The sequence below is a fragment of the Sceloporus occidentalis genome, unplaced genomic scaffold (assembly GCF_023333645.1).
Source record: "Sceloporus occidentalis isolate IW3139 unplaced genomic scaffold, rSceOcc1.0.p SCAF_120, whole genome shotgun sequence".
Lineage (NCBI taxonomy): Eukaryota > Metazoa > Chordata > Lepidosauria > Squamata > Phrynosomatidae > Sceloporus > Sceloporus occidentalis.
In genome coordinates, this window is record NW_028317100.1 from 2,865,150 (window position 1) to 2,937,238 (window position 72,089).

General features: G+C 42.1%; 1 protein-coding gene across 1 annotated transcript; it reads right to left on the reverse strand.

The window, feature by feature from the left end:
• Positions 1-27,574: 27,574 nt before the first annotated feature.
• On the reverse strand, positions 27,575-48,312 carry FAM193A (family with sequence similarity 193 member A). Its single transcript, XM_089498402.1, has 20 exons — positions 48,079-48,312; positions 47,352-47,521; positions 45,464-45,631; positions 45,094-45,322; positions 44,871-44,995; positions 44,279-44,426; positions 43,410-43,487; positions 42,305-42,417; positions 40,538-40,780; positions 39,168-39,321; positions 38,899-39,078; positions 38,512-38,763; positions 37,484-37,682; positions 35,970-36,242; positions 35,349-35,625; positions 34,693-34,879; positions 34,131-34,361; positions 28,762-29,590; positions 28,052-28,133; positions 27,575-27,668 (listed from the first exon to the last, which is right to left on the reverse strand). The coding sequence occupies exons 1-20, from the start codon at positions 48,160-48,162 to the stop codon at positions 27,575-27,577; spliced, it is 4,116 nt and encodes a 1,371-aa protein (XP_089354528.1). The 5' UTR covers positions 48,163-48,312.
• Positions 48,313-72,089: the final 23,777 nt, after the last annotated feature.

Consider the following 72,089-nt stretch of genomic DNA (forward strand, 5'->3'; position numbering starts at 1 on the left):
ACACTACACACACAACACAAAATTTGAAATGGATCCTCCTTTTGGGACTAAGGAGGGACAAGCTCCATCTACCACCACCACCACCACCAGCACCACCATCAGTTCTAAGATGCAGCCTTTGCGTCAGTCTAGTCGGACAAGTAGGCCAAGCACTCACTTATCACTTGGGGAAGCATTGCTTGAAGGATCATCAAGTAAACGATAGGCACCAAAAGCAGGCAGTAGTAGTGCGGCTAGGCCCACAAGCTCTATGGTTTTTAACGGAAAGCCTAAAGCAACAGAAGCACGTTCAAAGTTAAAGGGTAGCACTACTAGCCCAGTGAGTAAAAAGAAGTGCCTTTTGCCCCAAACAGCATCTTCCCCATCCACAAGCAGCATGCAAGGTACCAAGCAGAGCCAAATTAGCAGCAAGACTCAGAGGGGTCCCAAACCAAAGCGATCTCATTCCTTCGTAGGGAAGCACCCAAGGCACACTCCAAGGATATGCGTGCCCCAATTTGGGAGCACTTTGAAAATGTTGAAGAAGGGCGCTATGGAAAGTGCAAACATTGTGGGAAGCTAATAAGCAGAGGGAAAGTGTCTGGCCATTTTACCAGTGCTAGCATGAACCATCTCCTCAGCACTCAACACAACGCTGTGCTATTGGGGAAAGATGCAGAAGTAAAACTTAGTGCAGGCAGCATAGCTGGTGGCCGTGGAAAAACCCCAACAGCTGCTTCTGAGCCAATAGCAGCAGCAGCAGCAGCTAGTGCTGGCAGCCAGAGACCAAGGCATGTTGGAGCACTGCATGTCCAGCCCACCCTGGAACAATCTGTGGCATTCCAATCCAAAAGGTCAATGCCCAAACAGCAGGCCAATAAAGTAACGCGACTTATTGGTCAGTTCATTGCTGTTGGAGGGGCATCCTTCTCTATGATCGAAGGGGAGCCTTTCAAAAAATTGATGGCGGCTGTGGCTCCACAATATACAGTTCCGTCACGTACCACTTTCAGCAGGAACATTGTCCCCTCATTGTATCGGTCCTGTGTTGCAGCAGTGAAAGAGGAGCTTTCCAAGGCTGCTGGTCAGTGTGTTCATTTCACTACAGATTTGTGGAGTGCACCTAGCGGCCAGCATGCCTTTCTTTCTTTGACAGCACACTGGTGGCAGCCCGGTGTGTCTAAGGAAGCTGCTGCAGCAGGCTACCGATCTTTCCTTCTCCATGCAGAAGTGATGGATGAAAAGCACACTTCCCAAAATATTCTGCATGCAATGAGGAAAATGTTTAGCCTTTGGGTGGGAGCAGAGGCGGGCACCAATGTTGAAGTTGGTTTTGTGGTAACTGACGGAGGTGCCAATATGGTGAAAGCGCTGCAAGATGGTCATATTGTTGGTGTGCGCTGTGCAGCCCACATCATCCATCTTGTAGTGAAGGCAGCAATGTCAGAAGGAACTAATGTGGCAGCAGTAGTTCTGTCCCGCTGCAGAAAGATCGCTGGGCACTTTCACCATAGTGTTAAGGCTAGCCAACTTTTGAGGGAAGAGCAAGAGAGGTCAGGTCTTCCCGTACACTGCCTACGTCAGGATGTGAGTACACGGTGGAACTCCACGTTAGACATGCTGGAGAGGATTTTGGAGCAGCAGAGGGCAATCCATAATCTTGCCTCAGAGCATAATATTGGGATTACCTCTCCATTGAATTGGGAGGATTGGACAGTGATCGCCCAGCTAGTGGCAGTCCTTAAACCATTCAGGGATGCCACTGAAAACTTAAGATCAAACACTGCCAGTCTGGCCCAGGTAATCCCAGTGTTCTCTAGGCAGCAAGATGGATGTGTTCCTTGAAAACCGTGAGGCTGTTCAAGGTGGCACTCTACATCCTGACGTAGCAGCCATAGTCAGGAAGCTGAATGATCTGCTAAAAGTACACCTTCGCAAACGCATGGAAGAGAGTCCCGAAATGATGCTAGCGTGCCTTTGCGATCCAAGAATTAAGGGAAAGCTAGCTTTGAAATTCAATGTTCTCAGTAGCAATTGGTCAACATTTGACTGGCAGCGTAAAATGGGAATGCTGTCCGAGGAGGGAGAGGTGCAGGAGGAGGAAGAGATTATGTGGTCTGCTACTCCTAGCAGCAGCATCAGCAGCAGCAGCATCAGCAGCAGTGCCACAAGCAGCACAACAACACAGCTGAGTGGAGCAGCTGCGTTTTGGGAAGAGGCACTTGGGAGTATAGTTGGACCATCTGACAGAGCTAGTAGCAGAAAGGAGAGTAGTGCTGCTGAAATGGTCAAACTTTACCTCTGTGAAGTTCCTTCTGGACCTAATGTTGATCCTCTTAGCTACTGGGATGAAGAGTGTGTGGCCTGCACTCTCATGGGTTGCGCAGCAGCTTCTATCATGTCCGCCAACCACTGTTCAAAGTGAGCGCGTGTTTTCTATGACTGGAAACATACTGAGTCCACAGCGCTCACGCATGGCACCTCATCTGATGGAGCAGATTGCCTTTCTTAAATTCAACCTGCCCAAGTTGGGTTACCCAGCTCTTAGCTTGGAAAGTTAATTTTCTTTCTCTAATGTTCAAGGTGGTTTCTCCCCCTGGTTGCACGTGTTTGTGGTGTGGTAACGTCTGCTACATCCGCCGGTGTAGCCAATTTACGCTAGGGCCTAGTGTCTGAGTTCTGGAAGTCCGCTGCTAAACGCCTAGGACTGACAGTTGTTTGGATGCTTTGCCCTGGGGTGAAACAGGTGAGCGGGTCGCCAATTGCCCACTCGTTCGCCTTTTCCATTTCCTTTTCTATTTCCATTTCATTTTTTTCCGTCTGATACACAACCAACCAAACATAACACACACAATAACACATATAACACAATGACATAACACATAACACACATAACACATATAACACAGTGACATAACACACACATGTACAATTCACAAATCACAAGGACCTTTCCTCCTGTTATTTGCCCTGGCCTTCACTTCTACACTCACTAGCATTAACGCTATAACTCACACTTCACCCTATAACATTTTTCCATCCACATAGCTGCCAACCGACCCAACTTTTTCAGGGACAGTCCTGCTTTTTTCCTGTCCCATCAAATTTAGCTAAACTAGGTATGCTAGTGCACATAGGTATAGCTGGGTAGGGTAGCACTACAACATTAAATAAATATAATAAAATAAATAATAATAAATATAACTTTAAAATAAAATGAAATAAACCCATTAAAATTAAATTATTATTTAGACATAATACATCTTTAAGCAAAACAGTGCACTGCTAATAATCTTAAAAATAACCGTACATTAACCCTAAGCTATTTTTTAGTTCTTGTCCAACATTTTTCCATTCGCATACCTGCCAACACACCCAACATTTTTGTGGACAGTCCGGCTTTTTTCCAGTCCTGTCCAGTAAAAGTTGGGTTGTTGCAAAGTATGCCATTATAAATAGGTAGCAAATGTTAGGCATGTATTACAAGTGGTCCAAAATCAATTTAAAAATGTAAAATAATCCCTATTCTTTTATGAAACATCTATGGATGTGTGACTGTGTATGATAAAAAGGAGGCCAAGTTCCTTGGAGCATTTATCTAGGTCATTTTGTGTACAGTACACCTCAGTACGTGTGTGCAACTCTATTGGTCGTTTCGGCAGGCGGCTCGTCTGCCATCAACGAATGAGGTGCATTCTGCAGTTCTGCAATTCATTTGTTGATGCCAGACCAGCCCCCTTCCGGTGACCAATAGAGTCGCACACACGTACCTTCACGGCGCGAACGCATCTGATGCTGCTGCTGCTGCTCCGATGTGTTCTTAACCCCGTATTAACGCAGCCGGGAGAAAACGAAGATGAAACGAGCACGAAGAATGTCCACGAATATTCGCCCGAAAAGAAGACAGGAACGGGCGAATATTCGCGGAATACGAAGTTTTTTTTTTCTCCGAAGACGAACACGAAGACGAACACGAAGAGCCCCCTGGTGCCCAAGTTTACTAAATACCAGCTGTGCTGGTGAAATACCGGCCAGGTGGCAACCCTAAGTACATCAGAAAATAGTCCCAGTAACTGCAAACTGGACATAATTGAGAGTGATCAAGGCTGCCACTAAACCTCTACCCTTTGTCTCCCACCGCACCCTTAAAAACTGCCCACCTAGGCACATCTCCTACAGAAAGCTGATCCTCAGACACCCCAGACAAGAAGCCTCTATCACTCCCACGCGTGTCCCGACGTCATAATGCAGTGGTGGTTCTTTAACACAGATGCATGCGTTGACTTTTTACTGCAGAATTCTCGGTATCCTAAAATCTTATAATGGCCAACTTTGTGTAATGAGATTGCAGAACTCACGTCCTGACACACTAGCCTGCAGAGTGCGTGCGGAGAGGGAGTTTCCTGGCACGGTAATTGTTGTTACCATGGTTACATTGTTCACACAGACACAACCGTGTACTGACGTCAGCCACAGACAGGGCTTCCCAGATATAAATGGTTACAACTGCGTCTGCAGCTCGTCCAAATGAGAAAATAGATTGTGACGTAGCAAGCAGTGCAAATAAGGCAAACCTTTTACCTATTTCAGTAACAAGTTTACCTGGTGTCCTGTTCTGCTGGGGACACAATGTGATTGTTCTCATGCAACGTTCCATTGTAGTAACCCTCTGCTTTTCCCAATACAGTAGTTTGTGGAAGAAGTAATTTGAAGAAACGTGCTTTAACTCCTAAAGTGCTAAAGAGGTGCATAACCAATGTAAATCATTATTTATTTGTTTTAGGCTAGCGTCCGGCAACTGATTGGGACACCTGGACCTGGTGGGGCACTGGCTGTCACCACAATGTGTGGAAGGAGGTTAGGTGTTTGCCAGTGGAAAGAAAAAACCTAGGGCAGCTCCCCAGGCCCTCAAGACATGGAGCGCTGGGATATGATGTCTTGATTGTAAGCTTACGAGCAGGGCTCTTTCCACCTAATGTATCGGGCTGTCTTCGTCTTGTCATACCCCTTAAATACATGTATTGTAAGAAACGCTGCGTAAATTGTTGGCGCTATATAAATAAAAGAAAATAATAATAAATGATGCAGTCCGTGGGTGTGGAGGGTGTGCTGCGTCAGCAACATACCTGGGAACGCTTTGTGTTTGACCCGGAGATCTCCAGGTGAAGGACTGCTGCTCCGGGTCAACACCCGAATCCTCCGGGTTGTGGGAGCGGGGTCTTGACATGCCCCGTTCCCTGCCCATTTGCCCTTTAAATGGGGGTGTTTCCCTCTGACATCAGTGGGAACGCCCCCGACATCAGCAGGAGCACTCACCATCGCCAGCGGGACTAGTGGGGAGTCCTGGCCGCGTACCGCAGGGGAAGGCTCCGGGTAGCCAGAGATCAGAAGTTCCTAGGTTTGGTCAGCAAAGCCTTCATAGTGTCAGGGAGATTAAAAATGTCTCCTGTAACCAGCCCAAGAGGCTGATCTGCCCCCTGGTTTGGCAGCAGAGGGACTACCTCCCCCTGGACATGCCGCCCTAGGACAGAATGGGGTGTGTATGAGCCGGAACAACAAAGAGGCTTCTTGCCAGGAGTGATGTTTGATCAAGGACCAGCCCCGGCAATGTGTATTAGTGACGTTATGTTAAAGAATTGTAAGAGATATTCCAGAAGCTAAAGCCAGGAACTTACTGGATTTCACCTGAACTCTTCTTTTTGACAACAAAAAAAGTTGAAGAAGAATAAAATAAAATGTAGAAATGTACTTTTTGTTTTCTCCTTTCCCGTATGCTGCTTTTAACGTGATATTTTGTAAAAGAGTTCACGTGGAGAGGAAAATGCTAAATTTAATATTAATCATTTCCCTTTTGATAGAAACCATCTGTAGCCACAAAAGAGAAACTATGAAAAGTTGTGTACCATTTAAATAATTTTAAACATTAGAGGCACCCCAGCTATCATATATTTTCATTGTGTCCCCCTTGCAAATGCATTACCTTACCCCTTAACCCATCCTCTAGCTACACTATATGGACAAAAGTATTGGGACACCTGACCATTACACCAACAGGGACTTTTATGATATCGCATTCTAATACATAGACATATGTAGTTGGTCCCCCTTTGCAGCTATAATAGCCCCCACTCTTCTGGGAAGGCTTTCCTCAAGATTTTGGAGTTTGGGAATTTTTGCCCTTTCATCCAGTAGAGCATTTGCAAGGTCAGGCAGTGATGTTGGATGTTAAGGCCCGGCTTGCAATCCCTGTTTCAGATCATCCCAAAGGTGTTCAATGGGGTTGAGGTCAGGGCTGTGTGCAGACGATAAAGTTCTTCCACCTTAAACTCATCCAGCGTTGTCTTTTTGGCGCTCGCTTTGTGCGCTGGAGCACAGTCATGCTGGGATAGAAAAGGGCCTTCCCCAAACGGTTTCCACAAATTTGGAAGCATAGCGTTGCCCATAATGGCTTGATTTGTCCCCCTCAACATACCAGGACATTTCGGACAATGCTACACTGTTGGGGTTCCAGCTACCTATTGATGTCTATGTACTTATAATGTGATGTCATAAAAATAGTGTAATGGTCAGGTGTCCCAATACTTTTGTCCATATAGTGTTTTTGCCGTGCAGGAGGAGTGTTTGGCTAGTCTTCCATGTGCATGCATGACCAAGAGCTTCTAGTACCGTATTTGCTCGATTATAAGACGACCCCCCAAAATCTGAATATTAATTTAGGAAAAAAAGAAAAAGCCTGAATATAAGACGATCCTATAGGAAAAAAGTTTTACCAGTAAATGTTAATTCATGTAAACTATTACATTTTTTAATAAAAGCTATGATTGAGAAAAATATTTTTTTGTTTTTATTTCCTTGTATTTTCCAACCTGCCCCCCAGTTACGCACATCTGCCCCCAGGCTTTCCACTCCAATATGGCACTGTGGCCCATGATATGCCTTTTAACCCTCTATATGCCACTGTGCCCCATGATATGCCTTTTAACCCCCTATGTGCCACTCTGCCTCCAGAAATGCCTTATACCCCTATATCCCATTCTGGCATTTAGGGGGTTAAAAGGCATATTATGGGGCAGAGTGGCATATAGGGAGGTATAAGGCATTTCAGGAGGCAGAGTGGCATTTAGGGGGTTAAAAGGCATTGTATAGAGCACTCTGCCTCCAGAAATGCCTTATACCCCTATATGCCACTCTGGCATTTAGGGGGTTAAAAGGCATATTATGGGGCAGAGTGGCATATAGGGAGGTATAAGGCATTTCAGGAGGCAGAGTGGCGTTAAGGGGGTTAAAAGGCATTTAACAGAGCACTCTGCCTCCAGAAATGCCCTATGCCCCCATTTAACACCCCCCCACACACACACACACTTACCGGTGCTTCCAATTTCCTGTTGTATTGCCGGGGCAGCGGGTTGACGTCTACGCGATTCACTGCAGCCGGAAGGAGGTGGAGTTGGCAGCGGGGGTTTGTCTGCGTCCATCGCGCAGACCTTCCCCGGCTGTCAGAGATCAGAGTTCCCCGCACCAGTGCGGCACCGGCACCGGCGCGGGGAACTCTGATCTCTGACAGTCGGGGAAGGTCTGCGCGATGGATGCAAACAACCCCCGCTGCTAGCCACACCTCCTTCCGGCTGGAGCGTAAGTCAACCCGCTGCCCCGGCAATACAGCAGGAAATTGGAAGTGTGTGTGTGTGTGTTGTCAGATATTTTATCACAGAAAACATGTATTTCTATATTCTGTGATTTTACACAAAATGGAGTTAGAGCCATTTTATTTTATTTAATCATCTAGTGATTATTTCTTTTTGTCCTTGTTCTCTCTATAATTGAGAACAAAGGAGTATTCATGTATAATGATGTTTCAGTGTATATATGATACAATTAATGTTATCTTCCATGAGAAAGTTAAGGAGTAGACACTGCATATCTTTAGAAATGTAACTTGGAATGGGGGATACATGGGAAGACTACCAAGACCTGAGTTACTATCTAGGAAGTAACATTTGGCGATTAGGGTGACCAAGGATAAATTCCAAACACATATGTAATGGTTTTAAGTTAATTCTTAGACCAGAGCGTCTCTCACAGGTAAATTAAGAAATTACAACGGTGTAAATATGAGTAAAAATCCTAATTATAATGGGTAAAACCCACCGTTATGATTGGAGAATTCCAATCAAAAGGTGGAGGCTACGATAATAAGCCCTGTCTTTAAAAGCTTATGTCTTTAAGAAAAAAAAAAGATCGCACCCTGAAATGGACAGACCCTGACGGACTTATTCACCAAATTTACCCCAGAGAATTGGAATCTAAAGATCCTGGCACCATATTTCACTCTTAGAGTTACTTGGAGTCCTAACCTATATAATTTGTAGAATTGCCCACTTAATTTCTTGACAATGAATCTGGATTAATTTCTACAAGGACCAGTTGGACAACAGCAACAAGTGGTGGTAAATATAATTGTTTTATTATTCTGAATAGAGGTGAATTTTGTCTTCTTCATATAGAATTCCCTGTTTCTGGGAAATAGTATATTACATTATTATATATGATGGCTTGTGAGACTGCAGCTTATAACCCGTGATAATAACAATAATGAAAAGGTATTTTTACCTATAGACGAAGTTTGACATTATTTGCATGTATTAGGAACTTCACTAATACTCTTAGACACAAACAAATTATTTTTAATTTGTCATATTAGTTTAACTAATATTAGAGAGATAGTGATATCTTTATTACTGCCCTGATTATTATCAATTTTTGGTTGCTGAGTGGACTGGAAATTAATTGTGTGTTAGACTCATAAAATAACGATTCATATTGATAACTATCGATAATATACTGTATTTGAATTGATTTATTTTTGACATGTTTTAAGAATTTTGTGTTTTATATCATGCACTGTGTGACTCATATATATATTTTATAAATTGGGTTTACAATAAATAATATTTTTATTGACTATCGTGGCGATATCTATCTAATTTGAATTATAATTTTCGGCGATCTGAAAGAATTTAGGATCGGAGATAAAATATAGGGTATCTCCTTAAATTAATATTGTGGATGTGGTACTGCAATGTTTGGTAGCGTCGTTATTTTGTGTGTGTGACGAAATATTGGTTTTGCCTATTTTGTCTCATTAATATCCCTAACATAATTGGAGGCACTGCTGAGATATTTTACGTAAAATAATAATTCAAATTCTTGATATTCGGTAGTTGTTGTCATTTTCTGTTGTTTCACATAGTATATTTTTGGTACTGTGTATTGCATACTGAGTAAAACATGTCTGTGCATAAAACATGTCTGTGTCCAGCAAATCGAGTGCTACTTCTGGTGAAGATGTTTTGATATCTAAAGCACAAGTGCTGGTACATGTTAATAACATTAAACAGGATATTATGAGAGGTTATCATAAAAATATGAAAATCAAAGAAAATTATGGAGAGTGGCTCCAATCCCTTAAGGATGAAGTACAAATGACCCTAACAAATGAATGGTCTGACGAATCAGGTTGGACATTTGAATGCTATTGTTCAAACATCAGATTTGAAGGAGCGCGAAGGGTTAATCTTTTCATCCTGGCCCTACTTTTTTGTATTGGCTTCTCGGTTGTTGCGAGATCGTGAAACTAGAGAAAAAGAAGTGTCTAGTCTCCAGAAAGAGTTGCAAGATTCTAAAACAGCCCTGGATCAGTTAAATGATACCCAGGCAGACTACAAACAGTTGAGACTAAAGTTTGATGAATTGACTGATAAGCATTTTGCACTTCATGGCCAGTACTTTGATGCTAAGAGCAGGGAAACGAATTGTCGCTATGATCTGGATAATTGTCGTAGGGAGATACGAGAACTCCAAGTCCAATTGTCTAAACAGGATAGTGTACAAATGCCTAAGCTATCTTTGTATGGTGAAGGTGATGAAGGGGTTAAAACCCACACCACCGTAACAGAGTCTGTTGTTCTGAGTTTAAGTAAGCAATTACAAACTCTACAAGAACAGGTTAATCAGGTGGCTTCTGTCCAATCACAGCGGAATAAGAAGGTTACATTGTCTGATACACGCGATTCCTCTGACTCTGATGAGAATCAGGAGAGTGATAAAAGTGATGGTGAATCTTCCGTTTATTCAGAAGGTCATGTTTCAGGTGAACCCTCTGTGATGTTACAAGGTGCCAATACGGCCAGAACACACAGATCAGACGGGCGCTCCCGTAATTTTAAAGGAGTAACAAAGGGTACTAAGAAATTACCCGTACCTGTCTATGATGCCCCTAAGGTAATTAAATTCCTTAAGGAGACTGTTGCTGAATTTTCTAAAAAAAGCACAGCTAATATTGCTGATCATTTAGAATCATTTGAAAGGGCAATGCAGTTTTTGGGAATGGATGATGATTCCCACAAAAAACACTATGTGTCGTGGACTTTTTCAAGTCATCACAGACATTACTTTGAAGGCTTAGAAAGTATGGTCTAAAATGAAATATGAGATTAAGATTGAGTTTGGACAGTATAAAACTGTCTCAGCTGCTAAGAAGGCTGTGTATAATCTGAAATGTAGGCCTCACCAAAGTCCCAGAGAGTTTTTAACTGTTCTAAAGAACGCTTATTCTCTTACAGAACGTAAGCCCAGATATGATTCTCGAGAATTTAGTGATCTTTTCTTCTATGCAATGCCTTCTCCAATACGGACAAATCTTGCTAGAGATTATGATAGCGATTGTTCATTAGATTGGCTTGTTAATGAATGCATGACACTGTATACAGTACTACATGCCAATGATGACTTGCCTGATAAAAAGAGTCAGAGTCTAATCTGGGATTAGAATCACAGAAAAAGAGAAGCTATGCTGAGGTGGTTAAATCCCCAAAACCTCAGAAACAGGAATCGGCTACAGCCTCACCTGCTGTCAAGCCTAAAACTCTTAATGTGGAATCCCAGGATAACAAAGGAAAAAGTCCTACTGCCAAAAAGAATCCACAGTGGAGGAAGGGTAAAAAACCTCAGGCAAGGAGGAAATTTTACAGGACTAATAGGGACAGATCCAGCCAATCTGAGTCTGATAACTCCCAACAGTCTCAGCCAAATAACTCCAAACCTAATAGGCAGTACAGGAATGGGAAAAACAATTTACGTCATCATGTAAATCAAATTAGTGACCAAATCAAATTGTTAATGGAGCAAATGACTAAATTAAGTCAAACTATGGCTACAGCGACCACCAATCCTTTTTTAGGGGCAGGTCCTGCCACAATGCCAGCTCCCCCGCAATAGATCATAACGAAGTTAAAGCCGATGTGGCAATGCAGGGATGGTTATCAGATGATAAAATTCCTAACCCTGTTTTACTTCCAGATCCTCATCATCTATCAAATGATTGTGTTACTAATGATGGTAAAACCTATGTGGTCCCTCCATTTTTGGCTAGGGGGGACGTGTCTGTAACTTTTTCTTCTATATTGCAGCAAGACCAAATGAGTCCGCAAGCTAACTTGTCTTTAAAAGCACCTAGTTCCCAGGAACCGGCTCCGAAGGAGTTAACCGATGAGATGCCGACTACTAGTAACAGCTTGAATGCTCAAGACATTCCTGAGAGGGAAGAACTAGTGGGTAAGAATGCGCACGCATCAGTACAGGTTGGAACTACTGCCGTGACAGGTAACGTATGGAAGACAAGTGATATGCTGACACATTCTAAGTTTTTATGTGAACTAGAAGAATATGAAGGAAGATATTATATCTCTGTAAACGTACAGGATTCATTACCACAACCCTTCATGGGGTTAATTGACACTGGGTCACAGGCGACTATATTGTCAAATGTGTACTTTCAGAAGGTAATGGATTTAGCAGCAGAAAAGCCGAAGCTAAGAGATTTTCCAAATACTCTATTGAGTGTTGGAGGTAATTCCCTTCATGTCATAGGTTCAACCTGGTTAAAATTTACCATAGGTAATAAGACCTTGAGACACCCGGTAATAGTGGTAAATCTCCCCTATGACCGATTGATTCTGGGTATAGATATACTCAGAAGACTTAATGTAATCATAGATTGTGTGAATGGGATTGTATGGTCACAAACCAAAGTACCCATTCCATATGATAAGTCTCATCAGCAACCGAGCGTAATTGCCATGTGATTGAGGAAAGGCCGGACTCAATTGAAATTCATTTTAGGAATAGTCAGTCATCCGATGTTACTGTTTTGCAGGTTAATGATTTTATTTCCCCTGCAGATGATCATTCCATAAAAGTTTAACCAGAGAGGATTCGAAATGTATCTCTGGAAGGCGATATTTTAACCATTTCTCTTCACAGGAATTATGCGGAATCTGTGGAATCAGCAGGCCATGTTCAATTCCTTGATAAAATTGAAAGGGTTAATAACAATTTATTTTTTCCTGTTCAAGTGAATGATTTAGGGAGAAGTAAGAATGCCAAGCTAAACTTGGAGATCGAAAACAGCTATATCAGCAAAAGTCTGTTAAAACAGATCGCTAATCCTAAAATGATCCGGTATCTTTCTCCCCAAGACAGGTGGATCCATAATCTGGACGGCGAATCGGATAGCCATAATATTATTGCAAAATGTTTATTATCCATTTCTATCGGAAATAAAACAGCCAAACATTTGTTTCTGGTGTTGGACGAACCTCGTTACCAGATTTATGTGGGCAATGATGTCATACATCGCTTTGCTATCCATCTGGATTTGATTAATTCTAATCTTTGGACCAGATTAAAAGGCGATCCTTGTGAATTTCAGGATGAAGATGAAGCACTGAAATCGGCACAGTTATTGCCATATGCAGTCAGTGTTCAAGTACCTGAAGATGTAACCATTCCACAAGGGAGTAGTAACTTTCTTCTACCCATACAGGTTAAGAAAGGCCAGAGATTGAGAAATCCTAATGCATTTATCTGCTTATCCAACCGGATGCAACAGCTCGGTATCATGGTAACACCCACACCAATGGTAAATATTCATGGAAACCCTATTTATGTTGTTATAAACAACATTACACCTCATAAGATTACCTTATCCAAAGGTACTGTTGTAGATTTGGCATTTGATTCAGAATATTATACTTTTGGGTTCCAAAATTATGTTATAGGTCTTATCCCTGAAGAATACCTGACAGAAGAACAAATAGTGGAACAAACGTTTAATTCTATTCCAGAAGGTTTATTCACTATCCAATCTGTTTATCCTTTCAATATAGGTGAAGGTTCGTGCAGGATTGAAGAATCCTCCATTGTCTTTGACCACCTAATTGATGAACAAGAATATCATGACCAAAAGAAGATCGATCCACCTGGAGAGGATCTAACCTCTAAACTTGAGGAATCCTTTGAAATAGGTCAACCTGCAGTTTTTCCTGGATTTCAGGAAAGGGTGGAAGAACAGATATCCATGGCTGATGCTTGCTCTAATGACAGTGAATGTCAACAGCTAAGGGAAATCCTAATGGAGTTCCAAGAGATCTTTGCCAAAGATTCTTATGATTGTGGTTTTACTAACTTCCATGTTGCTAGAATCCAGACTGATCCCGATCTACCACCCGTATGTATCAAGCAATATAGATTACCTTTAGCGTCCTATGATGCGCTACAGGATATCATTCGGAATTTAAAGGACCGTGGCATTATCCGTTCGGTGCACAGTTCGTATAATAACCCCATCCTAGGAATTCTGAAGCCTAATGGTCAATGGCGTTTGTGTGCTGATTTAAGACAGCTAAATAAACGTGTGTATATGTCTGGATGGCCTGTACCCTACATAGACCAATACAAATGCAAGGATCCAAAATATTCACTGCCTTAGATTGTGCCCAGGGATACTGGACTATTCCGGTACACAAAGAGGACCAATACAAGTTGGCCTTTACATTTGGGAAATAGCAGTATACTTGGACCCGGATGTCTTTTGGTTACATAAATTCTGGTCATGAATTTGCTGTATTCATGCATAAAGTTATGCCTGATGCATTTGAAAAGGGGAACCTTGGCCTATGTGGAGGATATTTTACTCAAAAGTACATCTTTTGATAAACATATTCTGGAGATCCGACATGTTCTTACTCAATTAAGAGAGGCAGGAGTTAAACTCTCATTACAGAAAGCCCAATGGTGTCGTACCAAAGTCAACTTCCTTGGACACGAGGTAACTTCTGAAGGGTTAAGTCCACAGAAGAAGAAAGTTGAAGCCGTTCTGAATGCCAAAACTCCTACCAATGTCAAAGAATTAAGATCATTTCTAGGAATGATTAATTATTCCCGTAAGTTTATTGATAACTATGCAGAAATAACGAAACCTCTTTTACAGCTGCTTAAGAAAGATGTAAGATGGAACTGGGGGGAAGCCCAGGACAAAGCCATAGAGGAGCTGAGGAGAAATCTCACTCAGGCACCCTGTTTGGCATATCCGGAGGGAGGTAAGCCTTTCTATCTGGAAACAGGATTTACTAACTTAAGCAGAAGTGCGGTTTTGTATCAAAAACAAGACAATCTGAACAAGGTCATCGCATATGCAAGCAAAACCTTGTCACCGGTTGAAATGAAATTCAACAACTGTGAGAAAGCTTTATTATCTACAGTATGGGCATTGCAGAATTTTCGGAGCTATATCCACGGCGAGAAGATTATTGTAGAAACTGCTCACCAACCTCTACAATATTTGCAGAGCGACAGGATAGGAGACGGTAATCTTTCTAACAGTAGAATGACTGCATGGACTTTATTCTTACAGGGATGGCCGTTAGAAGTCCATTATAATCAAAATAAGAAGAACGTGGTTGCCCAGGGACTAGCAGATCTACATGATTGTGCCGCTCTACCTCTTGATGATAACTCTACCGGAGATGATTTCCTAGAGGAACAATTACTTTCTCCTTATAAAGCTTATGATGAGGAATATTGTCGACCACTATCGTGTGTATACATAGATGGTTGTTCATATCATATCACCATTGATAATGAACGGAAATTGGTGGCAGGTATTGGAATCACCTGGACAGGTGATTATCCAAATATATCTGTAGGCTACAGCCTTGGTCCTAAAAGCAGTCAGATAGCTGAACTTTGTGCCGTATATAAAACCAATCAAATGGCAATTGAATATGGGGTTAAAGAATTTGTTATCATAACCGATTCTAACTATGTGCGCAACAGTTTTGTCGAGTATCTGCCTAGCTGGAAACGGAACCAAATGCTGAGAAGTAACAACAAACCTGTGAAGCATGGTAAGCTGTTTTGTAAGATTGATGAATTGGTAATCAAACATGATTTGACCATTTATTGGAAGAAAACCAAAGGACATTCTAAGATACAAAGTATCGATAAAGACGGTAATGATTTGGCTGATTCAGTAGCAAAACAGGCAGCCATCAATGGAGAACTTTTTAACATTGATGATCTTACGGGATCAACTCAAATTGAAGCCATAACTAGACAGCAAGCTAGAAATGAAGTGGACCTTAATATTGCACAATGGAGTCAAGAATTTCCCAATGAGGATCTAATCACTAGTCAAAAGAACGATTCCGTTATTGGTCGATTCTATGAGTATATAAAAGATCCTATTGCCAATCCTATCACTGATGATGATTGTAAGGATAATGAAGACTTGCGAATCTTAATGAGATATAAAGTCCAATTCAACTTGATGGATGGATTGCTGATCAGAACATCCAAACATGGCATACAACAATGGGTAGTTCCTACCACCTTTAGAGGTTTAATGTTGCAACACGCACATGATGCACCTACATCTGGTCATCGTGGGGATAAGGTCACCTACGAAATACTGCATGATTATGCCTATTGGCCACATATGCTAAGAGATGTGCAAACTTATTGTCGAGGATGTTTGATTTGTCCGCAATTCCAACCTCATGCTCCAACTCACCGTGCACCACTTCAGAAACGAGGAATGTCTCTACCTTGGTCTGACATACAAATCGATTTCATAGGACCTGTAACTAGATCCTCAAGAGGTAACAAGTATATGTTAACTGTTACATGTATGTTCACCAAATGGGTAGAATGTATTCCATGCAAAGAGAACACTAGTTCTGTGTGTGCAGCATTACTAATTAATCATGTATTTTCCAGATTTGGCCTTCCTCAGAGAATCGAGTCAGATCGTGGAAGTCATTTCACAAGCGAAGTGATGACAAAAATGTGGAAAATCCTAGGTGTGAAACGCAAGTTACATATCGCCTACCGTGCAGCTTCTAGCGGAGGGGTAGAGCGTTATAACCAGTCCATAGTAAATATACTCAAAAAGTATGTGAAAGAATCTGGCAAGGACTGGGATGTTAAATTGCCCTTGGTTCTAATGGCTATTAGAGCTACACCTAGTACTGCTACTAAGATGTCACCTTTTGAATTGATGACAGGCAGGAAGATGGTTTTACCACAACATTTGCTATATCGTACATCTGATCATAATTTGATCAACGCTGCAACAATCCATCAGTATGTTGAAAATCTACGTAAACATCTTCAACATGCATTTGCTTTTGCACAAAAGAATCTAGGAAAAGCAGCAACCATTGCTAAAACCTATTATGATCTGAAGACTACTAAGAAAGATTATGAAATCTCCGACCAAGTTTATCTGTATAACTTTGCACGAAACCAAGTGAAGGAAAAGAAGTTTCTACCTTCTTGGAAGGGTCCATATGTCATAATTGACAAGATTTCACCAGTAGCTTATAAGATAAAGATTCCTAAAGATGGTGATTTTGTTGAAAAATGGGTTCATATTAACCAATTGCGTTCTTGTCATCCTAGATCTCAGTTAAGAATTATAGATAATGATTCTGCGTTAGAAGACTGAACATCGGTGTGAAATCAGAAGATCCAAATCAATAATGTGGTATCGTATACAACTTGAAATGTGTGTTATGTTATGCGATCATGTATATTCATATCATTGATTTCCATACCATCCAGCAACTATATTAATATTGATAGGTAGCTTGGATACATATGTTTTAATGTCAAGTGATATTACAAATACGTATTCTCATACTATTCTTCTTTTTGAATATTAAGGCAAGGATTCAAGTTCTGAAAGATGTCTAAGAAGGATGTGGCGATCGTCTGGATCGTATTACTCCTGTGTCACGAGATGCGGATGGAACCGATCGCAGAGCCTGGACCATCCTCTGGCATCATGATCCAAGAGACTCCTGGATTCATCCTTACAGAAAAGAGGATCCTAACACAACGCGTGTTTGTCAGCTTAGACCCGAAGATCTCCATCGAAAAACAGTACAACGTTTCATCGATGCAGCTCCCTGAATTAAAGGCCTGGTACCAGATGCATCTTGAAAGAGCACAAAGACGCGTTCAAGAAATTTTGGAACAAGCCAGGAAGCTGTTTGTATCGAGCTCTATTACAATGAATCATCGAGCTAAAAGATTCCTTGTTGCTTTAATCATTGCCTTGGTATGTACAGCCATAGGTGCAGTCGTTGCAACCGGTATGTCTGCTGCAAACTCTGTTTCTGTTCAAACTTTGGAGAACGAAATTCGAGGTTTAAAAGGAGAAATCAATGCTATTCATCGGGAAATGGAACGACAAAGAGAGTATCTAGTAGACTTAATGGTTATGGTAAATGATACCATTGTAACCACGAATATGCATTCCAAATTAATCTCTCACTCCATTAATTTGCACCAAAGTCATGAACAATTCAAACGTGAACTTTTGTTTGTGCACGACCCGATATTATTCCACTCACTTTCATTTTTGGACGAAGTGCAATCTGGAATGACTGATTTAACCAGAGGACACATTCCTTTATATTTTGTTTCAGAGACATCGTTCGTAAAATGATTACTAAAGTGGATATCGATATAGAAAGTTTTCATTAATGACTTCTCTTACAGGAGCAAAAGTGTTCCAATCCGTGCATTATACCCCTGCAAGTACCATGTCGGACAACAATCTGACGTGTGTTTAGATCATTCTAAAGCAAACTGGATTTTGCTTTGTCATATTCTAAAGGGGGGATTATGTCAGATATTTTATCACAGAAAACATATATTTCTATATTCTGTGATTTTACACAAAATGGAGTTAGAGCCATTTTATTTTATTTAATCATATAGTGATTATTTCTTTTTGTCCTTGTTCTCTCTATAATTGAGAACAAAGGAGTATTCATGTATAATGATGTTTCAGTGTATATATGATACAATTAATGTTATCTTCCATGAGAAAGTTAAGGAGTAGACACTGCATATCTTTAGAAATGTAACTTGGAATGGGGGATACATGGGAAGACTACCAAGACCTGAGTTACTATCTAGGAAGTAACATTTGGCGATTAGGGTGACCAAGGATAAATTCCAAACACATATGTAATGGTTTTAAGTTAATTCTTAGACCAGAGCGTCTCTCACAGGTAAATTAAGAAATTACAACGGTGTAAATATGAGTAAAAATCCTAATTATAATGGGTAAAACCCAACGTTATGATTGGAGAATTCCAATCAAAAGGTGGAGGCTACGATAATGAGCCCTGTCTTTAAAAGCTTATGTCTTTAATAAAAAAGGGAGGAAAAAAAAAAAAAAAAAAAGATCGCACCCTGAAATGGACAGACCCTGACGGACTTATTCACCAAATTTACCCCAGAGAATTGGAATCTAAAGATCCTGGCACCATATTTCACTCTTAGAGTTACCTAACCTATATAATTTGTAGAAAGTTATATTCTTGCCCACTTAATTTCTTGACAATGAATCTGGATTAATTTCTACAAGGACCAGTTGGACAACAGCAACAAGTGGTGGTAAATATAATTGTTTTATTATTCTGAATAGAGGTGAATTTTGTCTTCTTCGCATAGAATTCCCTGTTTCTGGGAAATAGTATATTACATTATTATATATGATGGCTTGTGAGACTGCAGCTTATAACCCGTGATAATAACAATAATGAAAAGGTATTTTTACCTATAGACGAAGTTTGACATTATTTGCATGTATTAGGAACTTCACTAATACTCTTAGACACAAACAAATTATTTTTAATTTGTCATATTAGTTAAACTAATATTAGAGAGATAGTTATATTTTATTACTGCCCTGATTATTATCAATTTTTGGTTGCTGAGTGGACTGGAAATTAATTGTGTGTTAGACTCATAAAATAACGATTCATATTGATAACTATCGTTAATATACTGTATTTGAATTGATTTATTTTTGACATGTTTTAGAACGTTGTGTTTTATATTATGCACTGTGCGACTCATATAGATATTTTATAAATTGTGTTTACAATAAATAATATTTTTATTGACTATCGTGGTGATATCTATCTAATTTGAATTATAATTTTCGGCGATCTGAAAGAATTTAGGATCGGAGATAAAATATAGGGTGTGTGTGTGTTTTTAAATGGGGGGGGAGACAGAAGGATCCAGGTCCCCTGCAGCGGTGCAGGGGATCTGGATCTTAGTCTCATAGTCAGACCTCTATTTGAGGTCTGATTATAAGACGACCCCGATTAGAAGACGAGGGGTATTTTTCAGAGCATTTGCTCTGAAAAAAACCTCATCTTATAATCGAGCAAATACGGTAATTTCAAGGGGAGCTCTTTGAGCAGCCAACCAGTGGCATGAATTGTCAGACCACAGACAAGTAAGTCATATATTTGTTATTTAGCAGGGGGGTGTCAGGGTCCCTTTAAGGCGCCCAACTGTATGAAAGCAAAGTGAACCAGTAGCGTACCTAGCGGGGGGCGGTCTGCACCGGGTGCCGCTCATCAGGGGGGTGCCAACTTGCCGGCACCCCTCCAGAGACGGACAGTAATGTCCGCCGCTGGAGGAGAAGGCTCGCGAGGGAGCGGTATCGGAGGTCTTTAACAGACCTCCGGCTCCCTTGAGTGATTTTAAGCTGGTTCCCTTGAACCGGCTTAAAATCACTCAAGGGAGCCGGAGGTCTGTTAAAGACCTCCGATACCGCTCCCTCGCGATCCATGCGGCAACTGCTGCTGTGCGCCGGGGTTTGTTGTCAGATCCCGGCGCACAACACTGAAGCCGCGCCCACCGCCGTCCGTGCCCTCTGAACCGGAAGAAGACAGAAGAGGAGCGAAGAAGACAGAAGAAGAGGAAGAAAAGGAGCTTACTGCTGTAAGAAGAAAAGAGGAAAGGTAGGAAATCATTCAGTGAGAGTGACAGTGAGAGTGGATTGGTATGTGTGGAATCTGTAGATTGGTAAATGTGGATTGGTATATGTGTGGAATCTGTGGATTGGTATGTGTGGAATCTGTGGATTGGTATGCGTGGAATCTGTGGATTGATAACTGGATTGGTAAATGTGGATTGGTAAGTGTGGAATCTGTGGATTGGTATGTGTGGAATCTGTGGATTGGTATGTGTGGAATCTGTGGATTGGTAAATGTGGATTGGTAAATGTGTGAGAGTGATGGGTGTTATGCTGTACCATTTCCAGTGTCTTTTTCATTATATAATTATGCTCTAAAGTACATCATAACTCCCATCACTCTATACTGTTCCATACAGTGGCAGAGCTGGGAGACAGAGGCCTTGCACCCCCACCGCAGGACTCCTGAAAGGTAAGTGAACTTCAAAGGGGGGAGAGGGTAGATAGGGAGAAGGGAGTGAGACGGGGGGATAGGGGGTAGATAGGGAGAAGGGAGTGAGAAGGGGTAGATAGGGCAGAAGGGGGTGAGAATGGGTAGATAGGGAGAAAGGAGGGTAGAAAGAATATTGAAATAAAGAGTCAGAATGAGAGAGTGAAAATGAATGGATTAATGTGTGGATGAATTGTTTAAATGAGTGAGAGAATTAATGAATTTGTGAGAATGCATCAATAAATAATTTGTGTGAAAGAATAAATGATTGTGTGAATGAATTGTGTGAATGAAAGTGAATTAGTGAGTGACTGTAAAAGTGTTTGTGTTAATCATAGGTGTATAGTTGATTTGTCAAAAAGGCAAAGATGGTATAAGCAGGGTGTTTATGGGACAAAAATGGCACAGGTAGCGTGTTTATGGGACAAAGATGGCGTACACTCGGCTGTTTGGGAACAATGCTGACTCATGCTGGGCTGTTTGGGGCAAAGATGGCACGTCCTATGTGTGTGTAATTTGGGTGCTGGTCAGGTTCTATGTGGGCAATGTGGACACTGTTTTTTTTTTTTGGAGGGTTATTAAAGAAAGCACTATTATATGTTCAGTAAATGTTATTTAAACGTATTTATTTTACTTATAAGTTATTAATGTATTTTTTCAGATTTCTTGTTTACAGTTGACATACAGTTTACAAATTGGTGCAATAAATATTCTTAACATAATTTTGTAGATGTCTTTACATTTGGTGGGGAGGGGGGGTGCCACTTACAGGATCCGCCCCGGGTGCCAAATACTCTAGGTACGCCCCTGAAGTGAACACATATGGACCTCATGTGTTCTTAGGATTAGAAAATTCAGTAGGGCTCCTCCTGCAGGACAGGTTGCACATAGGATTTTATCCATACATTTTACTTCTTACTACCTGTCATGAATGTCATCCCTTCCAGCATCTCCTCGGGGCTTTTATTTTTCCCATTGCGAATAATATCTAGACTGGGTCCTGCCACAGTTGTGAAATATGGAATGATAGAATTTGACCACCCGACTTATCCACCCTGCCCATTCTGTGCTGTAAAAACCTCAGACCTTAATCCAGTTATTGGTCTTGTTTTAGATTAAGGATAGTTTAAGGCTTATCCCATGCATGTTTACATTCTCTCACAGTATTAACTTATACCACTTGTGCTGGGAGGCTACTTCTCCTATCTATCATCCTCTTGGTAAAGTAAAACTTCCTTATATTTCGTCTAAGCGGACCCTCTAGAACTTTTGGCCTCACATTTCTCCTCCTGTGAAATAAACTTCCCTCTTCTACTTTATTAACGCCCACCCCCCCTCCCTATTTTAGCGTTTCCTTATTAAAATGTGAACTTTTCACCCTGTTAAGTCATTCTGTCTCTGGACATATTCGCAGGAACCAGTGAATCTGTAAGATGCAGGGCCTCACTACGGGAAAATGCTCAGATTTCATCATGTCCCAAATCTTAATCTAGATCTTCCTTACTCTGCAGCCGGATGTACGATTATCTCTGGCTAATAACCAGCTGTTCAAACTCAGAGGTGAAATTGGGCACCCGGCTTTATATTAAATGCAAGGGAGACAGAGAAGGGTCTGAAGTCTTCAGAAACCACAGGGCCCCCCAACTTCACAACTTGTCTACGCCTTCTTTGCCCACACATATGTAAACACACTTACACAAATTACACACACATTTATTCTAACACAACCCATTTTACACACTTACACATCCATGCTCATACACACACAATTACACATCCATGATCCCACACATACATACATACACACACAATTACACATCCATGCTCACATACATAAATATATACAAATACATTTACATACATCCCACCCGCCCTGTTTACTGCATGGACAGCCTCGCAGGTCACATGACCCCAATATGTGCCTGTCTCCCGTGCTGGTTCAAAATGGTTTAACAAGGGCCCTTTCTAAACGATTTTTAACCGACAGGAGGAAGGGGTCGCATAGTAACACCAGGCCCGCTAGAAGGAACAGGCCTGTCCTATTCAGCGATAGAAATTTCAATATTCTATTAGTTTGTAGCTTACAGTCTGGGTGGGCCCCTCTCTGTATTTTGATGGCCCTTTTTATTTGTTTGTGAATTATTATTAGTTGATAACCCAAATTTAAGATTTCTGTTAGCTTGGATGAATATTATGGGGTGCTTAGTGTGCAAACTGTTATATTTGGGTTAGGTGCATCAGTCTAAATATATATATATATATATATATATATATATATAATAAATCCTTGAAAACCCCTGGAAATGTCATATGAACAAATTCAGTTCCAGTTGCTAAAAACAGAAAACAGTCTGGTTTCTGAGGCTCAGAAAATCAGCAGATACAGGATCTACTTCCGCTTCTGTGTCTTTTATAGATAGCATTTTGTTACATACGACCCCTCGTTATAAGCAAAGAAAAGATTGGTAATTGTCTAGACAATCAGTGCTGGTGGAACTCACACTCAGGCGAGAATCCCAACTACAGATCAGCAAGTCAGCAGAGGTAATTCCATCACACGACCCACTGTGGAACGGGTCTGCCTAAGAAGAGCAACTATACCGCTTATAAGGATATGAAGAATATATACGCTGTAATACATGAGTATGACCATTGACATTGTGTGAGGGTGAACAATACACATGTACATACTTACCCCTCGCTAGCTCCAGCACTGGCTTGCATGAGAGTTCCAGGAAGGCCTAACAAGCGTGCATGCACAGAAAGTGCTTCCATCGATTTATATGGTTCTATGACCTGGCAGCCAAAACTGGTACCGAACTCAGGGAGGGGGTTCCCTGTAACTCCAAAGTGGCAGCATTATCTCAGGTGTTATGATTCACGCCGGTAATATGTTAAGTGATTTAAATGTCATCACACAAATGAAAAAGAGGAAAACAAAAAACACCTTGCAGCCCTAGTGCGTGAATAGAGGGTATGGTGGCGTCACTCTGCATCTTTAACAGCTAGAAAAAGTACACAAAAGCTTCTTAAATAAGGTGGTCATCTGATTTGGCCCCTCGTTATACATATTGATACTAAACAGTACTTGAAACTCACAGGCTAGTAAAGACATCCTATATATTGTGTTACGATGTTAGCGGCTTTCAATGTAAGCAGATTGGAAACTATAGTTGCAGGCTGCAATGTGACACAAAACCACCCCTTCCTAAATCTTATAAAACTCAGATTAACAGGACAGTTTAATGTCCCCGGCAGCCTCGCCAAAGAATTTATATTAAAGCACTTTACGAGTACTTTAATATTCTCTTTTATTTATAGAGCGCTAACAATTTGTGCAGAGCTTCTTACATTCAAAGGGTCTGACAGAACTAGAATTGAGAGACTAACAGGAACGGGCACATTAGGTGAAAACAGCCCAGCTTGCAAGCTTAATATGCATAGGAGAATCCCGTCAGATACATCCCCTCCCCCACAGCGCATATGCATTTGGCCTTTTCTACCCACCACTTTTTGATAGATAGATAGGGGTAAATGCACGTGGAGTATTTAGAAGAAGCGACACATGGATTTGCAAGGAGTACAACCACATACATCTAAAGGGACCTCTAGGCTTTCATAAGCTTTAAGGGGTCTTAAATGGCTGGAGCCAAATGCCATATATTCAGTACTGCGCAAATGTTTTAGGTACTAAGTAATTATGCTTTCAAAAAGACACGCTAATAGTTTATATCATTTCACAAAAACAAACCATGAAGACTTCTGACCAGACGGATGTCACCACTGGACATCCTGATTGTGAAGCATGATGTGTCTTTCATCAGCTGCGCTAAGTTTCCTTGGCTGACCACTGCATCTAAAGTCCTCATAATTGCCCCTTTTTGTGCTTTTTCAAATGACCTTTGGCGAAACATCTAGAAACCTCTGTCTGCCTTGAAATTCCTGCTGGAGCGAGACCTTGCAAACACAGTATAACCACCCTGTGTGTTGTTGCTGTGCTCAGTCTTGTTATGTATGACTTTTGACATTAAACTGTTTTCAGCAACCTCACCTTGTTAGTGACTGTTCCTCACCCAGTTTTATTCCTACTACACAGCTGTTTGTTATTGTATTTCAACCTACATAATAAATTAATTGATAACCTAGCCATACGGCTACAAGTTACTACAGCAAAGGGTGGTCACAACAAATATTGATTTTAGATTTTTCCTCTGTTTACTCTTTGCATTTTGTTAAAATTACAAAAATGGTTACATAAATGGTTAATGTTTGAAAGCAATCTTTAAGGCATTTTTTTTCACACCTGCCTAAAACTTCTGCACAGAACTGTATATTAGAGACAGTCTACAGAATAGCCCACATATTTAGGGACCATGCCATTTTTTTCCTCCACGCTAGCAGGCATAGGTTGTGCGCTTTGCTTTCCGTGTATTTTGCCATACTGGCCGGCAGCCTAAGAGAGGGATCAGACTTATTTTTCTTTTACCCCCTTTACCTATAGGTAGGTAAAAGAATGGCCAAGTGGGCCCTTGGGATAAGCAACAACTTATCCCGTGAATTGTTGACTAACTCAAAGAAATTCAAAAACAATCCCAAAGAAAAGTAGAAAGTATAAGCTATACATAGCTTTAGAAATTAATGTTGGAAGCTGTGTAGGTGACAGTTCCTCTTTAAAATCAACTTTTTTTTTTGCCAACCACACAGACATAGCTGTAGCCTAAAGGGAGACTGATCCTCAAACTCACAGTTGTGTAGCTTTCAGGTTTATAGGACAAGTTCCCACGGGAAGACTGCATGCATGAAATATATATACCCTAATGGATGTGGAGGATCGGGGCAAAACAGTAGGGACCCTAAGATTCCCATTCCAGGTATGTTTCATTTGCTTGAGCATTACATGTGAAGCATAAAGTATTTGCTTGTGAGCATTACTAGAATTATACGCAATAATCTGAACAGCAGAACGAACCCCAAAGGACATTTGTGTCCCCGGGGCTCAGGCCTTGCATCAGAATAAATGTCTAGCAGCTGGTGGATGGTGCACAAAGCTTTTATATTTCTATGCATGAGTTTTGTACTAAAAACAGTCTACCGCCACCTGGCGCAGGAATAGAATACAAACTTGGAAAACCGTCACAAACACAGGCTTACCACGACTGGCGTACTCTGGCTAAAGCCAGCTAGGCCTAGGATGGCAACAACCCTACATCCCAGCGGGCAGATACATCTTGGTCTATGGGACGGTTGCCTTGTGTTTTTGGTGATCATATACACCCCACAAACTGCAGGGGTATTACATTTATAGATCTAAACGCAGTGGTGTATTTCTTAAAGCGGCTACACTAACAAAAAAGTGAAAAGGTGGGCAGACAAGTGCATTTAGGGGGCTTCTGCAACTGCAAGGGGTGACAATAATAACTTAAAGCAAACTAAACTTTTATGGTCATTGAAGGGCATACAATGGATAGAGTTATGCTTGAAACTGTTTCAATAAGCACGTTGAACCTCTTGCAGAATGTATAGTTCTGGTGAAACAGAATATATACACTTTTTCTGTGTTAATGTTTGTGATGCCTCCTCATATCCCAGACCCACTGAACGATGACTTCAGCTGGGAGGCAGCTAAAAAGGCTTCATACCCTTTTGGATGCTTGCGTTGAGATGGAAGGATACTCACGGACCCTAGTATCTAGAATAGGGCGTCCAACCTGCGGCCCTCCAGCTGCCGCAGGACTACATCTCCCATCCTCCTCAGCCAGTCTCTTAGCTGAAAAAGCATTATGGGATATGTAGTCCTGCAGCAACTGGAGGGCCGCAGGTTGACGCCCCTGATCTAGAACTCATTTTCCACTGCTTTGGAGATGATTATATACCAAGACCCCCCCTAGTATGCTACAGCGTACATACAAAGTATCTAGTCTTATTTTTTCATAAGCATTTAACACGTTTTGTACAGATACAAAAGGGCTCTCATAACTAAACATGTCCACTATTATCAGAGTGGCCTGGATCTCCCATCAATACTTTGAAGACCGATACAATAAGCAGCTAGCAGTGTGGTTTTCAGCAGACGATTAAACAAAAACAACCCAAAGTATTTCCGACAATTATGTCACAGTCTTCACAAAATCCGCACCTCTTGTAGACAGGGGGTATTAACCCCCCCCCCCCCCCCCGACTGAAGAAATATGCACAAGACACAAAAACACAATCCTTTTGCCATACTAATGTATTCCATCTTTCAAAAAGAAAGACATGATTTTAATATTACTTAACAATATGTTAAAAAAGTAGCCGCTCGGGCTTCAGTGTTAATACAATTATACACTCTAACAGATCGATAGTGTGAGTTTCTTTTTTTTGGATTTTTTTTTTCTTTTACTTTCTCATTCTGCAGGTATTCTTACACAAGCTGGCTACGAGTCCAGGGGGGCCGGGGGATTAAACACATAAGTGTAACTCGTACACTTCTTTGAAACAGTAGATTGTGAGAACTTGCAAAAATGCTTGTTCACGAGTTTGTTTTTTTCCTGTGAGGTTGTAGGATTTCGGAGCAGATGAATATATTGGAGTCCATTCCTTTTTCCAGTAGTCCGTGTGATAAAACATAGCATTCTGTAGAAGTGACAGGAGCCACAGTCAATGATGCAATTAGCTTTTTTCTTTCGCCTTAGTCATCCCAAGGAACCAGTCTTAAGTCGGAGGCCAAGGCAAGAAGGAGAGAGCGTATTGCTACAACCAAAAGTCTCACTCACAGACTACAAGCACACAAGCTAACAAATTCAGGTAGAAAGTGGCATTTTCTTCGGATCAGAAAGAACTCTCAGGCCAGGGGTGGATCCAGTGCCGCTCCACACAGCACTGGTAGGGGAAGGCAAGGCAGCTCTGGCTCAAGGCCTGGATAAGCGCTCGGACAGCAGGGCATAAAATCAGTGGGATCGTTTCGGACAGGGTCGCCCCCTTCAAGCTGCCAGGATTCAGTGAGCGGCATAAGTCGTCTTCTTCAAGCTAAAGTTGGACCAATTGATTGAAAGTCTTTGCCGTGTTTGCCTGGCTGAGTCTAAGCAGAACCTGCAGGGAGAAGAAACATACAATTATAGAGAACTCCAAGGAACCTGGTGGAATACCTACAGGTATAAATTAAAACCAGAACAATTTTTAACGTATACGCAACAGTTCTCCTTGAAGGGTGCTGGTCACGCTGTAGAAATGTTATATTTGGGTAGTCTGTGTTAAGGGTTTCAGAGATCCCCAAAACACCTTATTCCTGACTCAGCAGGAAAATAGTTTGCATTAGAGAGACAATATATACAAGAGATTCAAATATAGGGACAAACTAAGAGACCTTCTTTTAAGGTCTTACCCAATGTCTAAAGTTCTATTTAACTATATGAAACCAGACTGCTAAGAATAAAGGCCATCACACAAAGTACTTCTTAATTTGAGACTTTTACCTTTTAAAGTATTCCACTTCCCTTTCCGTCTCATCCATTTCCACGCTGTCCAGATCAATGTCTTTCGGGAGAAAAACATCATCTGTGAAATAAAGGAAGTGCATAAATGAAAATGATGGGTGGTTGCTAAACATATGCATATACATCAACCAAAAATATTTGTGTATACACAAGGATGCACTATGATCATAATGTTTTGAAACATTATATAATTTAGTGAAGTATTAAGCAGAGCCATTTACTTAAATCATGACTGTTTTCAGATTTACTTTCAGGCAATGTGTGCCTTTGGAACAAGTTCAAATGATTAAGCGATTATTATAGTAGATTTAAAGTTATCAAAAGTAAAATATATACTATATATGAGGTCAGCCTGACTACTAAATATGTGCTTATTGTTACAGTAGCTGTGCGTATAATAAAAGGGATTAACACAATTGTGAAGAAACACAAAATAGCGTACAAAAGGTTGTAAGAACAAATTGTGCTTGAGGAAGCAGACGGTTTAAGTGCAGGTCAAGGAAACACGTTGAGCAATTTTAACATTTTTATCATAAATTATGTTCTTAGGGGGAAGTCAGTACAAGACCAGGAAAGGTAAATGCTTAGTTGTGGTATTTTCCTTTGAGCAAAATGTCAAAAATGTCATTAGGAACACAAACAAGCTGTCACATATTTCTAGACACTGCGACCAAATTCAAAATGCTTACCAATGGAGTTATTGACTTTATCGCTTTTCTTCTTCTTGTTCTTCTTGCTTTTCCCCTTGGGCTGGGGGGATTCTGTGGTGGTGGGCTGCTTGTTGTTCTGTGGTTGCTCCGTAAGAGTTGAGTGGTCGCTTGAGCATGTCAGTTTGTCATCTTTCACGTGGTTCAGTTGCTTCTTGTTGTTACCATTTGCCCTTTTCTCATCCTTCGGCTCGACAACTTGTGAAACTTCCATTGGTTTGACTTTGGCTTCACTTTGGTTCCTTGCTTTTGGTTGGACCTCGGTCAGCTTAGAAGCCTCAGAATGTTCTACTTGTTCGGGGCAAAGTTTCAGGGTTTGCGGTTTGGGCAGCTTCTGCTTAGCAGAGTTCTCCTTCTGATGCACCAAGTCTAAAAGCATAGAGAGATGCTCCTGCTGCTTCGCCTTCACCTCCTTTTGAGCATATGGTTTGAAGTCTCTTAGGTCTGCGTGGTTTGGTGGCTCGCTTATAGCTTCAAATATTGCATTCTGCTCTACTTTATGTAATGGTCTCCCCAGAATTTGGGTGGGTAATGTTTCCTTGACCTCTAGCTGTTCCAATGTACCATTGGGCAGAGCTTCAGAGGTTAGGCGTGTGGGTTCCTTAATGGAAAGAGAGTGGTGTGTTGGGCGATCACTCCTCTGTGACTCTTTGTTGGACCGGTCTTTTTTCTTTTTCTTCAGAGCCTGGCACTCCTGGTGGCGTTGCAGTTCATGCTTCAACTGCTCTTCTTCCTCCCTGTGTCTCTGCTCAAACATTTGCAGCTCTTCCTTCTCCCTGGCTTCTGCTTCCTGACGGGCCTTTTCCTCCAGCTATAGCGACAAAAACAGTACAGAGATGCATAATGTAAAAGGGTAAGCAGCCAAGGCCCAAAAAACTCAACATACCACCATGTCAAAAGCCATAACAGGTGCAACAAAGAAGCACATGGGGACAAAAGCAGTACTCTAGTACCAGAGGCAACTGGCTGCCCCGCTCGTTTGTTCACGTTAGGGGTATTTGGACATTAGGAGCATAATTTTTTTTATATAAGATATGTATTAAAGTAGACAGCTTACTAGGTTTGAGAATGGGTGTTTAATTGCTACAAAAAGAATGCCCGTTAATCTTTGTGGGTAGCGATGTAGCACCAATCTTAACCACACAATTTTACGGAGTATATGAATGCCAACACGGGGTCGATACAAGTCACGTGGGAAAGTAACAGCATATATATATGGTTTTAACAGGGAATAATGTACTGGGAAAGTCCAGAGGGAAAAAAGATATGGTGTGTAAACAGCCAGAAATCTCACTTTCAATAATTAACAGAAAAATTTTGAAAATTGGTCGGTAAAAATGACGACATACAGAGATGCTGGCACTCTAGTATAACCATAGCAACCAACAGAATGTTCCTGCTAACAACTAGGTAATTTAAAATGTTGCTATGGTAATAAGACCACATTTCACATTTTGTGTCATAATGCCTCTTATAAAACGCCTTTGTATTGACTATTTATGCTAAACTATGTAGTTTGAAAGATTTTCTCGCTGCTAAGTAGATAACGCACAGGATATCATCAGATCAGCAGGTTTATATTTTTAATGTCTCAAACCACAGAAACACCCATGTCAAGTCATCTCCACGGCCCCTTGTGCTTTGACACCTGGCAGCATTAAAAGCCGGGGTCTGTGCCAGATCAGTTATCGCCTGCGTGGTACCGATGTCATTGTGACTAACCATGCATTCGCTTAGCCACTGTTCACATAGAATTAGCCACATTAAACAAAAAAAAAAACAACTCACGCATGGTTATCGGCTAAAGTCATCTCCAACCCATGCAGAATACCACTATTGGGCACCGTGGAGAACATTTAACTATTAGATCTGCCAGACTATTCTCTACACGTTTACACTTGACCTTTTGTTGTTAATGTCTGTAGTACTAGCAGATGTTGAGACATCTCTTCGCCAAGAGTCTTTACTTCCCTGTGGTTTCACTTCGCTACAATTCAAGGGTCACTGCTGTCTCAAAAAATCATGCCACATATTAACCAAACTCAACAGAAATGAGAGGCAATGTACAATATGAAGGTAAATAGGCAGGTAGTGATTATAAGCAGAAAAGTGGTTATGCCCCACTTCAGACCACATCTAGAGCATTAAATACAGTGCAGAACCCACCTATAATAAGATATAGACACCACGGACAGAATGAAAACTACCTACAAATAGAATTAAACACCCAGGGACATACTTCATATTTAATTCAGATATTAAGACTTATCTCTGATGAGCAGTGATCTTTGGAAAATTTTGCATTATCACATGAATTCCCCATCATTTTGTCCCTTCTTACTCATCCTTATTAATGCCGCCTGCAACAACAATAGGGGCTGAAATATCGTACTGGGGAGTAATAAATACCATGAAGATCACATAAGCGAAAATAAAAAAGTTAAAATGGGGGCTCCCATGGTATATACACACACACGGTGGGCTTTCATTCATTTATAAACACTATTGCATTGCTTTAGTGAACCGAACCTTAAAAAGTAGGATTAAGGAAAGCGACAGACCTGCTGTAAAATGAACACATTATTAACCCCTTAAGGACAATAGGGGTTATTACTCGTAGTATATTATGGGACAATGGCTATTTTAACATTTTTCAGTGTTGCCGTTTAGCTGTGATTTTCTTATTTCGTGCTCCCACACGTATTATATATTGTTTTTTTCAGGACAAACGGGGCTTTCTTTAAATACCATTAATTTTATCATATCTAATTTACTATAAAAAAAAAAAATGATAAAAAAATGGGGATTTTTTGTTAAACTTTTTTTTTTAAACAAAAATCTTTTACTCATCTGCAAAAACGAATGAAAAAACCTGCTAAATAGATTCTACTATTTGGCCTGAGTTTAGAAATACCCAATGTTTTTATGTTTTTTTTGCTTTTTTCTGCACGTTATGGGGCAATAAGTACAGGTAGCGTTTTGCTATTTCAAAACCTTTTTTCCCAAATCTGGTAATTCTTCCCCCCATGTGCCATTTCGGGTATCTTTGGAGCCGGCCAGTGCAATTTACCCCATCAAGTCATATTTTTAAAAACTAGACACCCCAAGGTATTTGAAATGCTGTTTTTTTTAACCCTTTCCATGCACTAATTTTACCACCAGCCATTGTGAAACTTTATGGTAGTACATTTTTTTTTGTATTTTTTTTCACACATGTTGTACTTCAGGTATAAATTTATCGCTCCTGGTATATGTCCGCGTCAAACACCCCCCCAATATGTGTTCAGTAACATCTCCTGAGCGCAGTGATATCCCGCATGCATTGGTTTGCAGGGTTATTTGGGAGGTAAAAGGCCACCTTTGTGAGGTGTGTATTTTTATGCCATTTAGACATCTGATCCTACTGCCCCCATGTCCCATATTTGGGACATCTTTGAACCCGGCCAATTCAATTTACCCCATCCACTCATGCATTTTTTTATACAAGACACCCTATGGGCATTTGTAATGCCAATATTTTAACTCATTCCATGCTGGAATTTTTGTAAAGATAAAAAATTTTAGGACTTGCTTATTAATTTTTTTTTTTGGGCGACAGTGGGGATTTTTACATGTTACCATATTTTTATTTTAAACTTTTTTTAAATTTTTACTAATCACTCATTAGTGAGCCGGGCTCCATTGACCTTGCATGGTTGTATGCAGTACCTGCATTCAACCTGCAGGAGGAGCTCGTGAGTTCTCAAGAGGGTCTGGATAGAGCATATGATTAAGAACAGTATAGTTTACTAAAATTAAGATACGTTGTCTAACCTGTTAATGGGGAGGATTCTACGGGCAAGAACTGGACCTCAAGAAAAATGGGGCTATTAATAAATGCTTTTTTTGCAAGCCAGAAGTGGGGGGAAGCATTACCCCTACTGGGTTCAACGTCTACTTAATGGAAAAAACTTGGCACAATAGAAGTAGTTAAAGACCTATAAACAATTTGCTTAAGTGGTAAAAAAAAAAAATCAAAGCCGGCTATGCGGAATAAAAAATAAAAATGAGGCAATACCGGGTACAGGGGCGGACTTACCAGTGAGCCCCGCAAGGGTCGGATGGACCACGTAGGTCAGAAGGAGCCTGAAGGTCGAATGGACCTCAAAGACCCTTAGATATAAGGGGGTGTAACCACAGGAGGGGGACTTAATCTGGAAGGGGTGTGGTCAAAATAGGGTATGGAGGGGCATCACCACAGAGGGCCCACGGCTTTTTATTGCCCAGGGCCCTGGATGGTCCCAGTCCGTCCCTGACCGGGTATGAGTCTGCTCTGCACGAACACGAACCTGTGGAAGTACTAGATGATAATCCAGCAATACATACATCTTTGTTTGAATAAACGTATTAAAAAAAAACAAAAAAACAGATTTGAGGCAACCTGGTCACTTACAATATGGTAACGTTTTTTTTTTTTAATTATTAAATATATAAAAAGATTTGATGAATACATACCAGCATAACAAACCCCATTAAGTATGTCTTCCCATTTCAAATATTTATAATAATCGCGTTAATAGTTTAAAAAAAAAAAAAAAAAAAAAAAAGGCCCTTTTATTTCAAAACCCAGAAAGTAAAGCTGACGAAAAAAAATGTTAGGCGCGACAGTATAAGCTTTAATCTAAGTGTTTGAATTTAAGGTAAGTGGGGCCAACAACATGTGCTGTGTGTGGACCGCGACACCTCGCACCTTAAAATGCTCTAAACCCAAATTGCTAACCTGCTGCCTTCCTGGTGGTTCTGCGTCCGGCTCGGCTTCTGCTTTCTCTGTCTTTTCCTCAGTCGTGCCGGCGCAGGATTCCTGCACGCTCCTCTCTGAGCCGAGCACATGGCTAAAAATTACATTGACTGCTGGGCTCGCCCCATAACCCTATGGGGTAGCACACGGGTAATTATAATAGTATAAAGGTGCAAAAAAAAAAATCTAAATATTTCGATAAACAGTATGCATCATTATAATAACAGCCCCATTCTAAACGGTTGCCATGGAAAGAAAATCTTGGGTTTCTTCTATGCAACAGCATAGGAACACGGCTGTGCGGCTCACATTGTAAACATGCATTTATAATCCCTGCTTCACGTAACACTAATTATATGGTTAAGGTAGACATGTCTTAATCTATACCGGCAGAAAAGTCTGTACCTATGGAGAAACAAAACCAAGATAGCGGGGGGGGGGGGGGGGGGGGGGGGGCACTTGCATCAGGCCATTTCTACGTATTCCTTGCTAAACAACTTGCCTGACGTTCTATTCTGCTTTAAACAAAGTGCTTTTTGTAAGGCGGCGCCCTGCCGGAATATAGTATTAGTACCTTTTTTTGTTTGTGTCTTGCGCGCTTCGCCGCTCTGGAGCTGTTCACGGGCTTGGCCTCGGAGCTGTTGATGAACTGAACGAGGTCTTCCACTTTCCGATGGTCGACGACGCCGTCCCTTTCCGAGACCTGATCCGATTTCTTCGGCTGCTCCTCTTTCCTTTTTGTCAGCCTCAGGCGAAGTTTTTCTCTCATTTCTGTGTAATTTCTACTAGTTGGTGCTGATGGAGGCTGAAAACGAACAAACCGTATAAAAAACACAAGCAAAGTAATATTCTGTACTGAAATCATCGTTTCTTTGTAAATCAATAAAAGACTATTCAAAGGCTGCCGTAAGCAACACCACGGCTTAAAACGGACATGCCACATAAACACAGAAGCGCCAGTTTTAGGCCATTTTCAGAGAAAATCCAGTTACTTTCAGTATCAATATATTAAAGGTGCGGCTTCATTTATTATGCATAGTTACTCCATCACACATCTATACACCTATCCACATATATAAAACTAAACATGACTTTTCTATATAAAGAGCACGGAACGATTAACAGGATATCCTCACCCCGCCGTGGCCGAAGAACTCGCAGTAACAGCAGTCGCAGTACTTTCCTTCTTTCTGATTGGTTGAGGTCGACGTACTAGAGCTGTGCTCCGAGCAGCTGTCTTCGTCCTGACTTTCCTCGCCGTCATATTGCTGAGGTTCATACACACCATTGTTCTCACATCGATGTCCCTCGCAGTCCGGGTCACTGGAAGACATTTACTGACACTCGGTATATGCCCCTTTAGACAATAAACACTTAAACTACCCACAGCATAAAATCACCAAGTGCAAGTTATTACACCAAAATAAATCAACTTAGAGCTTAACTCGTTAGATTCCTGCTAAAACAGAAGAGGAGGTGCAAACAATGGAATCTCGGGGTGTGGGTTGCAGGGGAGAACAAAACCCCCCGAGCATCTCTCAGCCCAAACACTCTACTCCCAATCCTACAGAAGATCATATACAAGCTTCTTAATAGTAAGGATTACACGGGGTGAAAACACTGTATGAATAGACTATGTCAGTTTGCTGTAATGAATACATATGAAAGCGATATACATGCATATCAGGAAGAAATGAGGAGCTGTAGGAGCGGCTGCCGAGGTTAGAGGACAAAGATGTATTGTAGCGAGAACGGACTAAAAATCTAAATTGTCTGGGAGGCTTTTCCTTACCTGCAGACGCTCGGCGGGGCGCTTAGCGAGCTCTCTGCCGTGGACGTAGGAGGTGCAGCTGTAGACGGACAAAACCCTAAATGCGGATCCCCGAACCCCGGGGCGGTGGTGGCTGTTTTGGGAAACGGCTGAGCAGCGATATTTGTTAGGTGCGGAGCGGAAGAGTGTGTGCCAGGAGACAGAGACGGGAGAGGGGCTAAGCTGGTGGGGCTGTTCCGAGGGGCGACGGGTGGGGAAGTATGCCGATGGTCCTCTTTGATGTTGTGAAATACTTCACCTTAAAGCAGAAGAGAAAAAAAAAATTACACACACCGTATGGTCACGGTTTCCAGTAAACAGTTTATGCTGCTAATAGCTACATGGAATTGTTTTAATAGGACCCAGCATAATCTAACAAGAAAAAAAACACACAAAAATACAGAGAGACCATATATATTTTTCTGCCTTAGTAAAGCGAATTTATCTAATAGAGTGATTTTCTTTAGAGTTAGGATATAAATCACGACAGCTGCCAGATGAGATTTATAACAATGTCAGCTGCTGGGACTAAGGGTCCACGGCAATAAAGGGAAGTAAATATATATTATATATAATATATGTAACAGAAAACATGCCACTCACCTATGGAAGAAGGCCTCTTCGATGACACTTTAAACTGGTTGCTGCTAGACTGGACCGTGGTAGCAGTGCAAGAAACGGAGGAAGTTGCAGATGAGGTTGCCATGACAACCTTATTTGCTTCTATAAAGGCATCCTGGAAATTGTAGAGACATTTCTTTTTGGCAGTGTTTTTTTTCTCCTTCACATCTGGCACCGGTAACGTGTCGTTACTAGTTGTAGGGGGGAGTGCCTCTGGTCGGATTTCAGGGAGTGCTGGCCCTAATATATCACCCCCTAAAAGGCAGACAGAAAAAAAGGGCAATGTGGTTAGTTGTAAATTCACAATACACAAGAGCCATCCTAGTGTTAAATAGGGTGACCCTAAACAACTTAAAGGGGCACTCCAGCCATCACGTGCACTTTAATGCTGTGGGGTCCCCTTTTACAAATCTATTTCCCCACAACCCCCTAATTGAGAGACCCCCGCTATTGGGTTCAAACCTTTCAACGTGCATTGGGTTGAACAAGTTCTCCTTTTCTAAATTAATGAGCAAATCAAAATATATAGTCACATACTCTTTTGGGTGTAAATGTATACTAAGGTACCTGGTCTTGAAAAGCATACTTTACTTTTTACTTAGAGCGTGGTAGATACGTGGAACAGCCTCCTAGCAGATGGAGTAAAGGCTAATACAGTGAGAGCAAGGAGCCCACCATGTTTTTACTTTCATATATTAGCGATTAAAGGATGTTTACTGGGGCAATAAGATATAAAGCACACCTTCCTTCAGTGCTGCACCACTTTGTACGGGACTGCAGTTAACCCCATGGATCGGACTTGTTTGTCCAGCACATCCCACAGATGCTCGATTGGATTGAGATCTGGGGAATGTGGACCTCAAGTCAATCTTGAACTCCTTGTGTTCCTCAAACCATTCCTGAACCATTATCCTGCTGAAGGGGCCAGTGGCCGTGTCCATTAAAGGGTGTACGCGGTCTGCAACAATGCTTAGGTAGGTGATACATATCAAAGTAACATCAGCATGAATGGCAGGACCCAAGGTTTCCCAGCAGAACATTGCCCAAAACATCACACTGCCTCCGCCGGGTTCCCTTCTTCCCATAGTGCAGCCTGTTGCCGCATGTTCTCCAGGTAAGCGACGCACCCGGCCAGGCCTCCAAAGGAAAGCGTAGGGTGCCAGATTCACAATGGTACCCCTGGCTAGTTTTTACCCCCTTGTCCTGCAAAACCCTGGGCTCCGTCTAGTGTTTTCTAGACTCCATGGCGACCTGGCGCACAGGGTTTGTCGAGCCCTGCAGCGAGGGTATTTGAACATGCATGGGATGAAGGCCAGATTAAGACACCGAACTGCGAAGGTTAGAACTTGGCCTTAGAATCAGCGGGGACATCCCGTTCCCCTTTACTGCATACAGAATATTTAGCAGTGCGCCGTATATCTGCTTTAGGTTCCTCTCGATAAATAACTGCCCGATTTTAAGGGGCCGTAATGATTTTTGGAATGCATGAACTTTACCTGCAAGCGGGTCAGGTAAAAAAGTTGCAGGGTTCCAGGCTTTGTCGTTCATCATTTCCGACCCCCAAAGACTCATGAACTTCGATCGGTTCCATTCCGGGGAATTTCCAAAGCAGCTGGGATAGATGTGGTCTTGCAGAGACGCGTTGAATACCTGATGTTTGTTTGTATGATTCTGAACAGTTGTTGGAGGCAAGGCCTATAAGAGTCACAACGCAAATAGGTTACGTTCTCTGTACACGAGGGAAGGAAGCGAATATAAATGTATACATAAGTAACCAAGTCTGTTTATCAGATGACTATGCAGGTTTAAAACAGAATATATTGATACATATCCAGATTGTTTTGTGTTCTTTAAAAGATATTTGTCCGAAGACATAACACCAGTATATCCACAATGCGACCATTATATCGGTGGCAACAGCCTTCCTACATCAGATTATTAGTGTCTCCCATATTGCACGCCACCACAGAACACGTTTGCTCGTTCGACAAAATCTATGGGATATGCTGTCAATCACAACGATGGTGGTGGTGGGAGGTCGGGGGGCTATTTGGGGCTCAGGACTATTACGGCATTTGGAGATCAAACAATCTATAAATACGGCTTTCTGTACTTGATGTTCAACCTCTTAAGGGCAGTAGGACGTACTATTACATACCCTGAAAATAGTCTAAAGAACCATTAGGACTTAAATATGCCTTTAAAACAACAATACATAAATGCTTGAAAAACAGGATTCAACAAACACAGTAAAAGGCCCTGGTGATCTGGGGTTGGGATTTAAACGGGACTATTTTAAATAAGTAAAGGAAATGTCAGGGGTTAGAATAATTTTCTCTTACCTAAAAGTCAACATTTTTTTTTCTTTAACCCTTTGAAAATCATAATCACCAAAGGAGGAAGGGTGTAATGGATAACAGAAGGAATATTAATGCATACAACTGAGCACATAAACTCAAGATTCCCACGATGGCTTTCTAATATGTAATGAGTAGAAAGCGATTTTGAAGCAATAAAGTCTTACCTTATTGTGTGCAAACGGAGACGCGGCATACAGCGTGGGGTGTATTAGCGGCCGGGGCATGTGAGGGATTGTGTGTAACGGTAAGTGTCCGTGGATATGGGGATACAGGTGAAGTGCTGGATGTGCCGGCTTCTCTGGATTTATAAACTGATGTCCAGGAGGCAGACGTCCCCCTACAAGGGCCGATGGTGAAAGACCGGAGGCTTCCTGCTTGCACACATGACACTCACAGGAATTGGGTACAGAGTCACCCTACAAAGAAGCACACAAGTTTAAGGTTATGCCTCACTGTGACCTTGACACATGGAGAAATCTTGTCAAAAATATTGCACATACTAAATTGGGAAAGATGCACAAATACATGTAATATAATTAGTCTAGGTTTACCTGAGGACCGAGGTAGGATGGGGGTGGGCTGTCCATCTTCCCCGTCTCCTTTCTCTGTGACCTTTTCCCCAAGCGAATGTCTTCTTTTGGAAGATTGTGCTGCTCTCCTCCGCTTTCTCTATCGGCTTCTTCATCGTCGGCTTCCGAGGAGCTGCTGCTTGTGCTGCTCACTCCAGGGGACTGCAAACAATTGGAGAAGAAGGAAGGAGAATGAGGAAATTGGCTGTGGCTACAGTCAGTCTGGCTATGATTAATCCAGAAAAGTGTACCTCATTTTTTAAAGCCATGTTCTCCCCTCCACCGTTAAGTTCACCATGCGTTCCATTCATGTTAGCTACAACTTCCGCATCGTCATAGCTATTCAATGGATAAATATCAGCAAATTTTGCTGATAAAGGAGAACCGTCTTCGTCATCACTACCACTGTAAAAAAAAATAAAAAAAGATAAAAATGTGGGTTAAGTAAAAAAAAATAATGTCGTTACTATGAAGAAATCTGACCTTAACAAGGGTCCTCAGGAGAGCTTTTAAACAGGTTTAAATAAACTATCCTACAAACCACTTTAAAACTGCCCAATTCACCAACTATCAGAGACATTTAAAGAAAAATAGTGAAATTTGACAAGCACATGATGGCAGCACAAGATAGATATGAATTTTAACTAAAATTGCAAGTTTTGACCATTTGCACGAGCGTCTGAAAACTTTTTTTTTACATTTTTCATACCTACGTTCTCATGCATCCTTACCTTCTCCGCCGACTGCTTTAGTGTCCATCTCCTTTGCCAAAGCGCCTTCTCTTGCATCTTTTCGTTCTTCTGTCTTTTTTTTTCCTCTACTTCTCACGGAACCAAGCCTCTCGGCAAACTTCCACAAAAGGGCAGAGCCTCGGCTGTCCACGTGACCCCACTCTTTTGTGGAACTTTTCCAGAATAATAAAAGCGGATTTGCGGAGAAAGTCTTTCTGCACCCATCTTTCTTCGCAAATCTGGCTTATCGAAGTACTTTGGCAAAACGGCAGAGCAAAGGGAAGAGATCCTCTGCCTCGTTCCTTCAATCGGGAAGAAAGTGCGCTCAGAGGCTCTGCCCTTTTGCAGAAGTGCAGCTGGAGGTTTAGGCCACGGAGAAGCGGATGAAGAAAGAAGACGGTAGAAGAAAAGGCAAACTTGGGACAGGGACACAGAAGCGACCGGGGGAGAAGGTAGGAAGACATTGAGTGTGTGGGGGAACATGAATGAGAGAGTGGATGAGGGTGCGTGTCAAAGAATTGTTTCCGAATGGTAAAAGCCCACCGAATTTAGCAGTGTGAGATTCCGAGACGGACTGGAGGGGAAGGCCAGTTCTGCCATGAAGGACTTGGCCTACTGCTAATGGGTTAAAAATCATTCTAATCTTTTGTAGACAAAAACTGAGATCTGTGTATAAGGATTGCACAGACATCTAAGCAAGTTCCTCTCCTAAATTCTTACCCTACTGAATTAGAAACTTGGCAGAACGGTACCAGTACCTTAGTGGAGAGACTAACCATTCCGCCTGAGAAAAGTCTTTCCACATTGTAAAGCACATACAACTGCATAATGATGGATTTGGGGAACAAAATAAAGCTTTAAGACAGTACAGACAAATAAGAGGCACTTACAATGTTGGTGCAGAACCATTGTCTGCAAGGATAAGTCTGGGGTGCTGCTGGATTGTGATGGGAGAACTGGAAGCTGAGCCAGAGCTGGCTGAAGACATACTGGGCGGGTGGATCTCCGACAGGTAATCTGGAGCGGACTCCACTTGTAGTGGTAGTTGATTTAAGTGGATGTCATCTGTAATTGGCGTGTCCATAATACCACAAGTAAGGATGTGAGAGAGGCTGCAGTCATCACAGGTACACCTGAAACAACACAAGAATTCATGTAAACGTTTCCCAATTGTAAGAAAAACATCTAGCAGCTTTTATTTAAATAAATGTCTATCCTTGATTAAACTAGGTATTTAAACCAAAATGGAAGGTACCTTTACCCTGCAATGTAAAAAAGAAAAGTGTGTGCAACAGATTGCAATCAGGTATATTAAGGGTTAAGGTCGTCATCGGTTGGTTTAAATGTTGTCTATTATTTCCGAACACTGGCAGCGGGGGCAACATCTTTATCAGTATTTTTTTTGGCAGTTATATAAATAGGTTTAAGTCCATAAAAACAAAGAGGAGGAGAAGTTGAACAACGAGTTTACCGAGCGAGGAAACACAGTGAGGCACTTGTTGGATTGGTCGCCATTCCACATAACATCGCAGGAGAAGGTAGATAAGTCCCCCCCCACTACAGGAGGTGGGGGAAAATGGGGGTATCGGGGAATCTTCGTATTCCAGGAATATTCGCTCGTTCCTGTGTTTGGTTCGGGAAAATATTCGTCTACATTCTTCATTTTCTGGGTTAATACGGGGTTAACACGGTATGCAGCAGCTTTGGGGCCAGGATTTTAAAAGTCCGTACGAGCAACTCTATTGGCCTGCATGGGGCCTCCTCTGCCATCAACCAATGAAGTGCACCTGCTTTTCATTGGTTGATAGCAGATAAGCCCCCTGCTGGCGACCAATAGAGTCGCTCGTACAGACTTAAAATCTTGGTGCCGAAACTATTTCTCCCCAGACGAAGTTTCACCTGCAGGAGTTAAAGGCCCATAAGAGCGACACTATTGCTCACCGGCAAGGGCCTCCTCTAGCATCAACCAACTTTAACTCCTCACACAAACCTACAGATTTCCACTCCCGTTAACCCCTGTGATGCTGCGTAGATGAGGAAGGGACCAGGGAGATTAATAGGTTAACAAAGATTCTTCGTGTTGTGTGTCTTCGTCTTTGAGTACGTTTCGCCGTCGCCATGTTTATTTCTTCGTTATTCGGGTTGAACAACGAAAACACACCCTTTGCGTTTATTTTCATGTTCGCCCTGAATACGAATGCACAAGTCTAATGAATACCTCCGCCCGCCGACCCTCCCACGAGGAAGTCTGGCGAGTTCAACACTATGCATTATATTTACATTAAAGAGCAAATATAAACTCAAATCAAACTTTAGCAAACTATGAAAACAGGCCCAGTGCCTTGACCATGACTAGGACATAGAACCTATTACACAAAGGAATGACCTTTAGCAGGCAGAGCAAAAATATAATTAATTTAGCTAGTTATTTCGAGGCAGTTTACATAGCAGTGACCAAGAAAGAAAACGCATGGATGGGAGATGCCTCCACCCCCGCAGCAAGAGGTCACTGCCATTCTATGTCTGCCGATACAGCTATGACATAGAATGATGTATAATGATACTGATGATGTATAATGATGAGTTATTGAACTATCAGGTTCCTGTGAATGAGATAAAGAGGCAGATACACAACACTTTACATGCCCGGGGCTCACCTTCTCCTGTAGTTGCAGTTCGGACAGTCAGACATGCACATTCGTGTCGAAAGCATATGTCTCATTTTGTCCGTGAAGTTGTTTTCCCCAGTCAATGTTTTTTTGTTATTTAACTAAGAGAAAATGAAAAGGCGATATTTTAGCTTACTCAAGCAAAATAAAATAAACAGGCTAACTCTCCCAAGGGTACTAGCATTCGGGCAAATTTTAATGTCAGATGAACCCTCATGGCCCGGGGCAAACAAGATATGCAGATCTTCAGGATTGGAAAAGCACAAACAGGCTTTCTATGGTCCTTCTCACAAAAGCACTAATTATTCGCTTTGAAAAATTAATCAGTGTTTTAAAATAACAAAAAGCTTCCCAAAAAAACAGCATAGCCAACAAACACCCAGCTTTTATTGTACTGCAATTCGTACCATTCTCAGGCTGTTTGATGGCTGAGGGTTACGGTTAATCACATTGCAAAGAAACCAGTTGGGGCCAAGTTATAAAATATTTTGGATATTACACTGATCTATGCAACATTAAAGTAGAGCCGATTCCATTTGCATTGCTGAAACCAAATGCACCAGTAACTACCTAGTCAATAGAACCCAATTATTAATGTTTTTGCAGCAGAATTTTAATATAAAATTACACCAAATTTTTGGGAGCAGAATATTTGTAAGATTGGCTAAGCCCACCAGCTGCGATAACAGGCACATTGTGGAACTTCTTCCAGCCAACTGAGCCCCACGGCAAACATCCGGTGCGTCTGGACTACAAGAGGCTGCCCGTTTCCTTAATACCCATTTACTATAGAATGCCAGCAGAGCATTCAAATGGATGATCAATAACGTGTCCAGCACACATCAACCGGCCCTCCGATAAGGAACGCCTGCAACTACGTTTGTGATCAGTAAACATATCAATGGGAATCCACAACCAGGTAGTCTGTGTTCCTGTCCATAACGCTCGTCCCGGGTTAGGGTAAGAAGCCAGCTGTAGACCGACCAAGGAGCGGATGGAAAAAGCGTGTAAGTAGTGTTGCTAGTTTCAAAGTGTGTATTTTTACAGAAGCTGAATCTGGGAGCACTGTAAAATTAACAGGTTACTGCCTTACTTGTTCTTCAATAAACCGCCTTTGTTTAAAGAATTCCCAATCTTCTTTAAGCATTCTGTGTTTGGTTTTCAAAGCCATCTAAAATGAAGTGTAAACCAAAATAAACATGCTTTTTCTTAAATTATTGAGAAAAACAAGGATGGAACTTAAAAGAACTCTCCACCCTACACACAAGTTAAATGCACACAAGAGTCCATTCCGCATCCAAACGGGGCAGGCATTTATTTTAGAATAGCATTCTCTGATTTTTCTCTTCCCCTGCCTGAAGCCGGTAGCAATGAGCTACAGAACGCATGGCTGGACTACAGAACCGGGCAGAAGACTGGAAAACGAGACACCTATTGAAAAAGCCTATAAAACGCAGCAGAATTAATGCAAAAAGAAGCTCAATGCGCATTTACAAAAATAGGGACAGCTGGGTGTACTAAAAGTAATAGCCAACTGTGGTTGCAGAGAGTTTGCGAATGTGTATGCACGATAAAAATGTATAATCTACCGGCGGTGAGGTATAACTGTGGACATTGGAGATTTGCCCATGTGTCAACTAGGGAGAGGATGGCCAGTAAGGTTCTGTGTGCCCTACGCCACATGCCCTCTACTCGCATGATAATCCACTTTCTCCACCATAACTGTTCATGCTGGCATAGCAAGCTCCCTACACCAGGGACAACGGGGCACAACGGGGCTTCCATCAGCTGTTGCTGAAAATCTATGTAAAAAAATAAATCCCTAACTTCAGAACAGTCCATATAGTTTTAAGGTGTAATGGTTCTGTCTATTAAACCGGGCCTCTGCCTATTTTGATGGAACAGATCACAAGGATTTGAAGGCTGCAGCACAGGAAGTCTACGAGTATCTGTACGGCTCACCTGTTCATCTACGTAATTATCAATCCTTTTCTGACACTCCAGCCATTCTTCAGATATCTGACTCATCTCCTGTTCTAACTGGTGATACCTTTGAAGCAAGGTACTGTACAAATCTTCACTATACGAGTCGTGTGATGCCGTCCCAAGCCTGGAGAATAAGAAAAGTTAGAGCGCGTCGAGAACCCGTCCCAGTGACTATACAGCTGCCATGAGTGACGACAGTAAGGTGCGGTTTATATCTTGGCCGAGTGTCCCCATCTAAACATTCATTCTGCACCCCTTGCCAATAACATTTAGGGATTTTATAGAATCCCCCTCTATGGCTTCGGCTCTTCCCATGCTCCCCAGCTACCTAGTACGCAGGTGATGTGTTTGGCTGAACTGACCCTTTAGGGAGAACACCAGAAAACCACTAAGCAAGCTTTTCTCCAACCACAAAACATGCCTTTCTCCAACCCAACAAATTGTAAACGTCCAATCGCATCTGACAATGGGAGAATAGCGTTTTAACGAAACAATGTTATTTTATGCTCAATGATCGTTTCAAAAAGCGAGGCATTTCATTAAAACTACAATACGGAATCGCTCATACCTTAACTGTGAAACCAGAGCCGGCAAACTGTTCTGTAGCAGCGGTTCAGAAAATACCAGATTTTCAAACAGATGCTTATTGTGCAATTCCCACGTCACCTGGAATTTCTTTAAATGTTCATTTTCCTGCAGTTAAACAGAGACACGTTGTTGTAAACAAGGACCATAGGGGGTAAAAAATGTAAATTCCCGCCAGACCAGGTGGCAAGCCATCATGCTCCTACCAGAGTGACAAGAAAGGTGCTGATTGTGCAAGCCGCTTGGCAGAGGGCGCTATACTCTTCGAGAAGCAGGGAGATGAACTGATGAGCCTGCGGGGGTCCCTGTATGCTTGAGGTCACCTTGAACCCCAAGGATAAATGCTTGAGCAGGCGGACCTTCATTTCCAGTACATATTCCCGTGCCTGCTGCTCCAAGCGCTGGTATAGTTGGTAAGGATCTCTTTCACATAACCTGGATGAGTTAAGGTAGAAAAATATACATATAGGAACAATGCTGCCGATAACAGAGATGTGCCTTAAATAAAACACCAATAGCTACAGCACTCAATGAGTATTCTTTTACAATTAGGCAACTACATGAGGACATAATTACCTATCCACTAAATCTTTCATTCCATCCTTTTCTGGCACCAGGGATTGGTCCTGGTCGTCCGCCAAAGGCGTCCCAGCCTGCCGGTATATGCAGCGGATCATGTACCGTACGTCTGACCAGTAATTTTGGAGCTGCTGGGAATCCCGTTCAGTCTCTGCTGAAATCTCCCTGCGACCAAACAAAAATAACAAACTTAATCTTAGTTAACCCAACTAAATCAGAAATAAATTGTCTCAGTCTATTCTTGGCCCAAGGAAACAGTCACTGATGTACAACAAAACCGTTTGTTATAAATAAAAGGCAAAAAAGTAATCTAAAAAATCCAGCACCTCAAGAAAAAAAAAAACTTCAATACAATATGGAATTTTCTCTTTCATAATATGAAGATCTAAAAAAAAATAAATGTTTTCCCTTATACGAGGGCTGAAAAAAAAAAAAGTTTATTAAAAAAACTGATTCTTATCTTAGTTTGAATTTACTTTATTTATCCCATGTTCCCTGTAGAAAAAAAAATAAAAATGTTTCCTCATCTTGAATAATAAGACATAATCCACATTTGCTTAACCCTTTCAGTCACCTTAGGACATACCTGCACGTCCTTAAAACCTGTGGCAAGAAGTCCATTAGGACGTACAGGTACGTGCTGACTTTGTTACAGCAAGGACATCTCCCTGGAGTCCTGCTTGCTGATCACGGCACAAACCAATCAGGAGGTGGAGACAAAAATATAGTTTCTCCCCTTCCAAAAAAAATGGGGAAAAAAATATATAAATGAAATAAACCATGATATCACTGACAAAAAATGTATGAGACCAAATAGATTTTTTTTTCTCTCTAAAAGGGCCCTTTCACTATAAGTGAAAAAACACAAAAGAATTACTACCCCCAAACCCTTTAAGTCAAACATATTAAAAAATAAAAAAAAAATGTAATATGAGGTAATATGGAAAGCCGAGATGTGGCCCTCTGGAACAGAAAAAAATAAGTATGTTGGGTATGACTGATCAGGAGATGTTGCTTAACATAAATTTCAAAGTTTAATGAAGTTAAGTTTTTAGCTATTAATACTCATAATTATGTTTTATGATTTATAAATCAATGATTTTAAAAGAAGGCCCTACTTCTCCTGAACAAAACAATGCATAATTTGTGTGGTTTCATCATATATGGGGGAAAAAGGGAATCATGGTTTAACAAACATAAGGTACAAACAACAAAAAAAAATGGTCTTTTGGTTTTTAAACCCCCAGGACTGAAAGGGGGTTCAAGAAAACATCAAACAGAAAAAATGAAAATAAAAAAGGTACCAAGTTGAGGGGCCACAATGGGTAAACAAATGGAAATATCCATAGGGCAAAATTACATTGGGTAAAGAGAAAAAAATGCCCCAACCTAATGAACAGATTTCATCCACACCTTCACTTTTTTAACCCCTTAAGGGCCAGGCTGTTTTTTTATTTTTTGTACCCTTTGTTACCAAGGTTGTTGCAGCGCGATAGTTGATCGCCGACTAAACACTCAAAACGGGTGTCCGCTGCCACATAGTGTATGGCGGACGTTGACGCCCCAGGGAGGGGGCCAGACATGGTGCCAATCTCGATGTTGCTGAATGCCTCCACATTGAGGCATTACAGCAACATTGTTTATGCAAAGAAAGTGATCATATCACTTTCAAAGCTTGTTTAATGCCATGACGTGCCAGGCACGTCACCAGTCGTTAACTGACCATTTGTGCGCGACATGCCTTGCCTGTCATTGGTGGTTAAAGGGTTAATGTATACCATTTAAAATTCTAAATGGCAACCAACCTCGATTGTTGTTTACAAGAAAAGAAACACTTATGTAAATAATTAACAATAACGCTTAAAGATCACCAAATAACCCTTACCTGCGCTCACTACAAGCCTCGCAGCCGCAGGCCATGTCCGGGGGTGCGGAATTACTGAGTGCCACGGTAGACGAGACAGTCTGTGCCCCTAAAAGCATTCTTCCCCCACCAACTGACTCTTGCTTTGACCCGCTGTTTCCTGGTGCCATGTGCAAAAGAAAATCTTGACTCTAAGACAAAAAAATATATTAATTTTATAAAGAAATGTGTGTGCACACATATATAATAAGTGTGCACACATAATATATATGCAGCCTAATACATTTATATACACATTATTAAAAGTAAAATACATAGTAAGTTGAGGTACTCAATAACACTCTGCAACATAATTCGGATATTGCCCCCCCAATTGAGATCAGAATACAAAGACCTTTAATTTTGACGGATTTATTCTTAAATAAAACAGCAACTGGTGGCAGGAAACAGACACTTTTTCTTAGAATTATGCCTTGCATTTCAGTAAAAATTCAACAGTTTCACGCCAAAATCCTTGTATTTTAATAAAAAAGCTACTTGCCTTACAACATGATTTTCTCTCTAAACAATAGAAAGCATTCAGCAGAACAATAATTGTGCGCCATAACCTATTCTACCTATTCCATAATAGTACGGCGGTGAGCCAAAGGCACAGTGGGGGCATTTTGCCTCTTCCATTCAAATATCATGCCACGAGATCTACTTTGCATTTGATTTGCCATCAGCATATTGCTACGAGACTTACTACCAAGGACTGGTCTTGAGTGGTGTGTATCTCCTCATTCTCAACCGTCCGTCGGCAGTCGGCGCACACCCAGAGGGGAAGGTGCATCTTGGAATTGGCTTTTGGAGATGTGGAAAGTGCTATTTTGCTTGAGTTTTTAGTGCCGCACTCGGAGAGAGTGATGTCCTTACGTTCGCTCCTACACAGAAGGCAGTGCTCTCCTGTCGTGTAAGGAGCCCTCTGACCCAGGCCAAACGTAAAAGGAGCCTGTTGGAAATGGGAAAGTACCTTTATCCGACAGCCTCTATTCACGAAAAAAGTATCTGAAACGTACAATACTACAAGTAGAAATCGGATGAACAAACGCTAAACAAATCTGTGCAGAACATTTATTAGCAGGGTGCTCAGAGTCACCGTGATTTTTTTAAGCCACAAATGAGGGTAAATCATAGATCAGGGTCATTTAATGATGAGCCAAGTGAGTTATATTCACAATTGGTTGTAAGCTTGCGAGCCGGGCGCTCTCCACCTAATGTATCGGTTTGTCTTAGTCTGTCGGTTCTAGTCTTGTAACTCATGAATATATGTATTGTAAACTTTTGGCGCTATATAAATAAAAAAAAAGAATTGTAGGCGCTGTAGGGTCAACAATTTAGCCATTATTCCCTAGGACAAATGTCACATTACTGATCAGCTGTCTGGCAATATGTAAAATGTAGCAAAAAAGTTCACTAGGGGGGGCGCTCGTGTATTCCAATAAATGTGAATAATTGATAAAATGAAAACAAAATAAGAAATAATAACTAGTGCAGGTGTACAAAAAATATGATGTGCCCTGCCTATTGCCAGTTTAACACTCAGTGTTTCTGTGTGGTTCAATGCGTCACAGGGGTACCCTCAGGGTCCACGTATGAGATATATACCGAAGAGAAGAACAGAAGAGGATCCAATAGTGTATATTGTATATATCGCTGGAGGCGCAACAAATAGAGTTATGCTTACACTGACGCAAGTGTAAAGGTGCCCATAGTTGTTGGTGACGGTCTGGTCACATCCGTATTCTCCTCTGGTGAATCCGATGATAAATACCAGTGGGTGTGTGGTATGTCAAACAGCCACTGTCCACATGAGAGGTATAGTAAAAGGTATATTTATTCCAAAATTACAATGAGCTGGATCTACAGATGCAGCTTTAAAAGTAGACAAAATAAATTAGACGAATAAAAAGCACTAGTACGAATAAAAAATGGTAAAAGTAGTCCAAAAAAGTCACTCTGTGGACAGTGGCTGTTTGACATACCACACACCCACTGGTATTTATCATCGGATTCACCAGAGGAGAATACGGATGTGACCAGACCGTCACCAACAACTACGGGCACCTTTACACTTGCGTCAGTGTAAGCATAAGCCTCCAGCGATATATACAATATACACTATTGGATCCTCTTCTGTTCTTCTCTTCGGTATATATCTCATACGTGGACCCTGAGGGTACCCCTGTGACGCATTGAACCACACAGAAACACAGTGTTAAATCGGCAATACGCAGGGCACATCATATTTTTTGTACACCTGCACTATTATCTCTTCTTTTGTTTTCATTTTATCAATTATTCACACTAAATGGAATACACGAGCGCCCCCTAGTGAACTTTTTTGCTGAAATTCTTCAACATCCGGAGAGTGTTGCATAACTGCTGCAGCTGTGGTTCCATACAAAAAAGGAAAGTCATTACGGCTGATTATTTTATTTGTTCACTACTCTATTCCTCTTACTGGTTTTCTCACTTTTTGCACATAATATGTAAAATGTATACAGTATACAAATTGTTTTATTATACTTGTAATACTGTGCTTGTATCACAGCATAAGCACACACACAATGGTGAAGGCTATAGGCAGCAGCCGCTCTCATGCCAGAACTCCCCGAGCGATCAGCTCCCCTGCCGACTTCTTGAGCGGTGGGGATTATTTAAATATAGGAACAGGTCTCAGGCTGATGCGTGTGACAGAGCCGACGAGGTGTCTTTTCTAAACGTACAGCTCTGCTCCTCTGAACCTTCAGTAAGCTCTAAGACTCGGGCGATAAACAAAGTGAACGGCCAGCTATCAAGCCGCAGATTCAGATCACACCCTGCAGAGTTTATACCTGGTAACGGCACTCGGCACACAATGCAGATTCTTCATGTGCCAAGTCCAGCGTCAAAAACGCTCCATTTACTTAAAATACTGCATCATTTTAGACAGAAACAATGAGAAGGAATTATTTTACATCCATTTGTTAGCCATGGTGAACGATAAATTGCGGCGGATAATGGTACGTGTTTGAAGTAATAGTAACGTTTTGTACATAATAGCTCATATTATACACACAGATACATACACTAATATATATATCTATATATATATATATATATATATATATATATATATATATAATTATACACACACACACACACACTTTACTTATATAGACATTGCAAAAAATAGATAATCACCGCAAATATGAACTGCGCTCCTTTAAGGATTATCCCAGAGTCCGTAGTGGGGGTGACATTTTTTTCTATAGGATTATTTCGGTAAGGCAGAGTGTGCCCTGGCATTTCTAGTACATGTGAGATAAATGCCCTGGTACGTATCTGTCTGCCCAGCTCTGCGTCCTATGCGCCCGTCTATGAGGCCTATATGGTAGAAGCAGGCAGCACTTGGAACACGCACAGTCTTATCCCTCTACACCCCAGCGTTATTGACGTACATTTGCACCATTGGACTAGTTGCCTGAATATTTTTGACACATTATTACAGGTGCTGGGAAATGGCGTAGCAACAAGAGGCAACATCACAAAGAATAACTCCACGGCTTACATATACAAGAAAAAATTAAATGACAAACATTTACACATGATATTGATGTCGTGTATTACGAACAATTGCCTATTTACTGTATGTTCCTATATATATAAGATGCAGCTTTGCAACAATTCTAAGTGCTCCACGAACGTTATCTCGAAAAGGAAACACAAACAAAACCATGAGAACTAAGAGCCCCTTAACTCCTGGCTGCGGATGCCTACCTGGGGGACGCCGGAAAAGTCTGAGCCCAGTGGTCCATCTGAGAAGGGGGTACCGTTTAAAGCAATCTAGGAGAGAAAGAAAAGGAGGCACTGTGAACACATACAATGACTCTTATCAGTTCCTTAACACAGACACCGCTGAGACACGTCTTCGCCAAGACCAACCAAGTCACAGGCTGGGAGCTGTGCTCAGACATTAGAATTACATTAACAGGGATACATTTATATAGCGCCAGCAGATACTGTAGCGCTGTTAACAGAATATTTTAAAATAACAATGGAGGTACAGGGAGAGAAGAGGGCCCTGCTCTCGCTTGCTCGTGTAGACATCATCTACAAAGTGAACCGTAGCATTCTGTGTTTATATACCATATTTCCTCGATTATAAGACATTGCTCTAAAACAAATACCTCTCGTCTTATATTCGAGTTTGTCTTCTAATCAGACCTCAAAAAGATGTCTGACTAGAAGACTAAGATCCAGATTCCCTGCAGCGCTGCAGGGGACCTGGATCCTCCTCTCCAGCAGCTGGTGGGGGTCTGTGCGATGCACACAGACAACCTCCGCTGCTGCCGGCGTCACATGATGTTCTGGTGCTCATACACAGAAGCCCCGGCAGAAGCGGAGGTTGTCTGCGTGCATCGCACAGACTTCTACCGACCGCCCCCACTACACACCAAGGAATCTGAAGCATGGGGGACAAGTCGGGGGAGGGTAAGAGTGGCATATGGGGGTATATAAGGGCTTTGTAGAGGCAGAGTGGCATATAGGGTGTTAAAAGGCATATCGGGGGGGCAGAGGGGCATATCTGGGGGAAGGTTGGCAAATAAAGGCATTTTTTCTCAATCAGTTTTTATTAAATATGAAAAAAGTTTACATGTGAATATTTACTAGTGAAAACATTTTTCCTATAGGGTAGTATTATACTCTTAATATTAAATATTAATATTTAAATTTTGGGGGGTCGTCTTATAATATATATTTATACACACAATATATTACACAGCTGTAAAAAAAAGGTAACTTGTCTTGCACACATTTTGTACAATTATGGTTAGTGTATACACACACACACACACACACGCGCGCGCGCCAAACACCATTCTAGTGGGTTCTGCCGCAATCCCAATGACTGTTTCATAGAACTTTTATTAGGAAGGAAATCCAAGAAATCTCCACCCTGCACAAGCAGGGACGTCTCCAAATACTGGAACATGGATGTTTTAAACACTGCCCCTCAAATGTGTACTCGTACAGAACCACCCAGGATCTTAGGACATGCGACCCTTTTTGTTAAACCGGCACAGAGTGTTTCTGGTTTAGCGTCGGCATGGTAACGCGGGTATTTCCTGGGCCGATTCGACTAGCACTTTGCATCCTTACGCTGGAGGCAGGGTGCACTAAAAGCAGCCGACTATGCAAACCCTCTGGTGGGCTTCCTCATCTCCGCGTTTGGTTATGTGACACGGCAGTAAAATGAGCAGTTTTTTTCGGCGCAGAGCTCAGTGTAAACACAGTGGGTTGCCATGGCAGCCATCCTCAGCAGAATCGCTGGAGGCAGAAAGCAGGTGAACCGTTGGGTAAGAGAGAAGGCTACAATGTATAGGCAGCAGAATTAAAGACCATACAGCAAGGCACGTGTGGCCCTCACTGCTTGGAAGCCATGTTTTAGGTTTAGCGGCCATAAATACAAATAATATCGGATGTCCCCTCACAGTACAAAAATTCTCAGTAAGGGTTTACCCGATGCAAACATTTACTAGAGATCCAATCCAATGCAGAAACTCGCGATCAGGTTAATAAGGTCCTCTGCACTCTCCTGCCTCTGTTCCAACGTCACGATCACGCATGGCGCCCGCTAATCAGCGCTGGGGTTGGTGTGATGTAGGCTTGATTGCTTAAGATTCTGGATTTCCAGATTTTTGACCTCTTGTTTCAGCGAGACTCATTAGCCAGACGGTAACATTACAGACTGTTTCCATATAATAGAAGCACAGAATCTGACAACAGATGAACATTCAGCCCCTCTAGTCTGCCCATTTATCCTGATGTAGAGACTGACCTTCTTAGATTCAGGAGCCATATGCCTTTATCGTGCATGTTTAAATTGCCTTGCTGTAATTGCATTTTTCAACCATGCGTTTATATACTGCACTTGCAAACAGTTACCATGATTCTAAAGAGAATCTGTCACACACCTCATTATCACACACGCTAACACTATATGCAAAGCATAATCCATGTAAATATTCTTACTGCAGAAGCTCCCATCTTCCAGGAGCATCACCTCTTAATGCACTCTTCTCTCCCCAAGCTATTCACGAGAATCGCTTCACTAAGAAAGGCAGAGCCTCGCCCGCAGCCTGATAACGCAACGCACAGGAAGCGTGTCAACGTCCCACTAGGACCACCATTAGGATGCCAATGGGGGTCTAGCCGAACTGATGGGAACTCACCGACCCCTCCACAGGTACCATCGGCACGTCATCCATGGCCCTGGAAGCACAAGGTGCTGCCAACCATGCCCACATTAGGTCCTCCAGCGGCTGACGGGCCAGACAGGCAGTACAGCCACCGCAGGCAGATTTGATTGGACACTTATTGAAATGATGGTAGGTGTCCTCTGTGCTTTAATGACAGGGGTATCAGCTAGTCATACATAAAAACAGTTAAATCATTGTCATGGACAGGAGTGGTAGGCCATTTGCACATGCGGAGAAACAAAGTGATACTTACATAGCCACTGTAACACGGCAGAGGTAACCGTTCATAAAAGAGGAAATTAATCTCTAGGTTTCCTCATCAAAAACTACTGAGCAGCGATCTGTGTCGCTGAGGAGTAATAGAGCCCTAAGCATTGATATGTGAAGTGACCTGATCGGCGGGTTAAGAGACAATTGATGCCTTCTATACACCGATCAGCCATAACATTATGACACCGACAGGTGAAGTGAATGACACGGATAATCTTGTTATCATGGCTCCTGCCGGGGGGGGGGGGGGGGGAATATATCAGGCAGCAAATGAACATTTTATTTGACTTTATAAAGTTGATGTGTTAGAAGCAGGAAAAATGCTGGTTCCAATAGAAAGGTGTCTATTTGTGGCATATGGGGCTGGATAGCCACAGGCCAGTCAGGGTGCCAATGCTGACCCTGAACACTGCAGACTTATAACGGGTACGTGAGCGTAAGAACTGGACCACGGAACAAAGGCTGGGTACGTTACCTGGAGAATACACGGCACGAGGATCGATCCATGGAGGCCGCACCTCGCAACTTAAGGGACCTGCTGCTAATGTCTTGGTGCAGATACCACAGCGCACCTTCAGAGGTCTAGTGGAGTCCATGCCTCGACGGGTCAGGGCTGTTTTGGGGGTCAAAAGGGGGTCCTATACAGGTGGTCATAATGTTATGGCTGATCGGTGTATAATATTGGGCCATGAAAGAGGCTCATTATTGCAAATGGGCCATTTAAAAAAAAAAAAAAAAAAAAAAAAAGACAAACAACCAAAAACACAGCACTTATATAAAAACTCTACCAGAAGCAGCAGCTGAAAGGATAAAATATTTAGGAAAAGTAGGCTGTTTAAACTCGAAAACCACAGAAGACTTGTCACTAGACGGCACCACATAAAACGTGATTTAAAGTGTACTCAAGAACTATAAACACAGTAATGCTGCCGTGATGCTGTAGGTCATGACCAAGTCTACAGACAGATACGAATACGAGAAGACACGCTTACAATTAAAGAGCTTGTATTTCCTCGGAACTTTTAAAATTTCTCGCTTCTACACACAGAGTATTAGCAGTTACATTGGCAGATTCCTAATTGTTTAGTCTGACTCCTAACTTTTACATACATTTTCCAACCCTGGACGGTATTACACACGCTTATTGCTTGCCCGCTACAAGGAGAAACGCACAGCAAACACGACAGCCAAGCACAGCGTCAACAGATTGACTTCCTAAACGCAGGGACGCCGAAGCACCAGCGCGTTTTACGCTCGGCTATGAACGAAGCCATTCAGACGTAAACACTGCTCTTGGTCCTCGAAGCACCTACCTCCACCCTTTATTATCATACAGGCTGCGCTCCTCAATCTATTTTTACACCCATTGGACTAGTGGAAATTTCCAAACATACACGTGTGAAATACCTTAACTATTACAGGACGGTGCCTCATATAGTATGAGCGTGCAATATATTTCCTCGGGTCGACCTCAATTACTTTTCCCGCAAACTGCGGAAGCCCAAACCGGCCTGTGCATTACAAGAGGGGTTAATACCACGCCATTAAAACATGTTATGCTGAGCGGTATTTGGAACGAGTGATCCTGGTGCGCAGTGTGAAATGCAGCCTTATTACCTTAGCAACCGACAGCGTGGCACAGTCAGCACGGGCATTCTGCAGGTTACCATGGCAATAAGACTTTTCAAACTTTGCATCGGATTCCAATTACAGGGACGTCACAGCCATCATATGTAAAGAAGCAAAGGCTCAGCACTCAAATGATACGGTGAGTTTATTTCACACAGGCAACGTTTCGACGCACAGGTCTTTCTCAAGACCTGTGTGTCGAAACGTTGCCTGTGTGAAATAAACTCACCTTATCATTTGAGTGCTGAGCCTTTGCTTCTTTATTTTGGATTTATTGAGGGACTTGGTGGTACCCTGGCTCGTGCACCATTTTACTGCTGAGTGCTGCATTCCAACCTTTTTTGTGCCATCATATGGACTTCAATGCATCGGTCCTTTTAGTTGCACCCCCCCCCCGCCCGCAAATGCCTGGAGGGATTCTGCAGAATGCCCCATACGCACCGCTTGTTCCTCCCCACCAGATACTTAGCTTGCACAAGATGTGTTCAGCTTAACGACAAAAGTTGAGGCAAGAGAACACTTCCAGCAGTGCAGATGAATCCTATTAACGTGTCAAACATCTCCTGCAGCAAGGGAAGCAGCGCTGGCTTTACAGCACTTCAGGCGTCATTAAACACGATCTTTATAATAGCCCTAGCATTAGTTTTAAACCAAATATTTGCCGATGTTACGGCGTATGTGAGCCATCACGTGGCCTTACCTGCATTAGGCTGGGGATTGTAACAAATGACAGCCCCCGACTCCCGCCCCCCCAAAATTGTAAAGTTGCCAAAGAGGAGGAAAACTTAATGGGGAGGAATTATTTTGCAGAGTCTGAAAACTGGCCTTAAAATGCCGTTTCTATCGGCACACGCATCCAGTTGGTTTCTCAAAGCATTTGTTATCTTGGACCGTAGTCACTCGATCCTAGCCTGTAAAATTATTTGAGAGGGGCAGAGCAGGTATACATCCTGGCCACAACTCGTGTAATATTAACATATCCCCCAAGCATATCACATGTATGAGGACAATTCACCAATAGTGTCTCTTACAGGGAGAGCAGTAAAGATGCGGGATCCTCTATGCCAAGAGGTGGGGCTGAGATGCTATAGAGGGGGAGAGTATTAGTTACAGCTTGTTGATCCTGTGAGCAATCCGAGCGACATTTTACAGTCATGAAGGAAATTGGAAGTCAATGGGGGTCTTGTGACGTCTTCTGGCTCTGCTGGTTGGTGGAAGCGCTCTGGGGGTATGGTTAATGGAGCCGGGACAGGAGCGAAGTGGATGAAGGAGCAGAACATAGGGGAGTCTTGTTTCTTTGAGGTCCTCCTCCTTTTCAGATATGCAAAGTAACAAAATTTGAAAAGTTCATTAAAATGTAAATTCCTACGAATCCGAAGGTCTAGTATCTACTACTCCTTGCAGTGATTCCGCCGCAGAGTTCCGCGGCTTCATAACTACAGGTGCCTGCGTTCTCCGGATCTTGCCTTCATGCCCGTGCTCACTTAGATGGTGATCGTTTTCCGCTGTGTAAGAGTGTGTTAACGTGTAACATGCTGACGCTCAAATGAAGTCTGAACAGTGAGATCACCAGAATGGGGAAGGTACCAAAGCCCAAAAAACTGTATGAAATAAAAACTTAATTTTCATTACAAAGTAAACAGTTTTGAGACATTACGCTCCTGTGTGGGATAGAATATGATAAAACGTGGCCGGAGAGCCATCCCTGAGCACACAACGTGACTAATATATATTTTATTGACATTACCGCTTGCACGTATGTTTCATGACACAAAGTACAATAGTTAGACCAAAAAAAAAAAAGCATAAAGCAAAGGGAAAAGGTTACGATCAGTAAGGAATATACACATACCAGGCTCGGTGGTTTTATCGCTGGACAAAAGGTTTGGCGTTCTGTGAGTAAAATAGGAAATGCTAAAAAGTAAACTCGTATGTGGCAGACAACGTACGAGCGCCCCTGCCATGAAAAGTAACACCAGGGAGAAGGCTATAGGCCATACCCGTATATACCGGACATATAGCATGACAATTATATAGCCGGTCGGGAAGCCAGGAGAAAAGGATTACGGCTAATCAGCGAGCAAGTGTTTGGTGCTAGCGTTTTAAAGGCAGGTGCTAAGCACTGATGTATAGGTAAAGTTTAACATACAACCTGAAGTCTAAGGCTCATCTTATAGAAAATTTAAGTTTTAACCCTACATTTGCAAGCTGCACAGAGGGCCGTCTCTGCCCCGGCAGGTTTACCGATCCGGTGGTGGTAATCCACCTTCAGAAGAGAAATGTCTTGGACACACTGCAAGACATAGAACAATTTTAGATGCAGTCTGATCACTAAAGTTGGGTGAATTATCCAAAATTGCAGGACTGACCTTGAAAAGACAGCTTTTATTTGCTTCTACGGGGACTACACGAACGGGGCCAAAATATATTTCCCAAACACCGGCATCACCCCCGTCTCCTCCAACATCGCGTGCATCGTGACAATCACCATAATGCTTGAGACGCCAGCAGGGTGTTCTCCGGTAACACGTTCGCCGGGCCGCTCCATAACCCCAGCGAGCAACGAAACGCCCCCCCGCGCGCTGATAGGACCCCATCGCTTGGTGCTACGGTGATAGGACTACCCTTAAAACTGCACCACAACTGCCCTTAAAAACAACTCCCTCTGGTCATCACGTTAATAAAAACACAACTACTCTAAGACTATCCACATATTATAGGAATACAGACCGGTGTATACTCTACTGAGAAGAGGAAAAATCCCCATATCAAACGGAGATAAGTAACAGCAACAAACCCTAATTAATACAGCAAAATCGGAGACCCACAGGAACTATTTTCCAAGCAGAATTCACAGCGCAGAGCGATTGCGTGCCATATTGGAGCGGCGCCACTTGATCTGTTTGCCGCTGTTAACGTAACGAAGCTGTCAGAACTATTACATTTGGTGTCTGTCCAAAATAGCAGCCAAAAAACATGAAGTCAATATTTTTATAGTTTAGACATATACAATAAATTTGTGTAAGTAGAGAGAAGAAGAAAAAAAAAAACACATTCAAAAGTCAACTGGAGCATTGGGATTAACCAATAGTTTTCAGGAGCCCAAAAATGAGATAAACGTGTAATTAGTTATATTGGTATTAACACGGACAACATTGTCTGCCAAATGCAAAGGAAATGGCTAATATGATGCCCTAGGAATGACAAAACCTCAATCCTGTCATCACGAAAACAATTTACTTCTTCAGCTCCCATGCACCGAGCTTCAGGGACGCAGCAGCGCAATAAACGATGCACCGACAGCGCACAAATCACATTTCATTAAATATCTTCAGCATTTGATCCATACATGGGGCAAGCCAAATAGATAAAAAGCCACTTATAGCAGCACTTGAGATTTGAGAGGCAATTAAGTTCAGTAGGTGGGTTGGACAGGTCCCTGGTGTTTAATACCTTAACCTGGGAGAATAATGCAGAGATCTGTAGCGAAGGCAAACTATATAATCGCTAGATATTAATGGCAATTGGACTGCAACTCCCATAAAACTTTGCTAAGATACAAACTGCTGTAAAAAAACCTCAAATCTTATTCTATCCTTGGGTCTCGTCTTATCGTAAACCGATGTATGTATGTAAATGCAAACAGTCTGATCGAGTACGCCATCTTCGTCCTGAACGTGCTTCTGCAACAGTATATCAGCGCATTACGTTCACCGTATCTATGCAAAATACCGTTATTCACAATATAGAAGGCTGTGAAATGAACAATATTTCCGTTTATCAGTGCAGTGAAACTCTGTATAGAGACAAACGAGGAGATTTCACACCGCGCTGTACAGATGGGGTAAGAAACGGAAAACAGTCTTTACAAGATGATCCCCCCTTTAATTTCAGTCCATAAGAGAGAGGGGCTGAGATGCTACACTGTCAAAGCCGAATAATCATTTTCTTTGGGTTTTTATTTTTGAGGAAGCAAAAAGGCATACCCAAGTAACACCTGGATTTTAATAATTAAGGTAGAAGCAAGAAATGCACAGGACAGCCCCCAAACGCCTAAATTCAATAGGTAAAATTACATTTTTGCATGCATTGTGGAGTTAGATGAGACAGCTGTCTATTTTCCGCCTCCTCTTGGCAGCCTCTACTGAAACAGGAAGTGTACTTAAGTATACTTCCTGTACGCGCACCTTGGCACGTTTATATCAAAGGGAGCAGCAGCCGCCGCCAGTCACTTGCACGCTAGTTAAACATGGAGTTTGGCGGCTGCTACTCCCATGGTTCATGGCAGCATCTCAGTAGGGACAGGCATCGATTTGTATGCAGCAACATCCAGGCTGCTGCACACGCAAAGCCATTATTAACACACGCTCCCAATAAACTCTCCAGAAGCTGTGGTATCGGAGTGAAACTGGTTCCTAGTTCCTCAACTTGGCAAAGGTGCATTCGCCAATACCTCAAAAATAATGAAACTTGCATTTTAATATAACACAATGGGAAGAATAACTGCTATCTGTTTTTTTTTTGTTTTTTTTTTAGGTGGGTAGAACAGGAGTAGCGGTGGCAGGAAAGTGCTCCTACTAAAATCAATGGCGGAGATTTCTGTGCATGCACATGGGGGTCCGGACAGCCAAGCGAGAGGCGGAGCAGACTAGCATTTAGTAAATCACCTGCATGGAGATTTGTTTGGCCGAATGCTTCTCCGGTATGGAAGATGTCTGTGGGGCGGGCAAAGGAGTAAATGCATATGGAGGGGGAATTCGGCTGAATCCCCCCACCTAACATCCATTTGCAAGGGGAACACCGGGAAAATGTAAAAGGCAACTATCATATGCAGGGAAATAGACATGGTTGGTGTGTCCATTAAATGCCAAGTATTTTTACAGACGCTGATGGAAGTGACTTGAAAGTGTTACAATTATTTGTCGAGAAAGCAAAGAAAAAAACAACAACGCTGACACAGAACAGTGCGATACAATCAACACAAACTAAATAAAGCATATATGACGTTTCTATTAAACAGGTGGGCTTTTCTTTTTATAAATACAAGATGTTACTAACAATCAATGCCCACGAGGGCTTGTAGAGTTCATATGCCAAAGCGGTCATGACATTGTTTAAGCACAGGGGGAAGACGTTCTGTAGAAGCCATTCGAATGGTTTCCCGGATGCTAAACGTTACCGAGCCCTGCTTCCCATCGACCTCACAGATCATTAAAACAGGAACATTAGCCAGTAAAACGCTACATAGGTTTTAAGCCCTGTTCTAGAACCATACCTTTCATCTAAACCATTTATAACCGTACATGAGAGCGGGACTGCTGCAGAAACGCGGGCAAACACTTTTTACCGCACGTAACGGTTTGTGACAGGAGAACCACTCAACACGGACATTGCTTTCGGGGGGCGGGGGGTATGGGAATTGTACAAACCCTAATCTGAGACACCGTCTGACCTGAAAGAGGAATAAGTATATCTGCGCATTAACAGTAGAAAAACCCACCGACCTCCGGCATCTGCAAAACTGTTCATTCAGAGCAGGGTTCTTAAGGTTTTTACGATAAGCCCCAATTGATGGCCCAAAATACCTTTCACCAGGCTGTCGAAATCATCACCACCATAAATGATTCCGAGATCCAGTTCCATACTCCCATCATTTGGCCCCCATACATCCAATCAGTATGGATATCCTTGGTTAAGAACCATTGATTTAGAGGCTCTGTGGCACCTAGACATTTTATATGGGTGCATATACAATGATTATAATCAGCCATATGCAGAGAACTAGGTTTCCATGGCTGCTTTTTAAATATGTACAGAGTTAATGTAAGTAAAGTGGGGGACAGTATTTACAGAAGGACACATTAGGTGAAAGCATGGCCCTCGCACACAATCTACTGTGCAGACATGCCTCTTTATACATTCACGTACCTGCAACAAAGAAGCATCTCTACTATGGAAACGTCATTTTTGTGCTTGGGGGGGGGGGAAACACAAAAGCAAATCCCCGATGTGAGCGGCCATATGTACAGTCATCAGGAATACAAGATTTCTTCTAGTGTTCTAATTAAAGCGCAAGCAAATTATGCAAGCAGCTCGGATTATTAAACTCAAGCACTGATGGTTATTGCTTAGTCACTAAACATCTCCGAGACACATACAATAAACATTGAGATTATATCTGCGCAAAACAAAACCGGTCCTAAAATCTGCGTTCCCACTAGGAGCATCTACAACTCAATGAGGCACGGGGACAATCAAGAGACGCTCTAATACGTGCTACAGAAACAAGGAGGATTTCTGCACCTTTCCTGATTGGACAGCCATGACAGTAGCCCAACAGCTGGGCAATCAAACATGATTTACCAAAACTGGCTTTATTTACACTATTACACAACCGACAGAACGCAGGATTGGCATTCAAAGATTTATCCACTAGAAATCGCTGGCATGGTTAGGTCTGCACTCTAATGGTTTGGATAGGGGAGAGGTCCTGTTTATACATTTCCGTGCTGCCATGTCTGCACAATCCCGCCATATGCATCTGGCCCTTTGCCGGCCCTTCTGCCAAACCGAACCCACACACGGTATACGTATTGCCAGTCGGCTCCTGCGCAGGCTCAACACCAACATAATACCGATTTCATGGGAGCGCTGCCCTGCCACTGATTGGCTGCTTCAAGCACCTAATCGGTAGCAAGAATCATCAGACCATGGTAGAGCTGCAGCTTTTACCCCAATAAAAGAACATGCATCCTTCTTTACTGGAGATGCCACTGCATGCTACATGCCAAATAAACAGAACGGACACATCGTTACACATACTGTAATAGATACAGAAGGCGAAGGAATGAGGAACGGCAAACTAGAGACACAACACACTGCCACACCAGCCGTGTGTAACTTGTAATCCCTCTGTGTAGCGTAAGTGTGTGAATTACCAAACAATATGTCACTGATCAGCAGTCTGCTGTCCTTAAAGACGCAATCATTGCCATCACTTCAGGAAGTAAGCTGATAATTGCTAAGAGCCATACCCTCGAGAATACCAACACCACTTAAACAATGGCTTCATATGTACTACACCAGAATGACACCTGTACTATGACTAAGGCAAAGCCTAAATCAGGGACGTCCAACCTGCGGCCCTCCAACTGCTGCAGGACTACATCTCCCATCCTTCTTAGCCACCCCCTGTAGTCCTGGAGCAGCTGGAGGGCCACAGTTGGACGCCCCTGGCCTAAATGGTAGCAGCAGTAGCCAAGTCTCTCCCAATGAAGATACTGATCACTAACCCTCAGAGGACCAGGCATCATTGGCACGCAGAAAGCATGTTCTTTACTTTTAAATTACTGTAAACTATGACAACAAAGCATGGATGGGTGATACCCAACACAGTAGACTTGAAATACCTGTATCGAGACTACCCAGCCCTTTTAACCTTCCGTGACGCTAGAGGTTAAGTGACAAGCAAATCTAAGCGTGTAAATCTCTAGAAGAATCAACTTATTCAGAGATAATAAAAAACAGCAAAGAAATCACGCAACTGAAAGGCAACCGTGGGATCATTTGTGGCCTCTTACGTGCCTGCTTTGATTACAAACCGGGTTAACAAGAGAGCAACTCAACATCAACATAAAATCAGTGTGTTCTAATTAAACAAGAGGATGTGGAGCAGTCACCATGGAAACCAAAGGGATGCTCCCGTGGGTTTCCCTTGCGGTATTGAAATGATCCACTAAGTACCAGAAGAACCCATGAAATAAGTTATAAGACGCCACAAAATGGGATGTTAATATAGATTTCTTAAAAATCCACCAGTCCTGCCGGCAGCGAGCCCAAACGGTGCAGCGCGGAACACACCTTACTGCCAATCATATACACAAAGCAACAAATTACACCGCTTGTTACCCCCCAAAACAAAGCAGACACATCCGCGAGACAGTGACAGCCAAAGCGAGAGACCAGCGCACACCCGGCACGTACTAAAAACCCGAGGCATGAATATTGGGGATTCTGTCACTTTACGACAGGCATATATATTGCTTAACCCTCCACATCGTCAACGTACCCCAAGTTTGGCGAGTCCTATCTAATTTTTCACGGGAATATCATGGCATCAGAGAGACTGCGCTGCATTTTAACCCAAAGGAGACTCAAGGATTTAAAGCTCTCACTGGACACCATTACTGAGGCAGCTGTGTGGAAAGTGGGGGCTCAACCCTAAGGTCTGGTCAGAAGCAGTAAACACAGACACAAGAAGCACACACTACATACATACATACATACATATATATATACACACACACACACGCACACATTAGGGGTGCAGCTGAAACGGCCAGAGCTCCCTGCCACAGACAGCGGCTGCTGCATGGGCCCATCCCCTATGAAGAGGTGGGGATCTGCCCTGTAGATTAGGCCTCAGCCCCTCGGGCCTCGCTCGGGGCAGTCTGATGTGAATACATGCCGGGGCGTTATGTGCTTACCTCAGCCCCGGATGGGGTGGAAGTGTAGTTACTGGCAGTGCTGGACACCAGGCCTCCGCCGCTCCCTGCTCCCACACTGCTGCCTGTGTTTGCAGCACTGTGTTGCCCCCGCAGAGCTGCGGCCTTCACATCCCCGGAGCCGCTGCCTCCGCCGCGCTTGTTCTTCCTCCGCTTCGCCCCTCTCTTTGCATCGGCTGGGCTCATCGCTGAGCAACACCACCTGCCGCCACCGAACTACCGGGAGACGGGGCACAGAGACAGGAAGAGGCCAAACAATCGGCTGCAGAAACTTTACCTAAGCGGATAACGTGCCGCAGCGCCGTTATCGTTAACAGAACCAATACCCGCGTCCGGGGTGACAGAGATAGCGAATAACCGACCACAGCGGAGCCGAGATAGACTCCAATATGGCGGATTACAAGGAGGAAAGCTATTCCCGTCTTACGCCAATACGTCACGACGCAACCGGACGTCAACGTGCGGCTGCGGCTCTCAAAATCCGAGGCACAGTGGGGATTGGAGTCCGCAATCTCGAAAAGCCGCAATCAAGGAACAGGCGAACTACAAGTCCCAGAATGCAACGCTCTCGGTGCTCGGCAAGGATTCGGATGGCTGCTCCTGTTGCGGTGCGTTGGTCCAGGCTAAACGGATCATGGGATTTGTGGTTCAAAAGATGCTGGGATGTGTCGCTTACACTTTTTTTTTGCAGCAGTACTTATGTAGTCCGGTTTGTCGGATGTCAATAAAGGCAGTTTGCGTCATATAGAGTTGCACACCTCAGTGCCCGTTTACATCTTTTATATGTATTTTACTTATATCTATAGCAATAATCTGGTGTTTTCTCCATATTTTGAAACCAAAATATAGCATAAAAGTATTTGGTCAGAAGAAGTACTATATTTCCTGAACAAAAACATGTTACTCCAGATATAACCTGTTTTCACCCAAAATCAAATTTATCAATATTAATAGATATATTACTAAATTTAGGCCAACAATAATCCCATTGAAACTATACGTTAGCTGATCTTCCTCTACTTATAACATACAAAGGGTTTTCAGTGCCAATCATAGGCTTTCGAAAGGAATGTATGTGAATATGGTACTGCCACAGCAGAAGCTCATTGCCTGGATGGTGGCATCTACAGACTTTTACTTTGTATTAAACATCAGCAAAATACTTCATATCTATAAAAACCATCCACTGCTATTATGGTTTGTAATGCCATTGTACAGAGCTGCTGAAATATGATGGCGCAATATACCAGTAACATACGTCAAAAAATGTACTCAACCATAAGGAACTCCGCAACCAGGTTAATTTTTTTTTTTTTAGCACATGGATAAAAGTTATATTTTCATGGATTTTTGATGCAAGAAAAGCCCTTTTTTGTGTAAATCTTTGTCTTTTACACAAGTATAGGGTCTTGCCTGCCACAAAATATCATCAGTGCTTGGTATGCAAAAGCAGGATCTGAACTCTTGATGCGCGAAGACTTAAAATCTGAGTGTTAATCTTGGCTACATAATATTGTTACATTTGTTATATGTATAACATATATATATATATATATATATGTTATGTTTTGTTGTTGAGCTCTATATTTTTACATTTTTTCCATACTATTTATTCTTACTACTGATGGTTGTGCATAATTCATGGTACTTGTATTAACTCTTTGTGGAATAAAGTACACCTGGTACCCAGTTCCCGGAGGTAGTATATATATTTTCACTAGCTATAGCTAAGCCTTAAAAATGTGTAAGGGGAAGTTGCTGTATAAAGTATTGTAGTTTTGTTCTATTAAACTTTCATTATCTGCAGACTAGGAGGCTGTGACTGTTCTCAGTCATGTGATGTTTTGGGTGAATTTCATGCTCAAACACCACACTGAGCTGATTCTTTATGGCAATGCTAATGAAGTCCATTGATCTTTAGACTTTCATTAGTCAGACTGGATGGTTATCCATTACATCCTGAGTCATTCTATTGTTTAGCACAGGCAGTATGATCAAGACCCAGGGAGTCTGGCTAGTAGATGTGAATAAAGTAACAGAGCTAGAATTCATATCAATGGCTAATATACAGCTGCCTGAAAACATTATATTGTACAAAATCTATAACGTTAAAAAAAAAAAAAAAAAGAAAACGGCACAATAGCTTTAAAAGCTTAGCTTTAATCTGACACTCCGTCCCCATTTAGGCTAGGTTTCCACTTGTTTTTTTTTTGCTAAAAACGCCCATAAAAACGCCAATTCAGCCACACGGCGTTTTTTTAGTGAAAAAACGCTCCGGCCAGATGTTAGCTGTTCTTCAATAGGAAATCGCACAATGCCATATCCACTTGGCGTTTTTCTGTTTGGCGTTTTTTCAGTCCTCTTTGGCGTTTTTCTGCTTCTTTGGGCTCTGTGGCAGTTTTTCAGAATCGCAGCATGTTGACACTCTGGCGTTTTTTGCCCGGAAATCTTGGCGTTTTTCTCCAATAGAAGTCTATGGGAGAGAAAAAACGCCATGAAAAAGCCATGTGGGTTTTGCCTTGGCGTTTTTTATGGCGTTTTTTTCCACAGTTACAATGCAGAGGATGGACCCAGTATCTGTGTGTCCTACGAGAAATAGGCTGGAAACAAACAGTTTCACACAAAACAAAGTTCATATTGAATTCTACACCATTTGGAACAAACATGCCATTACAAACAAACATACGCAACGCATCAACTGGATCCTGCGCGCCAAAAGCAACAGCAAACAATTTGCACCATCATTTGGGGCCAATCTTCCTAGAGGAGCAGACATTCGGAATAAAGCATGCCTTACAAACCACAGAAACGAGACAAAAGGGTCCGCCGGGGCGAGTTTAAGTAGAACTCTACCAAGGAAATGACATCCGGAGGGGGCCTAAGGTCAAAAAAGCAATTTCCACAGAAAGGCTAAAACGCCAGAAAAAACTCCAGAAAAAAATGCCAAAACGCAGGAGAATGCAGTGGCAGTTTTTTTGGCGTTTTTCATCAAGAAAAAAACGCAGGACAAAAACCCAAGTGGAAACCTAGCCTTAAAGTTACCCAGCATCCCAGATTCAGAAAGTGATTGCAATTATTTGTGTTATGTGGCAGCCCGAATCCCAACAATTAGGACCTTGCCAAGTACTTGCAACGTGTAAGTAAATACAGACATCCAAATATATTATTCATATTAATCCACTCTGCTCTTATAAGTAGGATGCACTGCTTGGTTCTCTCATTCCCAATTTCATGCAATTATGTACATCTGCACCAATACCCAATGGAGACCAACACAGGACTGCTGGGCTTGTTATTTCAGTTAAGCTTCAGGTGTAGCAATTATGTTCTAAGTACAACTGGAGCCAGAGAGGGCTGCGAGAGCGTGTCAAAAAGCTACTATACGAATGCTTGAGATAAATTGGCCCTAAGGGAACCATTATCCCCTAAATCCTTCATCACAGTGGGAAATTGATGTAAAAATCACAGAAGGAGATGATGCCACACCTCAATCACCGCAGGAGACAACAGATTTAAGAATATTTGCGCGTTACACCCATTGATTTATCAATCACCGCAGGAGACAACAGATTTAAGAATATTTGCGCGTTACACCCATTGATTTATCATATACACGTTGCTCTCTTTTTTATTTTTCTCTATAGATTTTCTATAGGCAGAAAAAAAAGCTACTGCATCCGCCATGTTTTTCACGACATTTATACATTCACATGTTGCGGATGTGAAACACACAGTCACACTAGAAAACTGGCCATAAATAAAACAGGACGTATGTGGCATGCTGAGTAAGGTGGGGTTAAGTAGCAGTTTGTGGTGCTGTTAATACATGGCTCCCATAAAAAGTATATTTCTATGCATATACTTATTCAGGGGATCCAGCCTTAGGTTATACTGAATTAAACAGGGTTTGGTACATTAATACATTTTTCCAGAAACCAGATTTTACCTGATATCTGACTAATACTGATGCATGTATCCTAAAATTTAAGTATCAGGAACAGGGCGCAACAGACTGAAGGGTACACACAGGATAAGTCGTGTCAATGCTGAGGTCAGGTAGCCAGAGTTCAGCATAATCAGAATCAATACTGAGGTCAGGTTAGTCAGGAGCAAGCCTGGTCAAATACAGGAACAACACTATAGCAGGACAAAATACAATATGGTAGGGTACCTCATGGTAGGTATGAGAGGAAAAGGCTTAGCGCAGGGCTGGCGCTACCCATAGTCAAGCTAGGCGCCGGCCTAGGGAACAGATCTACATGGGGATCCTCCTCTGCAGTGGACTGAATGGGCAGTATGGGTGTGCGTTTTTCTATGTGAGTTAGTACCCAGTGTCTAGGTGTGTTGGTATGAGTATCTGTGTGCGAGTTAGTGCGAGTGTCTGGTTGTGCGTTAGTGTGAGTGGCCCTCCTGAAGTCAGGATCTGGATCCACCTTTGACTCAGCAGCGAAGAATCACGCACCACGAAGGAGCAGTGAGACAGAGCCCTCGCCCACCCACCACAGGATCTCAGTAAGATAAGTGGTAGGTAGAAATATATACAGTGAGAAAGGGGAGAGATAGTAAGAAAATGGAGAAATAAGGAGAAAGGTATAGGGGAGAAATAATTAGAAGAAAGAAAGGGGAAAGAAGGGAAGATAATGAGAAGAGAGATGGGACAAAGGGAGAGAAAGAATTAGAGATGGGGAACATTTGCAGAGAAAACAAGAAATGGGAGAGATAATGAGGAGGAGAGATGCGGACAAAGGAGAAAGAAAGTGAAATGAGGAGTTAATGAGAAAAGGGAGGGATAAAGAGAGATGGGAGGAGAAATAAAGAGAAAATGTCAACATGAAACAAAGGAAAAGAGGTTGGCTAAAGAGAAAGAGGAGGAGAGATAAAGAGAATGAGTAGAAAAGATAAACCTGAAAGGGGATAGGGAGAAAACTAATCGGCAAACTAATCGAATCCTTTGGCTTTCAATACCACCTGTATGCTAATGACACAAAGATCTATCTATCCTCTCCTGATCTCTCTCCTTCTGTCTTAGATCGTGTAACTAACTGTCTCGCTTCTGTCTCTACCTGGATGTCTGCACGTTTCCTGAAACTCAATCTCTCCAAAACCGAACTTCTCATCTTCCCTCCCTCCAACGCTAAGATTCCCCCATCAGTTTCTCTGAATGTCAATGGCGCTATCATTTCCCCGTCTACTCATGCACGCTTTCTTGGTGTTACCCTTGACTCCGACCTTTCGTTCACCCCCCCACATTCAGTCTGTCTCTAAAAACTGCCGTCTCCGTCTTAAAAACATTGCCCGCATCCGTCCCTTCGTAACACAGCATGCCACTAATGCTCTTGTTCATGCCCTGATTATCTCCCATCTTGATTACTGTAACCCTGTCTTAGCTGGTCTCCCTCTTAACCGTCTCACCTCTCTACAATCCACCATGAATGCTGCTGCCAGACTTATCTTCCTCTCCCATCACTTTACTAACGTCTCTCCCCTCTGTCAGTCTCTTCACCGGCTGCCTGTGCGCTTCAGGATTCATTTCAAAATCCTCACTCTTACTTTCAAAGCCCTTCACAGCGGTTCCCCTCCCTACATCTCCTCACTCATCTCTAAATACCCCTCCTAACCGGTCTCTCTGCTCATCCAATGATCTCCTTCTATCCTCTGGAGTGCCCTCCCCTGGTCTGTCCGTCTCTCCCCCTGCCTTTATTCCTTCAAAAATCCCTCAAGACCCACTTCTTTAAGAAAGCTTACAACATAGCACACTAACGCCTCCCATATTACTTTAGCTCACCTTTCCTAGTCCTGCAATACTTTTACTAGTGTGGCTGCTCCATCCCTACCAACGCCACTTTTACCTATTGTGTAATACACCCTAGATTGTAAGCTCCTTTGAGCAGGGCCCTCCTCACCTGTTGTGTCTGTTACTCAATTTGTAATGTTACATACTACTTGTTTTGTTCCGTCCACCCATTGTACAGCACTACAGAACTTGATGGCGCTATATATATATATAAACAATAAATAATAATAAAAGAGAAAGGGGGAGAAAGAAAGAAAGAGGAGAGAGTGAAAAAAAGAAAGGGATGAAGAGAGATGGGAGGAGATCTGGGTGTGGGGTCAAGTCCTATGTGTGCTATATGGGCGCCAGGGATGGCCTTTGGGGGAGTAGGTCTTGTGATCTATGCCTGCTATGTAGCTGTCCAAGGGCAGTATACAAATGGTGGTGCCTTTAAGTACCCATATAACATATACAATATCATATTGGGTAATAAGCCCATTAGTGGATCTAGTACCCAGGCAGACTATCCAAAAAAAACATTTTCTTCAGAAACCACACAGTCAGCTTCAAATTCAGAAGCCTTGGACAGACAGGCATATGGAAAGGCGAGACCAGGGAGCAACCAAGATGACTGAAGTACCTTCTCTCTGAATCTTCTGTATCACTCTTGCAATCACAGAAAGAGGGGAAAACACATTCCAGGGTTGAGAAGAAACTATTCCTTTTTCATATTGGACACAGGGAGAGGAACCTGTTAAGCTTAAGCTTCTTAATGATTCTTGCATGAGGCTACGAGGTCTATATCTTGTTGTCCCCGCTTGCTGCATATGAGCAAACTCTTGAGTCCAGACTCTATTCCCCTAGGAGAATCTGATGACGGCTCCTTGAATATAGACAGCTCTCAGATCTTACTGGACAGAGATCTCAGCCCAGCAAAGAATGACATCTACTTGAAATAAAATGGTTATAGAAAAACAAGCCTGACAATTATCTTTTTGCCTATTTGTTTTTCAATTTATCAGCCTTAGAACGATGGTTTGCACATTTTAATAAATCAATCATTAAGGGATTGATCAGACAGAAAACAGATCACTCGGGAGAATCCCACCAAAACAAACCAACAAAATCCCCTTCACATTATTATCAGTGTATTTATCAGAGCCCGATAAACATTCATCCACATCAGGCACAGCTTTCCTGCAAGTAACGAGCCAGCACTGATCCGAGCAAATCACTGGTAACCTAATCCCACCTGACGGCACACATTTCAAAACAAAGCCATATAAACTGTATATTTACTAATGGAATATAAGATGCCATTAACACACCACAGCATCAGCATATCCATTGTCCACAAAACAAAGAAAGCCTGCTTTCTACAGACAGCTGCTGCTATACAACATGTCCCGCAAAATCAAAGCCATTCTTTCAATAGCGGGTACACCTCTTCTTAGCACTAGCACCGAGGGGTAGTTAATTGGTTTACTAATCATTAACCCGATGTCATTTTCCAGGACAAAACAATTTCAGTAGCACAAATATACATCTCCCAATTATTCCAGTTCTAGACTTAATGCTAGGGTTTATCACGATGATTTACGCATCATTGTAAAAGCACTTTCCTTTGAACAAAACGTTGAATTAGGCTTTACTTTCCCTTTAAGCCAGGGGCCATTAACTAGTGTGCTAAACGTTTTTGCTGTGTTTTCAATACCACATATGGCCACAAGATGTCAGCATGGCACAACACGGCTAACCAGCACCTAATCATGGCAAGGGATTCACAAAGCATTCTCTAATTGGGTATAAAAAGTGTCATGAGAACTGTCCCTTAGCCTTCATCCATTAAGAATCATTCAACCCTGCTGCTCAGAATAACACATAGAATCCAAATCACTCGAAGGGTCGAATAATGGCATATTTACACCATGTTATGTAGATACATGGCCAGAACAAATCGGATTGTTTTGATTTAAACAAATTTTTTTGTATTGGAGCCATAATTTTACACTTTTAAAACGCAATTAAAACTATGAAGATGAAAAGGTGTCTAAGTTTTTACATGAATCAAGGGCAACGTTAGATAAAAATGTTTAGATTACTCTGCAGAGATGATCATGTGTGTATTTATAGTTTAGAGGACCTGATCCCACCTTGGAGCAGACAAATGAGAGAGAGGGCTGAAGAAGCTCTAGAATACACAGCAAACGATGCAGATTTTTGTTAACATCATGGTCAATCCAGAGATTATAATTGATCATAAGACTGGTTTGTGATTAATAAAGACACTCAAAACAGC

Bases quoted from the DNA above. Each gene is read 5' to 3' on its own strand.
- FAM193A (XM_089498402.1), bottom strand. From the start codon at position 48,162: ATGCACCTTCCCCTCTGGGTGTGCGCCGACTGCCGACGGACGGTTGAG. The intron at 37,683-38,511 runs GTAAGACTTTAT...TGACTCTTATAG, and splicing joins CTCCGTTTGCACACAATAAG to GCCTTGCCTCCAACAACTGT. The intron at 28,134-28,761 runs GTAAGCATTTTG...TTTATTTCACAG, and splicing joins TAAAGTCAATAACTCCATTG to ATGATGTTTTTCTCCCGAAA.